This window comes from Canis lupus, chromosome X (genome assembly GCF_003254725.2).
Source record: "Canis lupus dingo isolate Sandy chromosome X, ASM325472v2, whole genome shotgun sequence".
Classification (NCBI taxonomy): Eukaryota; Metazoa; Chordata; class Mammalia; order Carnivora; family Canidae; genus Canis; species Canis lupus.
In genome coordinates this window covers 16,231,593-16,303,681 of record NC_064281.1, presented here as the reverse complement: position 1 = coordinate 16,303,681, position 72,089 = coordinate 16,231,593, and the positions used below count along the sequence as shown (strand labels likewise).

The 72,089-nt window shown below is 43.0% G+C and overlaps 2 long non-coding RNA genes across 2 annotated transcripts; one reads left to right on the top strand and one right to left on the bottom strand.

The window, feature by feature from the left end:
* The first annotated feature begins 28,111 nt into the window (after positions 1 to 28,111).
* On the top strand, positions 28,112 to 42,444 carry LOC118353720 (uncharacterized). The gene is made up of 2 exons (XR_004813064.2): positions 28,112 to 28,461; positions 42,089 to 42,444. It is a non-coding gene; the product is annotated as an uncharacterized LOC118353720 (long non-coding RNA).
* An 8,753-nt stretch (positions 42,445 to 51,197) lies between these two features.
* On the bottom strand, positions 51,198 to 62,454 carry LOC112654059 (uncharacterized). Its single transcript, XR_004813170.2, has 3 exons — positions 62,262 to 62,454; positions 59,459 to 59,581; positions 51,198 to 52,318 (listed from the first exon to the last, which is right to left on the bottom strand). It is a non-coding gene; the product is annotated as an uncharacterized LOC112654059 (long non-coding RNA).
* Between the last annotated feature and the right edge of the window lie 9,635 nt (positions 62,455 to 72,089).

The window sequence follows — 72,089 nt, the reverse complement described above, 5'->3', positions numbered from 1 at the left end:
CATAGGGTAGTTCTATTTTTAACTTTTCAAGGAATATCCGTACTGTTCTTCAGAGTGGCTACACCAGTTTGCATTCCCAACAACAGTTTAAGAGGGTTCCCCTTTGTCCGCATCCTCGCCAGCACCTGTTGTTTCCAGTATTGTTGATTTTGGCTATTCTGACGTGTGTGAGGTGGTATCTCATCATGGTTTTGATTTCTCTTTCCCTGATCTGCGTGATGTTGAGCATCTTTTCACATGTCTGTTAGGCATCTGGATGTCTTTGGAAAAATGTTTATTCATGTCTTTGGCTGACTTCTTAACTGGATTATTTGATTTTTGGGTGTTGAGTTTGATAAGTTCTTTATAGATTTTGGATATTAGCCCCTTATCAGATATGTATTTTACAAAACTATCTTCTCCCATTCTGTAGGTTGCCTTTTAGTTTTGTTAATTGTTTGCTTTTCTGTGCAGAAGCTTTTTATTTTGATGAAGTCCCAATAGTTTATTTTTGCTTTTGTTTCCTTGCAAGTATTATTATATTTCTTAAATTAAAGCTATCAAGATTATATTTGTTATAATACGCGTAGAACTGTTATTTTTCTTTTCTGAAATACATTGAGCCACCTGTAGAGTACCAATTTACCCATCATATTTGCTTGCAGTGTGCCAGCATTGCTGTACTTCACATTATCACATCTGAAGCTAAATCAATCAACAAAAAGACACAACAAAAGAGTGTCTAACAGCACTCATTTTTCTTTAAAGAATAAAATATGTATAAAAACAAAAGAAAAACCAGAGATAGAAGCAATGTATGTTTATATGGTTTCACATGCACTAGGATACACTTTAATATCCTCTTAATTCATATGTCACCTAGATCATTGCTTGTCATGCTATTATTGTCATAGACCAATACCTTGACCAATACCTACAATGAAAATAAATTATTTGAAAAAATTTAAAATCATTCAACATACAAGCCAAATGATCACACATTTTTTTAAGATTTTTATTTATTTATTCGTGAGTGACACAGAGGCAGAGACATAGGCAGAGGGAGAAGCAGGCTCCCTGCAGGGAGCCCGATGCAGGACTTGATCCCAGGATCATGCCCTGAGCCAAGGGCAGATGCTCAACCATTGAGCCACCCAGATGTCCCTGATCACACAGTGTTAAAATAGTGTCAGATTTTTTTTTTTTTTTTTTTTTTTTTTTTTTTTTAGTGTCAGATTTTTATAGAAGTTTCTATATGCTTATTCTCAATCCCTGTACTTAACACAGACTGGTATCAGTTTGTGGACTGGGGCTGGTCCACAGACCACACAATGAATAACCTTGGTTGGTATAATCCCATTCACTGCACATGCCGTCGGTAAAAATTATTCTTTATTTAAATTTTGTGTCAAATACTCCTTGAAATAAGAGTCATTGGCAGTGACTTAGAAGTCACCACCCTCTTTCCATTAACCTGTACAGTATCATCTAACGTGTGTTCAAAAGAGGGCAGGTCATTCTGTACTAAATAACTTCTGTGAAGTGAAAGCTGTCTTCTCTCATTTGCCTGGGCATTTTTCTTAAACCATCACCAGCCCTCATCTTGTTGCTTAAAGAATTTAAGAAAGGAAATATTGAATGTGGCATATACCTGTGTGGGTTTTCTTCTGACCTTATTTGCAGACATGCTAATTCTTGGTGCCAGTTCAGTTCTGCAGATGTGTTCAGTTTCACCTCAGTCATGTTCTTAAAGCATAAAACTCTAGATGCCTTCAGGTCAGGGATTGTCAAACACCCAGCCCCAGATACCCGTTACCCAGCTCTCTGCCTTTGGCTTCTTACCCAGAGCAGCCTGCTGTGACGGAAGAGGATAGTACTGGAGACCAGATCCACTTCAGTTAGAATTTTGAATCTGCAGCAGATTCTTAGGATGCTTCCTGTGTGAACTAGACAAGTTGTTTAAGTGCTCTGACACTGATTTTCCTCATCTGTAAAATGTAGATAATACTTAGATGCCAGAATCTTGGGAAGGTTAAACCAGGCAAAGCAAATGCAGTGCCTGGAATATGTGGTTGAGCACACAGTAATGTTACTTCCCCTCCATGTCTACCTTCCCATGCCTCAGTTCCCCTCACCCCACCTCTGCCCTTGCTCTTTGGACCTTTGGCATTTTGCTTTGGTGAGTTTATTGCTTCACTCTGCTGAAGAGAAGGATAAACAAACCACTCAAAAATACATGTTCGCTAAGCATAGAGAAAAGGCTATGCTGATACTTGAGCTTTGCCACCTGAAAAAAAAAAAAGATGACTCAAAGTGGATACTAAGTAAAAAGGAAAGCTCTGAGGGGCAGAGCTGTTTGAAAGCAACTCTCTCAGAATATAAATGCAGCAAAACCAAGCACTGGGTGATTGTCCATCTTTGGGACCACCTTCCCATATTCCCTCCCCATCTCCCTGACAGGCATCATTACCTGAACCACGCGGCACATGCAGGGGACCATTTGATCTCTGTGTTGTTTCTCATTCTTTGGAAAATTATTTGCTTGTCTATGAAATGTGAAGATTTCTGTGATCTTAGGAAATTCTTTTAGCGGAAGTTTATGCTTTCTTGGGTTTTTGTTGCCTGTGAAAACTGATCTGTAAGCTAATAGCTCAGTACTAGAATGATTCACTCATAATCATCTAATTTAAACGTGCGTTTGAGAGAATACATTGAACAAATCAAGTCCATGTACTCAGAGTGCTTTATTGTCTATTGTAAGGCACAATCTGTGCTTTCTGGTCAATTGCCTAAGCCAACACTGCCATGCCAAACCCAGTGCAATGATTCCATCCCACACTCTGGGTTTGATGGGTTCACAAGTTCATGTACATTTTCAGTCAATTTAATTAAATAGGGCTACCAAGTGTTTAATTAACTTTAGTTATAAAATTAATGTAGATCATTACTATAAGTCTCAAACAATTTAGAAGTGAAATTAAAAATTAAAGTTGTCTACTCCTTGGCATCTACCCAAAATGTTTGAAAACTGAGCTCTAGGGCACCTGGGTGGCTCAGTGGTTGAGTATCTTCCTTGAGCTCAGGTCATGATCCTGGGGTCCTGGGATCTAGTCCCACATCGGGCTCCCCACAGGGAGCCTGCTTCTCCCTCTGCCCCTCTCTCTGTGTCTCTCATGAATAAATAAATAAAATCTTAAAAAAAGAAAACACTCCACAATGAACCTAGCACACATATCTTTATAGTTGTTTTATTTATAATTGCCAGGACTTGGAAGCAACCAACATGTAGGTGAATGGATAAATAAACAGTGGTTCATCTAGACAATGGAATATCATTCAGCACTAAAAGAAAATAAGCTAGCAAGCCATGAAAAGACCTGGAGGAACTTTAAGGGCACACTACTAAGTGAAAGAAGCCAATCTGAAAAGGGTGCACACTTTATGGTTATGACAGTATGGAGAAGGCAAAACTGAAGCCAATAAAAAGGTCAGTGGTTGTCAGGGGCTGCAGCTGGAGTGGGAGGTGTTGGGGAGGAGTGACGAGGCCGAGCACAGAGGATTTTTAAAACAGTGAAAATTCTCTGTATGATACCATAATGATGGATACATGTCTCTGTTTATTTGTCTGAATCCATAGTGTGTACAACACCAAGAGTGAACCCTATTGTCAACTCTCAAGTCTGGATGATCATGTGTCAATATAGGTTCATCAGTTGTGACAGACATACCACGCTGATCGCGGGTGTTGGTAATGGAGGAGGCTGTGCATGTGTGGGGATAGGGTAAATGGGAAATCTCGATACTTGTCCCTCAATTTTGCTATGAACCCAAAACTGCTCTTAATAAATAAAAAATAAGCTGTCTTAATAAAAAAAACTAAAGTTGCCCCTACCCCAAACCACTTGCCCAGTCAACACCCACCAACACAACACTCTCCTGCATTCCCACCATGGTCTTCCCAGTCCTTAAGTTGCTTCCATGTCTTGGCTCTTGTAGATAATGCTGCAGTGAACATGGGGGTGCAATAAGCTTTTCCAATTAGTGTTTTCTCTCTTCAGATACCAAAAAGTGTAATTGCTGGATCATAGGGTGGTTCTATTCTTAATTTTTTAAGAAACTTCCACAGTGGCTGTGCCAATTAACATTCCCACCAGCAGTGTATGATGGTTCCCTTTCCTCCACATCTTCACCAATACTTGTGATTTCTTGCTTTTTGATAATAGCCATTCTAACGAGTATGAGGGGACATAGCATTGTGGTTTTGATTTGCATTTCCCTGATTTGTGATGTTGAGCATCTTGTAATAGACTTGTTGGCCATCTATATGACCTCTGTGGAAAAATGTCTACTCTGATTTACTCATTTTTATTTGATTTTTTTGGCTATTATGAGTTTTTAAATATATTTTGGATATGAACAACTTACCAGATACGTGGTTTACAAGTATTTTCTCCCATTCAGTAAGTTGCATTTTCATTTTGTTCATGGTTTCGTTTGCTGCACAAAAGCCTTTTAGTTTGATATAGTCCCATTTGTGTTTACTTTTGTTGCTTTTGCTTTTGGTGTCCTACCCAAAAAATTACACCAAGACTGATGTCAAGGAGCTCTCTATGATTTCTTTTAGGAGTTTTATGATTTCACGTCTTACATTCAAATCTTTAATCCTTTCTGAGTTAACTTTTGTGTTTGATTAGAGGGTGGTCCATTTTCATTCTTATGCATGTGGCTGTCCAGTTTTCCCAATACCACTTATTAAAGAGACCACCCTTCTCCTACATGGTATATTCATGGCTCCTTTATCATAAATTCATGACCATATATCTGTGGGTTTATTTCTGGGCTCTGTATTCCATTTCATTGGTCTACCTGTTTGTCTTTGTTAATAAAATACTTTTTTGACCACTATAGCTTTGTAATATTGTTTGAAATCAGGGAACATGATACTTCCAACTTTGTTCTTCTTTCTTAAGAATGCTTTAGCTATTCAGTCTTCTGTGGTTCTATACAAATTTTAGGATTGCTTGTTCTGTTTCTGTGAAAATTTTGGAATTTTCCAAAATCTTGGAATTTTGATAGGGATTGTATTGAAACTGCATATTGCTTTGGGTAGTATGGATATTTTATCAGTATCCACTCTCCCAATCTGTGAGCACAGAATATCTTTTCATTCATCTGTGTCCTCTTCAATTTCTTAATGTGTTGAATTCTTTAAAAACGTGTAGAATTGTATCACAAGTGCTTTATATTGTATCCAAGCATGAATACAGCTAAGGGCACAATTTGCCTCTGAAGTGAAGGTAGAATAGAAGTTCCCTTACAAGTTTTCTGCTTAACTGATGAACTGACCTTTGTCATTTCCTCTGTAAAACGAGGTGACCAAAGCTCATGATGCTCGGGATACCCACAGTTACCAGGTTCCCTTCCAGTCCACTCATACAACTCAGCCCCCATCTTTTAAGTTGGATGCTTTAAAAAGATCATTTGGATTTTCTCAAATATGTTTATTCCAGTTGTAATCATAGGCATGTTCGTTAATTTTACACATTATGCAAACTAATGAAACATGATAACTAGGGAGAGAAGGAAGCAGAATTAGGCAGAGGGAGAAGCTGAGTGGTACTGTGATTATCCCAAGGACATTGCTTAATAAATGTCTTGCCCACCAAACTCCATCTCAGGATCTGCTTCCTGGGAATCCCAACCTGCCACAGTGATGCTATGCATTACAGCACTTAGCAGAAGGAAATAGAACTCTTTGCACCCATTTGGCTTAAGTATGATATCATCAGAGTGTGGTCAAACCTCCGGCACAGGGAGATTTAACCCCAAATACCCACTAGCCAAGAAGAGTACAATAGCCTTCATAAACATAACCATCTGTTCTTATGAGATACCCTGGCTAATAACCAGAAAAGATGGCAAAACTGGAAGTCTTTTTTTTTTTTTTTTGGAAGTCTTTTAAAAAAAAAAAAAAAACCTAAAATCCTAACAGTCGAATCTTATAGGAAAGTATGTTCCATGTAGTAAACATATTTAGGTTTAGAAAATCTAGACCTTCCCCTTTAATATTAAGATTTGATGTTCTGCCTAAATTAGAAACTGGGAGACTTCAAAAAGAAGAAAATAAGACACCAGGAATTCATCATTGCAACACAAATCTCTAAATCTTTTTCCAAGATGATAAATTTAGGCAAAGTAAGGATCACTCCTCATTACTGATGAAAAAAGAAATATGCTTGACAATAGCTGTGGGTGGACTTGCGACTTGGTCCTCAAAGCATTCAAGACTGAAAAAGAAAAAATTGTCATTATTTGAAATTTTCCATAGTGGTGACAGCTATCACACCATGCTGTCTTTTGACCTCACAATCCAGTCTAGCTGATCTGCTGCTAGAGGAGTTTTACTGATGACTACAATGTTTATTTAGCTGCTAAAATTATTCAACTCCCTAGATATAATGATAGAGATGTATTTTAACGTGAAGAGTGACATGAAAAGTGCCATCAATGGTTTCATTTGCAAGGAGAGGCGAACAAAGAAATAGAAAGGAAATAAAAACATTGTAATGCATCACATGTCAAGAATTTTTGAGTCCCTTTATTTTTTCTCATTATGTGTAGGGACTTCAGATATATTCGTTTCCCATATTCTATCAAGGTGAAAAATGACATCTCTCCTATCTATAAATAGAAAATTATGGCCTGCTAAAAATTACACTATATATCCAAATTCTACATGAAAGGAATTATAAATAGAAGGAAAGTTATGAATTGAAATGCTGTTGCGCTGAGAAATCTTCCTCACCAAGAATAAAGAGGTTAACTCATTTCCCTTCCATCTCCTCTGTATCATCCACACTTCTTTTATCAGACTTCTCTGACGGTAAGTTCTCATTGCTTTCCTCCTCTAGGCCTAGGACCTAGTACTAGGTTTGATGATTTCTCATCAGAACCACTTACATCGAGCATCCCGAAATCTTTTCTAACGTGTGTTTTTTAACAGATTCTAACGAAAAGGTGGGAAGGCATTGATTCTGAAAAGGAATGCAAATGTCTGATGAGATGGGGCAGTCATGGCATAACCAATAATCTATATGTTCCATATTCCTAGTGCTTCTTGGGGAAAAAAAAAAAAGGATGTACCATTTAATTATGGCTGCAATAATGTGTAACATCCAATCATAAAATCTCAGTAGCAAACAACAGTAAGTATTTATTTAGCCCATGAGCCTATGAGTCAACAAGAGTCCAGCTGATCTTGGCTGGGCTCTGTCTAAGTGGTTCTGCTGAGCTTACTCATGGATCTGTAAGGTTGACTGAAGATCAGTAGATCTAGTCTGGGCTTGGCTTGAGTGACTTGGCTCTGCTCCACATGTTTCTCATCTTCTTTTTGGGACCAGTGAGCTAGCCTGGGCACATGCTTCTCAAGGTGTTGCCAGAGGTAGAAGAGGGCAAGCCCAGTCATGCAAGTGCTTCTACTTTTGGGTCATCTCACATTTTTTAACATTCCACTGGCCAAAGCTCTTTACATAGCCAAATTCAAAGTCAAGCATCAGAGAAATAAGGTCCACCTCTTTAGTGGGAAGAACTGCAAAGTCATATGGCAAAGGGTGTGGCTACAGGAAGAAGGAAAAAACAAAAATAAGAAAAACAAAACCAGGGTCATAAGTTGACTCTACCACAGGGAAGGAGCATATATAGTTGCTCTGATATCAGGACTGCCACATATCAATGCGCAGATGTATCATGCACAATGGTGCCTGGCGAGAGGGTGGGAGGAGCTAGAATCCAGCCCACACCGTACTGCCCAAAGCCATGCACCCTGGTGTGGGGCTGAGGCCTTTTTCTAACAAAGGTGCTTTATGGGTTAGTGGAGCCCTGTTTGCATTTCACCATTAAAGGCTTCAAAAACTGTATCACTGTCCTCCCACTGAATACAATTTTAAACTTTCTCATCAGGTTTTTCAATACCATGCTCTTCTAGTTCAGTTATCCCCTTCTACTCCAAAACCACCTCCAGATATCATTTCAAACACATGCAGTACATATGAATCTCAGTACACAAACCCAAATTGAAAAGCATTTAATGTATTTTCTATAGCTAAACTTAATCTCCTTTTTTAGGCCCTCATTCAGTCAGTGGTAGAAAATTAATCCCTGCCAATTGAGCGCCGCCCCTTCCCCACAGTTGTGTCAAAAGCATGGGGGACTTAGATATCATCACATGGTCAGTGGGAGATCAGGTGTACAGTCGTCATATAGCCAATGAAATGTGATAATGATATGCACCCATAAAATCCTCCCACATGTGATCCTCCATGCTCCTTCCCCAAGCTGCAGCCTTGACAACCAAGAGTCAAAGATGGCAAGGCGACAAGAGGGTAAGAACCTGGGATCCCTGAATCATCGCCTAGAGTTAGAGCCACCTGCCAATCAGGAATACTTTTTTGGGATTTACATAAGAAGAAAGAAACTGTTAGTGGATCAAGCCACTGATGTTGGGAGTTTATCTTTTCAAGAATTAAAATAACAGAAATGAAGATAGTCGGTTCAGAGAGCAAGTTCACTGGGCCATATGGTGAGATGACCAGGCTGTGTGTAGAACAGACATGACTTTTGCGATCACTCAAAGTGAAGATCACTGGGTATTGATGGGTTTCTTTCTGACCATGTTAAGCTTCTCAGAGCAGATGTGGAATAAACAGAGTCCTGTTTTGAACCCCCAGGACTCAGCCTCAGTGATTTTAATACCCAGGTAACCATCTTCCCCTCAAGTGTTATCCTGTCATAATTCTTGGAAATTTCAGTATCCACATGGGTGATGGTTCCAGGGTGCCAGCTCATTTAGTCAGAAGCGTGGGGCTTAGGTTGGTTTCTCTAGAAACAGAACATGAAATGGAGATTTTTGTACAAGTGACTTATTGAAGGAGGACTCTCATGAGTAAGGAAGAGAGGAAAACAGGAAAGGACAGACAAAGCCAAACGGAGATGTAGTTTCAGCTGAAGTCCAGCCTCTGCCTTTTTTTTTTTTTAAGATTTTATTTAGTTGAGAGAGAATGAGAGCCAGAGAGATCACATAGGGAGAGGGAGAAGCAGACTCGCTGCTGGGCAGAAAGCCCGATGCCGGGCTCGATCCCAGGACCCTGAGATCATGACCTGAGCTGAAGGCAGATGCTTAACGGACTGAGCCACCCAGGAGTCCCTGACCTCTGCTTTAAAATGTCCCCATATAGCTGTCCCCAGGTTGAGGCAAGTGGGGGGATAGGACTTTGTACCCTCCCCCTAAAGCAGGCTCTGTAAGCTCTCAGGGAAAGGGCATAATCTCCCAGGCAGAAAGCAGCTCCAACTGACCAAGGATAATTCTTCAAAGAAGAATACAATTACGGCCAGAAGCAGCCAGTTCTCGCAGCATACTCCCCCGGCCCAGGAAAGAGCATCTGAGTAGAGTACCAACAACCAGTCACAGCGTGCTACCTGGACGACTCCTCCAGTAAGAAAATCTGCTTTTCTGTGCGTGGTCTTCTCCGTCAGAAGGAATCCAACCAGACCACTTTTCTCCAAGACAGTCTGGCCAACTGCCTCGGTGTAGCTACCCATGAAGCCTCACCACCCATCTAAGGTCATTATCACACCGACAGCTGCATCATAGCAAGGCACAGCAGAATGACTGCTAAAAGCTACATCTCCACCTAGAATAGAAAGCAGTAACATGCAGTGTCAGCCTAAAAGGTTACTACTCCCACCTCATTTCAGCTGAAATAATTTGATGTAGCCCTTAGCACTTTTATCTCATTAGGAATTTTGTGAACTTGTTCTGCAAAATAAAAGTAAAGGCAATGTGATTTGCTCTGCTAACCTCACTGGGGTCCATGGTTTTCATGCAATGTTTCCAATGTAGCAAGCTTTTCTGTCACTTGACAGAGTGATTTTGTGTTATGGCAACAGGATTATTTTTGCAATTTGAAAAGCCATTTCATGAAGACATTTTGGCTCAAGGCATGGTCAGAGAGCTCTTAAAATCACACTAACAGTGAATTGGGGCCCTTATCTTTATAAACTGATCAAAGACCTGCTTCCCTTCTATAATAAAATATTCTAAAACTTTTTCCCTTGCTGATGATTATTAGCCCCATTAAAAAAAAAATTCATCCACCCAGTCTATACAACTCCAGGGAAGACCTCTGCTTTCACCAGTAAGGAGTTTCATATATATATGAATATTTATTTTCATAATATATGTAGTTTCATATATATATAGATTACACACATATACATACATACATACATATATACATACAAAAAAACTGAAATGGTGGCCAAGGTTAGCATTATACCTCAGGTATTTTATTCAAAGTGACAAATATTTATTTAGCACAAATGTGCCAGACACTGCTAAATGCTAAGATTGTAAAGGAGAGTGAGACATGTGTCCTGCTCTCAAGTTCCTCACAGCCCATTGGCAGAGAAGGATCTGTATTCAAATAAACTACAATAGAACTGTGGCATGTGGCTAACAGAACAATTTTGCATGGGGTGGTTTAGGATAATGTCATTGAAAAGGTGGCATTTTATCTGGAGTTTAAAGGATGAGTACACATTGTCTAGTAACTGGAGTAGTTAATATCTGCACTTACAGAATCATCAGTGAATCCATCTTTCAAAGTTAAGAGTGGTCACTATTTCCTAAGACACGAGAGTTCTGAAGTTTCGAATATAAAAACCTAGTTAATAAACATTTTTGGTCTCTAAAGCCAATTCTTGCTCAGAAAAAAAAAAGGCTTGATATAGTATAGTGATAAAAGAAAGAAGAAAATTATCATTATATAGACCTTATTGTTGGCCATCAGATTATTTTCTCATTCAATTCAACAAACAGTACCCAACACTTAACATAAACCACACATGGCAATGATATTTAAGATGAAGAATAGTTGTGTGTGCAAAATCTGAATTTTAGGACTTTACAACAAAACTGCTGGCAGTGAAAGCTATTTTTTTAAAATATATCAATAGAATTATTTGATGCATTGCTCATGCTTTCTTTCAACAAAGATTTCTTGCAACAAAAATTAAAATGAAAGAATTCTTGAGGACACACAAACTGTACGCACCCCAAGGATGGCAGGTACATTAGTGAACACAAGGAGTATTCCCACCTCAAGGGAGTCTGCCGCCTGAGTAGCTCCAGACTATGGAAGATGGATTAGGCATTGCTGACAACCATGAAATTGATGTAGCTAGAGAATGATTCAAGCATAAGAGTTGCAGTCATAGTCATGGGATTTAGAGATGGAAGGAAATCCACTCATCAGGAACAGACGGTTGTTTGTCAAACAGTCATCCAATTTAAATAGCTCTTCCTGTATGATACCATAGGTCAGGATTAAAGCATTTGGGAGAAAAATTGGCATGTCGACCCACAAGCACAATGTGGGCAAGAATAGGCTACCCACTTGAGCTAACATGGTTCCAAGGCCCCCAACCATTTACATGCCCAGCATGTGCACTCTCACACTCATACACGCTCACACGTACAATCTTACTCCAAATCTCCAAATCACAGCCTGAAATCTCACACTTAAAGAATTATTACAGTTTAAATGCTGAATTCATTCCTGGACCCAATTTAAGTAAAAATTCCACTAGAAAATGATCTATTTACTGTATGATCCGGCAATGCCATTCCTAGAGAAATGAAAACTTACATTCCCACAAAGACCTATACAGGAATGTTTATAGCAGCTTGATTTATAACTGCCAAGAGCTCAAACCACCCAAATTTCCTCCAACAGGTGAATGGATAAACATGCTGTAGTATATAGTATGTAGAATGTTTACCCCACGGAATACTACCCAGTGAGAAAAAGAAATGATTAACAATACAAACAACAGCATGGATGAATCTCAAAGGCATTATGCTGAGTGAAAGAAGCCGCTCTCAAAGGTCACATTGTGTATAATTCCATTTACAAGACCTTCTGGAAAAGGCGAAAGTGTAGTGATGGATAACAGATCTGTGATTGCCAAGGTTCAGGAGCAAGGGCAGAGTTTTGCAAAGGAGCAGCTCAGAGGTGGTGTTTGCTGTTGTGGTGGGGATTGTTATTAGGGGTTTTTGTTTTTGAAATGACGAGATTGTTCAATATCCTGATTGTGGTGGTGGTGGTTACACAAACCTATATACATGTTAAAACTCAGAGAACTATGCATCAAAAAAAAATGTACAGTTTGATTAAAAGAAAATTGAAGACCATACACCCCAGTCTCAAAATGAAAAACGGAGATGTATATTTAGGGACAATGTGGAAGGGTAATCTGCTTCCCCTCCTCCTCCCAAATCTGATTTATATGGAGTGAGAAAGAAGGATATTAAGAAGGCTTTTGGGACACCAGGGCGTGAATTTGCAGAGGGTGCAACGCGTGGTGAAGGAAAGGCATGGGTGAAGAAGGGAGGGTAAAGGACAAAGTAAATGGAGTCTAGGAAACCAAGGAACGTCTCTAGGACTCAGACCCATAACAGCATCAATTCCACAAAAGTTAGCAGGGGAGGTAACAGCTTTTAAAGCTGATTGCACAGCCCCCAATTTTTGTTCTTCAAGAGATAGCGGCTGGAAAGAAGACAGAGATTAATAAAAAGAGGTGGGGGAGATAAACAAACAGAGAGGAGACTTTGTTCCCCTAAGTACTTCTACCGGGAACTTGGCTTCCTGCCTTGAGTGGAATGGAGGGGAGTTTGCACTCTTTCAAATGGAGTGTCTCAGTCGATCACCTGCCTAACCAGATGATGTCCTGCCCTTGCCGAATGAACGTGAACCGTACGATGTCTTGTCAGTTTTCAACTCTTGAAATGATCCATCTACTTATGCTTTGGCAAGAAGCTGGTTTTGGCAAGGACAAGTAATCATCATCAGTTAAGCCTTCCAAACTTTAAGTCTGTCAGGTGACTCATTGCCTTTGGGAGCACACATTTATTCTAGATCTAATTCTAAATCAGTGGTTCTCAACCAGGGACGGTTATGCCCTCCATGGGACCCTGGAGACAGTTTTGCTTGTCACAGCTCAGGAGAAGATGCTCCTAGCAACCAGGGGGTGGAGACCAGGGCTCCTGCTAAACACCCCGCATCACACAGGACAGCCCCCACAATAAAGAATTACCCGGCCCCAAATGTCAGTAGTGCCAGGATTGAAAAACCCTGTTCTAAACGTTCTAATAATACTTGAAATTTTTCCATTGCCTAATTTACATACCACCTTTTCCTAAAATAACCTACTCATTAGAGGTTTTTTCCCTAACATGTGTGATGTGGCTGGGGTCTGGTGGGGTTTCTTGACTTCACAAATGAAGCTGTCGATCACCACGGGAAGCTGCGAACCAAATACGATTGCTCTGACTTGAAAACCAAGGCGCTGCAAGACTGCATGCTCATCCGCATATGCTAAGTACATTTTCCACATTTGGTACTTTTGATGGGGCAAATAAAACCCACACTGCTTTCTCAAGATCACACAAAGATCAATCAGTGTTCTCTATGGAAACATCGCCCAGCTCGAGGCAAAGCAAAGCAAATGTGCCACCTCTGTGAAGGGACAGTACTTCTTGTTTCAAAGGCTAATGACAGGTTAAGATGAGGAGTATTTTCAGGACTCCTCACTGTTTTAAAAGCATGAATTTTTCTCCTTCTCAAAGTAATAACCGAAAAATCTATTAATTTTCACTTTTTCACTATATAATAAAACTTGAACAGATCCATTTAAATCACCAAGCTCCATCTGTACCCCCTGCCCCCAGCCAGCAAATTCCCTATATACTCCAAGACACAAGGACTAGAAGGCAAGGGAAGCCCAGGTCACATCTCTTCAGTAAAGGTTTAATAGAAATGTTAGGTTGGCATCTCTGCTCAAGTGAATTCTTTCTATGCATGCAGAACCTTCCTTCTTGCATCAGAGACACTTGGATTTTTCAGACTTCTGACTCCTGTCTCTCATCTCCTGCCCCATCCAGGCTCAAAGCATCAGCACAAAGGTATATTATGCTGCTGTCTTGGTTCATTGTTCAGCTTCTTGTGAAGAAAGCAAGCAGTGAACAGTGTCGTGCATGAAAGGAGGCAGGTGTACCGCACCTTGCCTTCCAGCTTGTGTCTGACATTTTCAAACACCTAATAGAAAAATTGTGCACTAGCAGGACCCAATTTGTTTCCATTTCTAAAATGCCTACAGCATTAAATGGATGACTAAGAGCATTCACCCATTTCTCCCATCTATGCATTATTATGAGAGCAATACATTCACTGGGGATGACAAGGACATTTATTCAAAGACCACCTGCCCCAAAGGCCCAATTTTCTGCACAGAGATTCTTTTCTGTTAAAGGAATAATGTTTCAGCCTGCACTTAATAGCCACCTTACTCTGATGAGCTCGGGACACGGTTTGCATTTATGTCCTAGTGAAGTTCCATCAGGAGGCAGTGATTGCTTAAAAAACACAGACCTGGCTGGAAATTTCACTCACTGAGGATTTGGGAATGGAGGGTAGATACACAAAAATACGTGTATTAAATCAGTAAACAGTAAGTCTACTGTTCTAGGTTCCATAGCAGGTCCAAAATGACCTGCCTTCAAGAAGCTTAAGATATAACTGAAAACATAAGACAAATTAAAAAAAAAACACCAGAACTAAATAATTTCAGAACACTACTGATGTACATATGCCACTTACTGGAAATTCTGTATGATGGTGGTTAACGCTCAAATCATAAAAATCCCAACTTCCTTTTGGACAATTCAAAGAATATGATATCATATGATATCCAGATGACATCAAACACAAATCAAGTGAGGATTTTTCTGAAGACATCAAGGTATGGCAGCCATATGTGGCTGATTTCTAGAGTAGTCCCAATTTCAAATATTTTATCATCTTGCCAGATCCGGTGCTGATTTTTCATTGAGGAAATATGGTCTCAATACGTAGTGAAGTGCTGGATGGAGTCTCATCAGTAGGTTATGTCCAAATCTCACTGCAGGAGCAGTTTCCTAAAGAAAGTCTTAGAGATCAGGAACTCCCTCTTAAGTGAACAATTGTCTCAAGGAAGGAAGGTAGTAAGATAGCACTTGGTCCTTCTACCCTTACATTTTGACAGATGCCTCTCACTTTTGAGCCTTTGGGCCTGTGAAAGTGGACTGCATCACCTGTCATCATGCTAAGGAGCCAGAAAGCATGAGGACAGAGCAAGTTCCTGCCTTTGACAAGCAATGTACTTAATCAAAGAACAACAACCCTGGGACACAATAAAGACGTTGTTAAAAAAAAAAAAAAAAACCAATGAGTATTTTTATCCTTGTCAGGCTCTGACATTTATACCAGGATACATAACATGAATTCTTATTCTCCAATTAGCCACACGGCTCCTGACCCAAGGTTATGCTTATAAAGGAAGCGAAGAGAGTAGAAATGTGCAGAGAGGGATGGATGCCTCAAGCCAGCAAATCCACAAAAAAAATCCCAATGTGAAAGAGCCTTTGTATGGACTCCACGAACAATTTCTTTTTCGCATCTCCCTATTTTCTCTGGCTATGTGGAGGGTTTTCAAAAGAACCATCGGGTCAATAATAAATTGACAAAAAATGCTTCAAGCTACTTGTTCTGTCAGCATGTATAGACTCCTTTAATTCCCAAATGACTGTCTTCAGTAACCTTCCTGTTGTTATGAGTTAGGAGTACTGATGTGTGATGAATAAATTGCACCCACTGGTTATTGTCAGGAGCAGAGTTAAATTACATGTTTAGATTGGCATTCCTTTCTCAAACTTCATTGCCAAATGAAGCATGTGTGATAGGACTATGAAAGTCTTCCCTGACTCATAACAGAATAAAATAAAAAACAATTTCTAGATTATTGACCCCTTATAGGTAGGAAGAAAAATCCTAAGAGCCCAGCAGTATCAAAAGAGCTCCCGGAGATTCTTTCCTCGTAGGGCCATTTCTCTCTGCTTCTCTTCTACCACATGAAAGCTAATATTTCAATGTACTGATGAAATGCTTGAGATCCACTTGAGAGGACGGTTCAGATGAGAATGAACTTATTTCTGAAGTTATAGATGGATAATCAAAGCATATGCAGGCTGGGCATCATTCGCAACACTAATACTTTGACAGGGCAAAGCCTGCCCTAGTCTTTCACAGCATCCCATGATTCCCAGCTCTTTCCCTCCTGCCTTTTAGTGGGAACAGAAAAGAGGAAGAAAAAGAATCCCATTAATGAGAATTCGGTCCAAATTCAGGACTCTCTATAAGGCATCTTCTTACATTCCATCCATGTATTTGAAATGGGAAATAAAAATTTTATGCAAAGAGGCTCATGGATTTCAAGTAGCTACTGATGACTTACCAAATGAACTTGACTTTAAAAAGTCCACTTGAGGCAACCCTGTCGGGACACCCCTCACTTCTGAGAGCTTTCTCTGTATCTTTACTTAATAAACTTCTGTCCCTTTACACACTGCCCTGTGTCCATGAGATTCATTCTTCAACTCCATGAGACAAGAACCAAGCTCTCCTGTATCAGAGGGGAAAAATAACCCTGGTTTGACAATAGTAAGGACTCAAGTATCCTGTGAGTCTTCTTCAACATATGAAAATCCTTTTGGAACATCCCTTCCTTTTACTACCCCCAACCCCAAAGTATATAATCAGTTGCTCCTCACAATTCTGGGGCAACAGCTCTTTCTACGCATGGCTCCTATCCTCCTGCTTTAATAAAACCACCTTTTTGCACCGAAAATGTCTCAAGGATTCTTTCTTGGCTATTGGCTCCATACCGCAACAATGCTACTCCAAAAATATCACTTGGTGTACGCCTGGGTGGCTCAGCAGTTGAGCGCCTGCCTTCAGCCCAGGGCGTATTCCTGGAGTCCTGGGATCGAATCCCACATCGGGCTCCCTGTGTGGAGCCTGCTTCTCTCTCTGCCTATGTCTCTGCCTCTCTCTCTCATGTCTCTCATGAATAAATAAAATCTTTAAAAAAAAAGTTCACTTGATAATTCACCTATGTTCCCCCACATTTTTGTTCTGTTGTATGGAATATTTAGAAATTGAAACTTTTTTATTTAACAAGCTATTCTTTCAAGTATCAGTAACATTTACAGAGTTTTTAATATCTAACCAAGACATGGCTTTTAGTCTTGAGCTCAACCTAAAGGGGAAATTTTATCTAAAGTCATAAAGAAATTTTAAATAATTCAGTAATGTTATATACAATAGAAGTATCCTTATTCACAAACTATTTTTTAATATTGTAAGATAAAACAAGTAATGATAGTAAGCATCATGACTTTGAGAATAGAAGAGAATGATAAAATCAAAGAAATTAAGTAAAAATAGCGATGTTAAAGTTAATTGGCAATGTCAATATGAAGTCATTTGTTAAAAAACATTATGTATATATATAAAATTATTTTTTTCTAGCTCTGATTTAAAATGCCCTAGAAGCAATGTCACTCCAACCATAATACATAACCTTGAGTTTTTTTCCTCTGATAGTTCTCATTCCAAGGAACCTGGGCTCCTTAGAGAAATGGCAGATTCCAGGCCTGGGGCAAAGAAGGTACAATTACAGTCTGAGATACCTTGTGGGCAAGAAAAAAAGGGAGCTTTTCAAGATTAATTGGGTCGTGTCAAAAGGACACAGGAACCAAATTGAAAGTGCCCCTCCTACTGGCCAAAGTTGTGACCAACACACATCAAAAAGAACAATGTAGTTGTTTGAAATGTATTAAATCTATGAAAATCCATAAATAAAAAAAAAGAGAAAGCCAGGAGGAAAACTCACTTGGCACTATTCAGGGCAGCTCTTTTTTAATATTTTATTTATTTATTACACACACAGAGAGGCGGAGACACAGGCAGAGGGAGAAGCAGGCTCCATGCAGGGAGCCCGACGTGGGACTCGATCCCAGGTCTCCAGGATCAGGCCCTGGGCTGAAGGTGGCGCTAAACCGCTGAGCCACCCGGGCTGTATTCAGGGCAACTCTTAAACTGACTCCTTCCTTTACAAATTGGTGATTAAAGGAAAAGACTTCAGCATTTATCCTGGAAAGGTAGCTATATAGCTCTTCATTCCAGGACAATGCCAGTTAATAAATGTAAAATAGTAGAATTATATGACCATCATTTTGCAGCCCCCAGAGAAATTGTTGATTCAAGCCAGGATTATCAATTGGTGTTAGAAAGAAAGACAGACAGACAACTGTTAAAGGAACCGTAAATGGGAAAAGAGGCAGTCATGATGGGTCCAAAGAAAAACCAATCATTTGGGACGCCTGGGTGGCTCAGTGGTTGAACGTCTGCCTTTGGCTCAGGGTGTGATCCCAGGGTCCTGGGATCAAGTCCCCGCATCGGGATCCCAATCCCCACAGGGAGCCTGCTTCTCCCTCTGCCTGTGTGTCTGCCTCTCTGTATCTCTCATGAATAAATAAATAAAATCTAAAAAAAAAAAAAAGAAAGAAAGAAAAAAAAAACAATCAGTCTTAGAACTCTGGTCTCAAAGCCTCAAACTCAAGTATATGGCAGAAGAGTCAAGCCGTTATCACCCTAATCCAGGGCTCAATCTTTGTGTCACTAATGGTAGAACAAGCAGATATCACATGTCACCTGTTGTAACGCATTATAATGTACCCAACATCTGTGACCAATTCTAGTGGCAAATACTTAATGAGTACCCATCAAGCTTTTAGAGCCAACTTCCAGTTTACAGGAAATAGAACTAAATATAGCAAAGTGACACCACAAGGAATCAACCACACAAATCTAGAGAGTGAAATCATTTTTTATGGACAATTTGCCCATCAGTAAGTCAGGGTCATGAAAAAGACACTCTTTTGCAATAAAAGAGACTTAAGGGAAATAACCACCTGCAGTGGGTGGTCCTGGAGGACATTATGGTTCATTAAGGGGAATTTTGGAAACAACTGGGGAAATCTGAATATCAACTGGATATTCGATCATATTTGAAATGAGCATAATTGTAACTTCCAGTGTGATAGTGTTATTTCGCCAAAGATATTTTTTAAAGATGCCTATTTAGTAGCTTCCTTAGAGTAGTGTGCAGCACAAGCTACGCCTAGAACCAAGTGTGGTCCGAGGAACAGCAACACTGTCACCATCATCTGGGCATCTGGGAGCGTGTTAGAAATGCAGACTCGGGCATCATTACCCCAGACCTACTGAATCAGAGTGTGTGTGGCCACAAGATCCCCTTGGGATTCCTCTGCACACGGCACACTTCACGAGAAGCATGATTGTAGGGCCAGATCTTGCTACATAAGGAGACACTAAAGAATATTGAAATGAGGCTGTCCATTGCTTCTGCCTCCAGCTCCCTGTGTACCCGAGGATGTGCCTGATTGCACCCCAGAATGGATTGAGGCTTAGCCCCTGAGCCCACGAGATGTAGCCTCTCGTTTATCCATCTGCTATCATCACTCTCCTCTTCTGACTACTCTTGGCAGCCCCCAGTTTTCAACTCCAGAGTTGAGCAGAGGAGTCTGGTCAGAAGAGGTGCTGCTGTACACAGTGGGGTCAAGCAGTCACCCACTAAATATGCACAATTCTCCTGGAGGGGAGGAAGAGAGAAAGTGCCCCCTGTGACTCATCCCAGTTGCATCCCTTCCTGCCCAGACTCTGCTTAGTTCAGAGTTAGCTCTGCAAGCCTGCTCTTAATCTTTTGCAGGACTTTGTACCTGGGTGTTCTGGCATAAGTAGTGTCCCTCCAAAGTTCACGTCCACCCAGAATCTCAAAATCCAACCTAATTAAGAATTAGTGTCTTTGCAGATGCAGTCGGGTTAAGATGAAGTCATGCTGGAATAGGGTGAGCCAAAAACCCATTGTGACTGGTGTCCTTGTAAGACAAGAGAACTGTGGACACAGACGTGCGCACAGGGAGAAGGCCCTGTGAAGATGAAGGCAAAGATTGGAGTGATGCGTCTACAAGCCAAGGAATGTGAAGGACTGCCAGTGACCACCAGAAGCTAGGGAGAGGCACGGAGGGACCCACCCCTAGAGCCTTCAGAGCCTTGCCAACACCTCAGTTTCAGAGTTCCAGCTGCCAGAAACATGCAAGGATAAATTGTTATTGTTTCAACCCACCAAGTTCCTGGAGCTTTGTCGCAACAGCTAGGAAACTACTATGCTGGGCAGCCCTCCCATCCTGAATTCAAAAGGAATAACTTATTAGGATTACTAGTTCACATTGATCCAGTGTTTATTATGTACAAGGCACTGGACTAAGTACCTCACATGCAGCTGCCTCATCCAATCCTACAACAATCCTCTAAATGAGATAACTTCATTCCCCATTCTACAGATCAAAAACTGAAGTTTAGGGAAATCAAGTACCTTGTATACATTTATAAGTGAGTAAGTAGCAGAGCAGGATGGAATGCATCTGTCTGAACCCACAGCCCGTGCACTTCGTCCCCATGCTATGAAGCTCGGGATGAAAGTAGCAGCATGCTTTGACCAGGCTTTTTCGATGGCACGTGTCCCACTGTCACTCCGAATATGGATTTGTATCATTTCCCAGCCAGAAGGCAGCAAAATCCAAGGCCCTGAGAGTCTGGGGACCTAGGGACACTTGGAAAGCTATAGCTCACTCACTGGTATCTCTTCATTGTTTGTGAACACAGCTCACATCCCAAGTGAACCTAAAATAGCATTGGGTCAGCTCTATCCCATTAGATACTCAAAATACTCAGTCTTTTATCCCTATTAGGACAGAGATAAAGCCAAAAAACGTGATCCAAAACATACAGTACTGTTGCGTAGGTGAAACACGCCTGAGTTAAATGGTCATGAGCCACCTGCACTTGCCGCAGGCCAGGAAGCTTGGCTGAAAGTACTCCAGTAGTTTTACTCAATTGTCTCTCTGGATCTCCAGAACCCAGAGGCAAACTCTCATCGTATCATGAGGTCCATCAGGGGAAAGAGTCAACTAAGGAGCAGGTCAAAGTTACCCCTGAGTGATTAACAACTTAGATGTGAATTTAGATGTTTCAGGAGTCTCAGTATCTTAGGAGGATCTGAGGCTTTTAAATTACTGCTCTTTAGGTGTCTAACCAGTTAACATTTTTTGAGATCCTAAAATGACTCAAGTGGTTTCTTTTAGGGAAGGCAGGGTGTTTCTGCTTTCAGTGCTAGGGCCGGATAAGGCAGGGGGATGGGTCAGAACTTGAAGATAGAAATACTTGGGTTTTAGGAACTTTGGCTTTTTTTTTTTAACCATTTTAACAAATATCTTGTTAAAATACCTCAAGTTCCTGCCGCTTTTTCTCTGTTTTGTTTTCGATCCCTGCTCTGTGTCCCAGGTGGCCTGTGAAAGCGGTCCCGGTGAAGGTGGCACGGAGGGTCCTGTGTGATTAGAGAGTCAGTCCTCACCTACACTGCTTTTTCTTCCCACTTACACTGCCCTTTACAGTTTCAGGTCTATTATTGTATTTGATGTGCACCACACTTACAAGAGGTGGGCAGAAAAGGCATTCCTGTGGTGGCCCCTTGTGAAAGAGAGCTGGCTTTGAGGTTCCAGCAAGCGTGTGTCGGGTCTCAGCTACTCTTGACCAAAGAAAAGGAAGACGCCATTCCACCCACAGGCTTTGGGAGGGGCTGGCGTAAGGAGTTGAAAGGGACTCCCACTTAGCCAGTTAGCTCAGTGGAAGCAATCCTGGCAACCAGTTCAGTAACAGATGCTCCGGCCAGATGGCCCTCTCATTCATTTTACACATGAGGAAACTGAGTCCCTTCACTCAAATATTTATTGAACACTGTGCTGGTGCTACAGTAACGAGGGTTGCATTCTAATGAGGGAAGTGGACAATGACCACACAACTGCTCCGAAGAAAAAAAAGCAGGGGAAGGGGATCGGTACCGGGGTGCTGTTTTAGAGACAGCAGTCAAGGAAGACTTCTGGAGGATGCCTTCAGCAGAGCCCGGGGGGCAGGGAGGGAGTTAGCTTATAGGTATGCAAGGTGAGTGTGTTCAAGTTAGAGGCAGCCACAAGTGCAAAGGCTCTGAGGCAGGAGCGCGCTGCACCAGCGGCGGTGGGCAGCAGAGAGGCCGGGTGGCTGAGCAGAGAGGGGGAAGGGAAGAGTGGAAGGAGATGGGTCACATAATGGGGACAGGCTGGGGGCCGGGCAAATCGTGTAGGGCCTCGGAGGCAATGCTGTGAATTCTCCGTCTCGTTCTGAGTGCAGTGGGAAACCATCGTAGGGCTTGGACACAACAGTGACATAATCTGGCATTTTTAAAGGCTCGCTCCACCTGCTATGTTGAGAACAGACTGGAAACAGAAGACTAAAAGCCTGATCCAGGCGAGGGACAGAGGTAGAAACAAGAGCTGACAGTGACTTGGACCAGTGGTGACGATGAGAAGACATCAGAATCTTTCTCTAAGAGAGAGCCACAAGGATGGTGGGGGGTGTGTGTGTGAGTATGACAGAGAGAGAGATGGGGGGCTGAGGGAAGTCAGGGGTGACTCCAGTTTATGGTGTGGACCCTATAATCCTGCTAACCGAGACCAGGGGCCAGCAGCGTCTTATGTAAAGGGCCAAATGATAAATATCTTCAGCTTTACAGGCCAGACAATCTCTTAAGACCACTCAGCTCTGCTGTTGGAAGGTCAAAGCAGCTATTGATAATAAGTACATGAAGGGGGCATGCCAGTGTTCCAGTAGAACTTTATTTGGAAAACTGAATTTGCTCGTGGTCACCCAACTCGCAGGGAGGTGAGATGAGGAATGGGACCTACTGATCCTCGCTCTAGTGTTCTTTGTGCCATTGGGCCACTCCTTTTTTTTTAAGATTTTATTTATTCATGAGAGACACAGAGAGAGAGAGAGGCAGAGACACAGGCAGAGGGAGAAGCAGGCTCCATGCAGGGAGCCCGACATGGGACTCGATCCCGGGTCTCCAGGATCACGCCCTGGGCCAAAGGCAGGTGCTAAACCGCTGAGCCACCGGGGTGCCCCCATTGGGCCACTCCTAATAAAACTTCTCCTACCATTGCCAGTATGTGAGGATCACAGCGCGGCGGGCACTAGCTGACGTGCCACCAGGCGCTCGGTGAGTCCCCCGCACAGGGCACCTGCAACACACGTCGCAGACAGAGCGCGGAGGCTCGCAGTACATCCTTGGCCTAAGTGGTATGTTTGTTTGTGCACCTCTGAGAGGTGCTCCGCGTTGTCCTGCTTCCATCAGGCTTCAGTAAGGTCGCTGCGGCGAACTTGGGGCATGTTGCTCTTTGTCAGAGTAAATTTGCAAAACTACTGCCAGTTATGTCTTCCAGAAGCAAGAAAGGAGAAAAATATCCCACTGCATCATCTCAATAGCTCTAACAAGATGAATCTAAAATTGGGTTTTGTTTTCCTCTTTGCCTTGTGCCAAGAGATAAAAAAGGGAGAGAGAGATCCTGGCCGTGTTCCCCGTAATAACCTTTACTCACCGTGTGATGAGCAGCTGCCACCTTTTTGGTTAGCCCGAGTCTTCCTGTTAGTTCTCTATGGCTCATAGGGGTCAGTAGCATCGTAGCTGCAAGAGGAGGTAACCGGTCGTCAATTGTTACTGGCTTTTGTCCTGGTTGGCACCCTCCACGTTTGCATCTGTAGCCTCTTTCCCTGCACCCATCGATAACCAGTCATTCAAAACTCTCCGTGGCTTCCTCATCCTAACCTCAAGGCCCCTGGAGCTCTTCCAGCATATGTCCGGCCACTTCCAAAATGCTCTCAAAGGTATAGGAAAATCTGGTGGTCTTCTACCGCCAGGAGGTGACAGGAGACATGGGAAGTGGTCTACTGCCCTTGCCACCTAGACCCTGCTGGGTATGCTCCCATTTCCACTCTTGACAACACATGATGAGGAAACCTTTGGCTCTTTCTTCTCTTTTCTGGTTCAAGCCTAGAACTAAAGCACATGACTCTCTGCCCTCAGATCCCCAAACTTGTGTGAAGGATTTCTCATGCTCATATCCTCGTGGCCAGTGTGCTGGAGCCAGCTCATGGGGACTCGCTAGAGCCAGTTGTATATATGTCTTTGCAGCACCACCAGCAGTGATGCTGTGTGTGTTGGTAACTTGAACACGGCCATGTACAGCGGCAGTCTTGACACCACAGAAGGTGGAAGACACCACAAACCAGGGCTTTTTTTTTTCTTGGATAGCCATCTGTTAAACATTTACTGGCACGTCACTGCCCATTACACTTCATGACTCGATGGGGATGGGGGATGTAAGGTACACATGTCACAGAGCCCCTTCTCAAGGACACACCAACGTCTAAGCAACTCCTCTCTGCTTTTCACCTCCCCTCTCACTTGCCAATCTGTGTAAACTCCCAAGTATAATGCACTAGAACTCTCGACAGGAATTCTTCCAAAATCTGCTGTGTAAGGCACTTGGCTCCCACCTCCACACATCCTAATTTCATTGGCATGAGTGTACCCTCAGCCTTGGGGATTTTAAAAGCTCCCTAGATGGGGCACCTGGGTGGCTTAGTGGTTGAGCACCTGCCTTTGGTTCAGGGAGTGATCCCAGGGTCCTGGGATCAAGTCCCACATCAGGCTCCCCGCAGGGAGCCAGCTTCTCCCTCTGCTTGTCTTTCTGCGCCTCTCTCTGTGTCTTTCATGGATAAATAAATAAAATCTTTTTAAAAAAAATAAAGCTCCCTAGGTAATCTTAATATGCAGAAAAGTTTGGGAACAACTATTCTAAGGCTTTGGTTCTCCACCTGGTTGCATGTTAGCATTATTGGAAGTTTGTGTGTAAATATACGTGTATGTGTATGAATATGTGTGTGTATATATGAATGAATACCCACCAAAAATCAACTAAAACTAAGTCTTTACAGGTAAAGTCCAGGCACTGGTAGGTTTTTAAACACCCTAAGGTGATGGTGATACAAGGAGGAGTTTGAGAAGGACTAGTTGGCAGCATGTTTTGGCTCCACTAGTGTTAAAAACTATGCTGGTGAATCTCAAAGCCTTTTCTCCGAATCTGTTTAGAAACTCAAAAGCTGTGAGGTGTCATGCCTTTCTATTTTCCTGCTATAAGCATCCTCCCTTGTGGCAATCTGTATAGAAAGGTTTCACCACTGCCTGAATGATGTGAGACATAGAGAGGGGAACATGCGTTCCTGTGGATGAATAACAGAGGTTACTATCAAAATATGACTCCACTACAAAGGTATAAAATAAAGCCTTAACAACTAGGTTCCTTGGTTTTCTTCAAGAGAAAAGGGAAAATGGGATAATGCCTAGGCGTCTTAGTTCAGGCTTCTAGAACAAAACACCATAGACTGGGGGGCTTATAGACAACAGACTTATTTCTCACAGTTTTGGAGGCTGAGAAGTCCAAGGTCAAGGCACCAGTAGATTCTGTGTCCGGCGAGGGCCCATTTGCGGGGTCATACAGGGGTGTCCTCTTACTGTATCACCACATGGCTGAAAGGGTGAGGGAGCTCTCTGGGTTTCTTTCATAAGGGCATAAATACCATTCATAAGGAGTCCACCATCATGACCCAAGCACTTCCCAAAGGCCTCACCCCCTAATACCATGACGTTAGGCGTTCAGATTCCAATATAGGAATTGGTGGGGGGAGGGACATAAGCATCCAGTCTATAGCACTTGGATTCTGTTGGGGGTGGTGATGGTGGCAATGGTGGCAGTTTGTTTGCTTTTTAGAGTTTAGGTCGTTTTTCTTTTTTTTTTTTTCCTCTCTTTTTTTTTTTTTTTTTTTTAGGTCGTTTTTCATTCTTTCCTCCCTCCCCCCAGAAGCTCAGATCTCTTTAGCAACGGTGTGGCAATGGAAGTTAGTACAGTTACTCTGTAGCCACATCGTTGCACATTCTGGAAGCTCATTCCTCTAGAATGCACAATTAAATCCTGTCTTGTGGTTTTTTTTTTTTTAATTAAAAATCCAGTTAGATAGTTTATAGTTCTCATTATTTTTATAATCTCACGGCCCAGTGAACCCTCAAATTACTTCTCCCTACAAGATATCTCCCCCTTCCATTGAGATTTATTTAAGAGTTCATCCACCAGATCCATACACCCAGTGGTGGCGGTGGTGGGAGTGAGGCCGGTAAAAATACTCAAGTCGTTGCCAGCTCCACTGTGTCAGTGTGATACTGAGATGAATCCCATAAATACATCAACATTCCCACCCGACTAAGTCACTTGGCAGATATAACAAGCTCAAATGCAACATGGAAAGCAGCATTTTGCAGTCAGACGGACATGGATTCGGATCCCACCTCTGCCGCCAAAAAGACACGCGGCTTTGGCAAGTTACTCATGCTCTCAGAGCCGGTTTCCTCATCCCCTAACCAGCGATAATCATACTTTCCTAGAGGGCATTACAAGGATCACAGTTAATGTGTTTAGAGCTAGAAATTTAATACATTAAATGGTTCTTTTATATTGTTATTTTCAGGTCCAGGCTTAGCCACAAGACCACACCACATACTGTAATAAGGGTTTTGTTTTGTTTTTCCCACAAGCAGAGAGAAACAGCGAGCTTTCATTTTCCTTTTGTATTTTAATATGTGAGCAACCACTAACCTGTACGCGGCCTTCAGCATGCTCTGTACGCGTATGATGAAAGGACAGGGAGGCCAGAAGAATGAGTGGGAAGTGTACCGCGCAAATGATCAACTCTCATTTTCAAACCCCCGAAGTCACCAGTAAAGATTGATCTGCAGAGGGGCATGTGTTCTATCAGAAAATGATTCAGGGACGCCTGGGTGGCTCAGTGGTTGAGCATCTGCTTTTGGCTCGGGTCATGATCCCAGGGTCCTGGGATCGGGTCCACATCAGGCTCCCCATGGGGAGCCTGCTTCTCCCTCTGCCTATGTCTCTGCCTCTCTCTGTGTGTCTCTTATGAATAAATAAATAAACTCTTTTAAAAAAAAAAGAAAAGAAAAGGATTCAGATACCGCCCTTGTTCTTATTTCCAGAGCTCACCATTCATTAGTGCTCTTCTAGCTCTGACAACATGAAGAGTGGCTCTTGGGCATGAGAAGTAGCTGCTGCTTCTGTGTTCTTCCAGCTGTATTTGATTTTTACCTCTACAGAACACTTGGCATGTTTTCATCAAAAATTGTCTTTACTTATTTGCCTCTCTCCCCCTTCCCTCGTATTTCTCAGCCTCACGGGCACTTTAGGATCACCGGGTAGGAGGGCCTTTAAAAGATCCTGAAGTCTGGGTTCTACCCCCAAACATTCTAATTTTGCTGAACGTGGTGCAACTTGGGCATTCTTTTTTAAGCTCCTTGGGTGACTATAATCTGCAACCAAGGTTCAGACCCTCTGGCCAGCACCCTCCCTAGAATGTGGACACCGTGAAGGCATGACCGTGTCCTCCTCAGTTTCATGTCCCAGGTGCATAGCATAGTGGCTGGCACAAGAGTTACTCAATAAACATAAATAGGTATTTAAGATCTTGGCATTTCTGATTCCCTCCCAACTATGGAAGGAAGTGATCATCATATCCCTGACGTTCTGATCCTAGAATCTTGGTCCAGTAATCCCAGGGGCTCTTGTAATTAGATTCCCATGATCACCATTTGGGTCAAGCACTGGATAACAGGGACACTGGCGGTGGTCCCCCAAACCCTTCCTTTATGAATTGAATAGATAAAGAATAACTCCATGTCACATGGAAGCCTGGGGGAGAGCTCTCATCAATCCTGTTCACAAAGGAAAAGAATTCCCTCCCAGGAAGTGCTTAATGGAAATGAAAAGAAGACTGCAGCAAGATTTCCTTCTCAGGCCGACTTGACTTGAGGTACGCCAGCATGAGACCTTATTCTGTAAGCCCCACTGCTACTCTGTCTGATCACGTGTTTCACTGGGGACACATTTATCGAATGGATATTTTGTGTAAGTTTCTGAAATAAGTGCTATGAAAAATACTAGGAAGTTTCGGCATAATAATAATACGTCAAAAATGCATAGAACTTTCAAGTTGACGAGGCACATGGTGCGTTCTAAACTTGATATTTCAAAAGAGTCTGTTCAGCCCAATCATACACCAGTGAACTCACAAAGGTATCCAGTCCCCCCTTCACTCCCTTTGCCATGGTTACGGCAAATTCTAACACTTTGGTTTCCACATCTAAAGCCAGCCTCACAGGAAAATAAGTTATTACTTGCCCAGGAATAATTTAAGAAGTTCTAGAAATACCTCACAGCCAAAAGCACCTACCTACCTCCCCCACATCTGAAATCCCAGCATTTGAGATTCTTTCCTTCCTGATATCCTGCTAGGAGGAGCAAGAGAAAGCTCTCACAACTTAATGAATTTATCAGCTGCTTCCTTATCCCAAGAAGCACAGAAGAAGAAGGGGCAGGATGAGTGAAAGTCTGGAGGAGAATAAAGACAAAAGTGCTGGGGAGCCTGGAAAACAAATCTCTCCACCTCCATACTCCACTTACGGTCAGTGGTGAGTACTGCCCCATTTCTGCTATGGGTGAAGTGATCATACACTCAGGATGTCCAAAACCAGACAGCTCCACTCCTTCTGTCTCAATAAGCTTCTTCAGTCTGCTAACTTTCACTTACTTGACATATTTTGTTTGTGTTGTTAAACCTTCTGAATATAAATTGCATATAAACGGCTCCAGATCGCCTGAGGGGGGAAAGAAAAAGTATTTCTCAACAGGGGCCCTTACTGGCATTTTGGATGGGACAGCTCTTCCTCGCGCTAGACATTTTCGCTCTCTCCCCCACTTCAGCAAATGGAAGTAGCACGCCCCCCAGTCATTGTGACAATCAAAAATGCTCCCACACACTTCCAAATGCTCGCTGGAAGCGTGGTACTGGCGTGGGTTCAGAATCGCTCATTTTACACCCTGAGCCAGCAAGACACAAAAGGCTCACAGCCATCTTGTAGAGGCATTTTGCCTACAGAATTTTGAAGATGAGGTTGTCATCTTACCCTACCACCTTCATTAACAAACAAAGCAAAAATTAGAACTTATCCAATCACGTGATGCCCTTCTACCAGAAACAAGAAAGAAAGAAAAACCAAAAAGGGTTTGTCCTCCCCTTTATGAGAGTTTAAACATTGTATATGTTCCTCTCAAGCCTTCTCTGAATTGGGTTGTTCTCAGTAAAACTCCAATATACGTGACATTTATTTTGAAACCTTCAAAGAGGATTATAGAAGTAGTGATCTCTGAGATACTCAACGCAACTTGAACTTGACCCCAGATGGGGAAGTTATGTCCTGTAAGGAGGAACATTTCAGTGTCCCTCAGGGGGCGCCATAACCCCTTCGCAGGCCTCTTCTGTGGCTAGGCTGGTCTGCAACCCAGTTCCATTATCAGAGGATTGGTAGCAAAGAATAACTCTCAAATGTGGTCCTCTGGGGAAACAACCAGGCCAATTCTGGTAGCCCCATGGCCCTTTGTCTGTACCAAGGTCTCATAATCCATCCTGCTTGGATTCCTTCCCCCAACACAGTTTGATTATCTTTAGCCATGGGTGATACCAAGGTGAACCAAACTGTCCTAATTCCAGGCGATGGGTCCCAACTTAATTTCCAAGGTACTAAGCATTCCTGTGCAAGGGATCCTGAACACTTCCATCTGTTCAGACACACAGGACCTTGTATTCTTCTCACCAAGAAAGAATCTGAGTTCTTTTTCTCCAATTCCCTATGGCTAAGCAATCACTTGAAATATTCCAAGTCTAATTGCTGAAATAATGTCATCAGGCAGTAAGTACAAGGCTGTGTCCTCACTTTGCCAAGAACAGATATCAGGGAAACAGTCACTTTCTCTGTACTCTTCTGATTGGCATGTGTATGAGTGTGATATATATATACATTACATATATATATGTAATTTTTTTGGTAAATTTTGAAGGCAGACCCAACAGTGCTACTCTTGAGTATATATGCAAAAGAAAGAAGTGTCCAAATAGCCCTTTTCTGTACGTTGTCCACAAAAACACCTATAGAAGAATGTTTACATCAGCTTTTCTCATAGTATGCAAAAAACTGCAGAACAACTCAGCAACAAGAGATGGGCTAATAACTGTGGTACGGCCATGCAATAGAATACTACCTAGCAGTACAAAGGAATGAAGTGCTGATGTATACTACAACCATCTCGAATGTATCATGCCTAGCAGAAGGAGCCAGAGCAGGAACAGGTGAAACTAATGTGTGGCATTGGAAATCAGAGTAGTGGTTTCCTCTTGGAGAGGGTGTCATTTGTGTGGGAGCATGAGAGGATTTTATAGGGTGGCTGAATTGTTCTCTATCTTTATTTGGGTGGTAGTTTATGAGTATACAGATAGAAATTCACAAAGGCACCTGGGGTGAGCATCTGATTCTTGGTTTCTGCTCAGGTTGTGATCTCTAGGTCATGGGATCGAGCCCTGTGTCGAGCCCTGCACTCAGTGGGGAGTCCGCTTGAAATTCTCTCTCCCTCGCCCTCTGCCCCTCTCCCCACCCCCCCACCCACCCCCACCCCCGCTCATGCATGCACATACATTCTCTCTCTCTCTCTCTCTCTCTGAAATAAATAAATCTTTTTAAGAACTTTGTCAAATGGGGGCACCTGGGTGGCTCAGTGATTGAGTGTCTGCCTTTGGCTCAGGTTGTGATCCTGGAGTCCCAGGATCGAGTCCCGCATTGGGCTCCCTGCAGGGAGCCTGCTTCTCTCTCTGCCTGTGTCTCTGCCTCTCTCTCCTTGTCTCATCATGAATAAATAAATCAAATCTTAAAAAAAAAAACTTTGTCAAATGATACACTTAAGATTTGTGTATTTTACCATAGGTAAATTATTCCTCAATACAAAAAATTCTAGGGCAAATGCAAACTGATGTATTTAGAAGTTTCAGCGAAGAATTTCTCTTATATGCAGTAATACATATGATGCCCAATGTTTATACTAATATTTCTCTCACCTATGTCATACTTTGCGAAATCACATTATTATGCTTTCCTCAAAATTATGTAATTCAACACAAGTTGATGGGAACCCTTTCTTCCAGAGGGCTGTTTGAACTGGAGCGGCATCCAAGAGAGTAAGCAAAACCCCTCCGGTGAGTGAGTGGTCTCAGTTTAAAAGCAGATTTGCTAGGAAGGCACTTCATCCTTATCCCCAGAATCTTGCCAGGAATCCTCAAGACAGACCTCCTTTCATGAGGCCTACTGAACTCTCCAATGACTGTCGGAACAATAACTGCCCTATGCCCCAAGTTTCTTCCTTTTCAAATCCAGTCTTTGCCCGTGTGAATAATTTATGACAAGTCTGGTTTAGAAGACAAACACACAGCCTCTACCTGATTGAATGGCCCTTTCAGCTTTTCAAAATGCAATAAAGCAATTCAGTGATCTAAGATTGTTTTCCCAAGCAAGCATTTAATTACTGCACAATTACTGGACCCTGCATCTAAACTGACACTCGCTAACTCCAGAGCAAGAATAATCTGAAAATAAAGAAACTATTTAGAAAATCATATTCCAGTTGTTTACAACAGCACAGTGGGCTTCTTGACTACTTATCACATTGTTTTATCATGGTAAAACAAATTAGAATTTCAAAGGAAGTTGTTGCAGCATTGCTTATAGGGTTTTTGTTTCCCAACACGCTAAGAAGAACTTGATGAAAGCTTGATTTATTATTGCATGTCAGAGTTCAGGGCCACTAGCGGAGCGCAGCAGAAGCAAACCCACCCACAAGCTAGACCGAGTAAAGGACATTCCACTAATGCCGTATATTTTATCCAAATGTGAATGCATTAGGCACCTAAGTTGCAACTATAAAACCTAAAAAACTTTTAATTCACGCCTGCTTACGGGTTATGAGACCATAGCAATGGAAGGATAAAACCGAAAAGCATTGCCTTCTCAAGGAGGAGTTAGAGCCAGAAAATCAAGACCTGCCAGTAGATCCTCAGGACCAGCCTGAGATACCTGCACACTCATTGCCAGCTCCATGACTTTCTTCTCAGGTTTTCTGGAGTACTGTCTCTAACGGCATGCATTAAGAGCAGGCCCTGAGACTCACGCTAATGTACAATGTGATTTATCAAGGAAGAGCTCCCAGGAGAAACCAGTAAGGGTGAGAGGAAAGGGGCAGGAAGCCTAACAAGAGTATGACCTCAGAGATCTGGGGATCTCAGCTCATGTGGACCCCTTGGGGGGCTCTGAAATCTAAATGCCACCTCGAGGCAAAAGAGCACCAGCCAGTCATCGGCTAATGGACCCAGAGTGGCGCTTGGGGGAGATGAACTCCTAATAACGTGGTTCTCCCCTGGTGTCTGAAAGTTGGCTCCAGTAGCACAAAGATAGGCCCCTAAAGAAAGCTGAAGGCAGGTGTGTTCTGGTAAATGTTTAACAACTGGTTGGGGGCTGAGGTGGAGGAGCCTTGATTTGTAGCATTTGCTGATTTCTGCCATGTAAATACTCCCACCGTGGCCAGTGTCTAACTACCAACTTGTCATCACTGACCATGGGGGCTTGGAAAGAGATGCACAGATCCTCCACTGTATCGTAGTTCTATTATACAGCCATAATAATACACGTAAATAACCTCAAGAGCATAGATGAAAGTAATATGTAGTAAAATAATTAGGAAGTAAGGAGTTGTCTTTACTACCTTTTGTGTAATATAATTCGTTTTATTGTAAGCGTATATAGTCAATTCTCGTTATTCACGATAGTTCTGTAAAGTTGCTGCAAATACTCAATTAGCAAATACCGAATTGTCACTTCTAGAAGAACTACAGGGCTAGTTTCCTGCAGACCTTTGGTCAAAATATTTTGCCAACCAATCAATGCATGACTTTGTTTCATGTATGTTTCTGTTTAAAGACAATTTATTTACTATATGTTGCTGCTTCATTAGCATTGAACTCATGACCAACAGCTCTATAACTCATGCCTGAACAAGGCTTATTTAACACATGTATTTTCTCCATAAAGCATATCACAACCTTTTTGTGCTTAGGAACACGAGTCAGCACTTCAGCACTACACTTAGGAGCCATTTTCAACAGTGAAATCATCCACAAAAAGCACAAAAATGTGAAAAACCTGGCACTAAATATACCACAAAAAGGAAACTCATTTACAGTATGTGAGGGCTGGAACAAGAAGGTCTTGTTTGACCTCAGCTAGGAGCGTGCAAATCAGGCAACTTGAATTTTTCCAGCTCTGCACATGCACATGTTTACAAATGACCACAAAGGTGCCCCAACTATTGATTTGGGGCTTACAAATAAATTTTAGCGAGTAAGCGAATTCACAAATATGGAATCCGTGAATAATGGGAGTCAACTATATACATAATTTTTAACAATGACTGTGTTTAACAGCCTACTCAGAGAATTCCTGAAAAGTCAGCAGTCAGCTCTTGTGAGCCTAAATGAGCCAGCTTCAACACAGCCTTGACTGGACTGGACTGGACATTATCTTGACCACCATCTCCACTGGTCTATAAACCACAATGCAGAACCAGGTCCAGTTTATTTCATTATTCTCGCTCTTAGCTCAATGCCTTGCTCATGGCAGGTAATCAGAAACTGTTAATGGATGGATGAATGCAGTGCCCCTCTTTTTATTATAATGGCAAAATAATAAAACTCACATTGGAAGAACACTTTTATGTTTAAAAAGTGCCTTCCCATCCAAAGGTTGTCTGGTGCTCGCAAAAAATTCTATGGCCAGCATTAACAATTGTACAGATAAGAAAATGAGGCTCTAAGATTTAGGTGACTTCCCAAAGATGCCAATCAATTAGGAAGAAGTCAGGACTCAAATCAAGCCTTCCTACTTCAAATACCATGTGCCTGCATCATACTAGGATTAACTGTGTCCCTCCGATTAATGACTATCAACAGGAAACACACCCGTGCTATGTACGGACAGGGTACCCGCTTTTGCTTCAAAGGTTTCAACTGAACAAGTCACCACACCAGTCTACCCAACAAACCAACAACAACAAAAATGACCTTTGATCATAACTATTCAGTCATTCATGGTACAGAATTTAGTGTTCCAGATTTTGAAGGGCTTCAGGTAACTGAAACACAAATCATCTAAGCACAACTATTTCTCTAGGAACAGTTTTTAATAAAATGTGTCAAACACATATGCTAAGGCAATTTCTAAATTCTCAAACGACCGAAGTGTTTGTATGAGGTCCTGGATATCTCCTAAATCATATTTCCTTTAAGAGTAGTTTATTTCCTGTGCATGTCCACACACAAGTTATCTGCTTTCTCAACTTTGCTAATGTTTTCTCTTTCGCTTACGGCTATGTCTAACAACGCAACATTTTTAACCGCCTGTGTACCTGTTGTAAGAGGAGAACACAAGAACCACACTGAGGTTCAGAGGCTAGTCAGCTAAACTTAGCACTTCAGCAACAAGTTCTGTAACCAAGTCCTCACAAAGCTCACAGTTCAAGTCACGTGTGCACACACACGCACACACACATGAGATATGGAACTGAAAATGGCCTCCCCAACTGTACGGCCATATTCAGAAATTTAACTTATCCTCAGAGATTCCAGGTCATAATAATAAGCAGCAGGACCTTAAACAATACCTTCTTCATAATAGGTACTCAGCAAATGTTATGAGCCAGAGTCTATGTTTTCCACATAAATCTACAGTAAAAAAAAGAGAGAGAGAGAGAAAAAAAATATATAAAGTCATTGAATGAAATGAAAGATCTTTCTCAGCTCTTGTCCTGGCCGGTGAGCCACCTATCAGTTCAGCTACATTAAGGAAAAAGTTTGCTACTTATATGTAAAGTAGCTTGGTACAGATGGGCACCAGTAGCCTTAGAATGTATTAGTGTATAGTTCTCAGCTTTATTTCCTCTCTACAGGGAGCTCGTGTAGTGATGAAAAATGAGACTCAGCTTATCAATGTGGTGAGATGAGTCCCTTCCAAGAGTACAATCTGCAGGAAGACTTGAAAAATCCTTTGACCTGGCAATTCCACATCTGGGAATTTAGCTGTAGGAAATAGCAAAAGATTGATAGGTGAAGAGCTCCCAGAAATATTTAGCAAAAACATACAGAACATACTTTTTTACTTGGCAAATGACTTTAACAGAAGATATTTCAGAGGAAGAAATAAAAAGAACCAATAGTTGTAGGAAAGAAGTGCAATGGTAAGATACCATTTTTTTTCCCAGCCATCAGCCTGGGAGAATGAAAAACATTAGTAACAGCCAGCGTCATCAAGATTGTGGAAAAATATTGGAGGAGTGTGATTTGGTACTCTACATTTTGAGGGTCAGCTATCTATATCTGTTGAACTTGCAAGCACCCATACTCTGGACCCAGGCATCTACCTTATCAAAACACGTACCTATGTTTAAAAAGGTATATATGCAAGAATAGTTATTTCAATTATCATTTATTGTGATTGGAAAACAATTACAAAACACTAAAGGTGCATTACCAGGGGAGTCGTTGTATTAATTATGCCTTGTCAGTCCGATGGACTAATATACAGCAGGCTAAAAGAAAAAAATGGGTCGATATATTAATACGGAACCATCACCATGACATACTGTTAGATGGAAAAAGCAACTTGCAGAATAACACATAGTATTGGATCTCATGTAAGGAAAAAAATGCTATGAGTCTATGTACGCATATGCTTGAAAGTAGATGTATAGATGGGGCTATATAGAGGCACAATGAACTGCACTTGCTACTTGTCCAAAGTTGAGTAGTTGGAGAGTCAAAGTAAGGGGGCATTTTTTGTTTGTTTGTTTGTTTTCCTGTGTGTGCTACAGTATTGGCATAATTTTGCAAGGGAGAATGTAATTATGTACCGCTTCAATGATTTTCATAAAAATACATGACAAAAGATTTTTTTTAAACCCTTCATTTAGAAAGGACTGGGTGCTGGAAGGCAGAAAAGCAAAATGGAAGTTTTGAAAAATAAAAAGACTGAGTGGCTGTGTGTGACGGAGTGTTCAAAGACCACTTGTGGACTCTCTACCCCAAAGTTACAAATTGGCCAGTGGGAGGAAGAGGCCAGGAATCACAGGGAATTCTGTTGGCTGCTTGGGCTTGACTTAATCTGATCAGAACCTAAATAGAACATGAATTTTAAAAAAAACTGTTCTTTCCACTTCTCTCTCTGTGGTAGATTAAAGATAGCCACAAATTCTTTGCTATTCCTCCCATCAAGAAATGGAGTCTCTTTCCCATCTCAAATCTAGGCATGTCCTGTGACTTGCTTTGGCCAGTAGAACATGGCAGAAATGACGGAGGGCTTGTTCTGGGCCAAGCCTTTGAGAAGCCTGGCAGCTTCCACTACATAGGGGGAAGCCAGCTAGCAGTGAAAAAGTCTCGCAATTCTGAGACTCCTGGGCGAGGGCCTAGCTAGCCATGTGGAGAAGCCACCCAGCAAACAACTGAGGGCCCAGACATATGACCCCAGCTGAGCCATCCCCGCCAATATTCCCAGTCATTTCAAGCCACCCAGCCAAGCATCCAGACACCGTGGAGCAGACAAGCCCTCCCCGCTGTGCCTCTCCAAATGCCTGAATCACAAAATCATAAGTAGAATAGCTACTGCTTCAAACCACTAAGTTCTGGGGGTAGTTCTTACTCAGCAATAGGTAACCAAAAGCCTCTACGCTGTTCTTTTTCTCCCCCTTCCCTGAAAAATAAGAAGACGTTACTGGGATGTGTAGTCTGACGAGTTGGCTTTTATTACAAATCCTGTAGCCGCAGTGCTGACCATGCAAACTAACATTCTGACCCAAAAGATACACTGTGCCAAACACTCAGAAAGCTATCTTCCTAGAAACTTCCAGCTAAGTATTGTCAGGGAGCCAATAGCGCATGGGTGTTTTCGAGCTGGAAATAATCAGGTCATTATTGAATTTGGAAAACCAGATTGCCAGCCCCTGACATCACAAAAGGATTGCTCTTCTCTGGAACCTACTCTGCATGAGTTCATCCAGAGGCTGGACCCTCAAAGGGATACACCCTGGGTCATCCACCTGGTCCTATATGCCCATCTCAGTCCCAACTACCATGACTGGGGAGTGTCTGGGAGTCATCGAGGGGCTGAAAGAGCTGGCCAAGTGAGAGAGGTCACAGGTGTGGGTGGGAGAAAAGCCACAGATGTGGCCTTCAGATCATCTGGGTGGGCCCTTGGGACTCAGCTTCCAACAGGAGTGAGACCCAATGAAATCTGGCTACTTGACTTCTCACAGCAGGAAATGGGCAGTCCCTGTCACCCTTGGCCAGAAGCTTCTCCAAAGGAAGTTTTTCTGGCACACCAAGACAGGAAGTTGCTTGGTTTCCCTAAACCTTCCTAAACAGTTCCTCTGTTCCTCAGAATCATGGCTTCTGACATGCACATCTCCACTAGTCATTACAGCCCAGAAATTGGAAAACACTTTATTCATCCAGATGAATGTGCAGAGATGTTTCTGACTTCACTGTCACGGGTAAAACGTCACTGGATGGCTTTTTCTTGTTTTGGGATACTCTTAGTTTACTGTGACTTTCTTTCTGGTTAATACGGAGTTGAAATTTTGAAACATCCCAAGAATGATCATTTTTCGTCATTCTGGGTAAATAGATGTGGCCATCATATAGCCTAGACCTAGAGCCTGGCTCCCTGTGACCACCAGGCCCTGGGATTTTTTTTAAGATTTTATATATTTATTATTTATTTATTCATGAGAGAGAGAGAGAGAGAGAGAGAGAGAGAGGCAGAGACACAGGCAGAGGGAGAAGCAGGCTCCATGCACGGAGCCCGATGTGGGACTTGATCCCGGGTCTCCAGGATCACACCCTGGGCCAAAGGTGGCGCTAAACCGCTGAGCCACCCAGGGATCCCAGGCCCTGGGATTTTGCTAGAAATGCAGACTCTCAGGCCCCATGCCATACTGCGCCAGCACCTGGTGCTTATTGAGATCCTCAAGGGATCTGTGTGCACAGTAACATTGGAAAAGTGCTGGTGTGGGGGACCACATCCTTATGCAGCTGCTCCAGAAACATCCAGCTCCTCCTCCTCCCCACCCCCCAAAATTTCTTGCAGGCAGAATCATTTTTCAAGAAACATGGAAAGTGGCCCAAGTAGACCAACCCACTGCCTCAAATAGCAAGAACTCAGGTAGTAGTTAGACTTTGCCTAGACAGGGGCTCTTGGCATTGAATTGTGTCCCCCAAAAAGATACGTTGAAGTCCTAACTCCCAGGACCTCAGAATGTGATCGTATGTGGAAATGGGGTCCTGGCAGATGTAATTAGCTAAGATGCGATCCTCCCGGAGCGGGCAGGCCCTTAGTGCAGTGTGATTGGTGTCCCCATCGGAAGAAAAGACACACTCACAGAGCAGATGGCCATGTGACCACAGCGGAAGAGATTGGAGTGAGGCAGGTACAAGCCAAGGAACGCTAAGGACTGCTGACAACCACCAGAAGCTGGAAGAGGTGAGGGAGGAGTCTCCCCTACAGGGGGCAGAGGGAGCATGGCCCTGCCAACACCTTGAGGTAGCCTCCAGAACTGTGGGACAAAAAAGCCACCCAGTCTGTGGCGCCTCCTTACGGCAGCCCTAAGAAACAAATGAGACAGGGAAGGGAGTAGATGGGCCTTGCAAACCGTCAGGGCCCCCCTCCCCCCACACACCTCCTTTCTTAGCCCCAGGTCAGGGCGAGCCTCCTCCTCCTCCTCCTCCTCCTCCTCCTCCTCCTCCTCCTCCTCCTCCTCCTAGGGATTCCCTCCCTGCTGATTCACTTCACAGCTGAAGATTATCTAAGCACTATGGCTATCTTGGGCGATAACATCACAGAAACCACTCTCCTAGCAATAAGGGAACAGAAGTTAAGTATCTTAAAGTGCCTGGTACAGCAAGTCCTGCTCTGTTTTAAACACCTTCAGAACACAGAGGAAGTGAAAGCACAAATGCCCTTCAGAACCTGACTCTTCATCAGAAACAGCCATCCAGCTGGCTGGCTTGTTGAGGAGGACACCACAGAAAATAGCCCTCATCTGGCCTCTTCTTAGCTCTGTTCCTTTCACCGTAGTGAGAACTGTCTGGTTTTGGCTTATCCTGCTTAGTGCCACATGGAACCTTCTGTTGTTCTTCAGCAACTTCACTGCCACCCTGAACCTCAGGCTGAGAGGGGAAATCCTGCCCAGCGCCCTTTCTCAAGATACCGAATGTATGTTATTTATTTTCTCTTATCCCTCCCTGTGGTTTACCAAGCATTTCGAAAGATCTTAGAACCAAAAAGAACCTCAGTAAACATCTGGTCCAACTGTCTTACACATGATGAAATGGAGGTTCAGAAAGGTCAGATGTTGGGCAGCAAAGCCAACATAAAAAAAAAAAAAAAAAACAAAGCAAAGCAAAAAAACTCGGGCTGTCCGACTCCCAGGCTCAGCGAGCCTCATGGCCACAGGGAGTACGTTGCCTTTTCACTATTTTTTATCTGAGGCGAGGTTTAGGAGACCAAGCAACAACCAGAGCACAGCCTTTGAAGTCAGACGGAGCTCAGTGCGAGCTCGAAATCCTCCACCTACACGGTGGGTGACCCTGAGTGATTTCACCTCTTGGTTTCCTCATCCCATGTAACGGGGACAACACCACCACCTCACAGATGGCTATGATGATTTCTGTGATAACATATGGGAAGTTCTATGTCAGTTGGGGTGGTTTCAGCTCACAATGTCTTCGGCTCCACTCCCCAACTCCCCACCCACCTCCACCCCTTAGCATTTCTGTTCTTCTCCGTTGGCTTCAGCGTCAAGAAAGCAGCAAGATGGCGGCAGCTGTTCCAGGCCTCTCCCCCAAGCTCAGCACTCCAAGGAAGAAGAGAGATCGTCTCTTTTGGGGGCTCTCTCTTGGGAGTGAGAAAACTTTTCCCAGAAGCCTCCCAGTAGATTGTCCTAGTCTCACTGGCCAGATTAGGTCACATGGCCATGTGAGGAGAATGGGAATAATCTTAAACCAACCAGGCTATCCCTGAAGATGGGATCAGCTTCCTCTAGGACACATGGCTGAAAAAATATAGGATTCTGTTAGAAAAGAAAGTAGACTAGATGCTAGGTACGCGAGAAGCGGTGGCGATTGCCATAGGTGTTTTCCATTAACTTATTTTCTTGTGAGTGGAGAAGACACTTTTCTTTTAAAATTTTTATTTATTTATGATAGTCACACAGAGAGAGAGAGGGGCAGAGACACAGGCAGAGGGAGAAGCAGGCTCCATGCACCGGGAGCCCGACGTGGGATTCGATCCCCGGTCTCCAGGATCGCGCCCTGGGCCAAAGGCAGGCGCCAAACCGCTGCGCCACCCAGGGATCCCTGGAGAAGACACTTCTGAATGTTTTGGATAACCCTTCTGACAAGATTTGAATGGCAAATTCCCTTCCCTCCCTCCATACCGTTTCTTCCAAAGGGAGTTTCCTGACATTCCTGCTACAGCATCCCCCCCACCCCTCTGGGAAGTATGTCAACTCTTAGCTATTCATCCCCAGTGACTCACCAAGTATGTGGACTGCCCCTCACGGTTGTACTGGAATTAATATCTAAGGAGAAAACCATCCATATGAATAGCACTCTCAAGTTTACAAAGCATTTCGATATATATTATCTCACGTAGGTCTCTACATCTGAGAAAAATGAGGAACGGGGCAAGGTACAACAACTTGCCCAAGGTCCTCAGCTGGTAAGTAGCAGTACTATCTAGGATGAGACCACAAATGCAATGTGCTTTCTGCTCTTCTGCTTGGCCACAAGCAATTCTGGCTAGAAATGTGGCCTACATGGCAGGCAGTCATGAGAGGGTATTGGTGCCGATTGAACTGTGGGGTTCTACAGTCTACATCCAGTATACCCATTCTTTCGAGATCCACCCATTTTTGAATCCAAAATCTTCCTAGAAGCACAAATGAAACCTTCTTTAATTCAAAGTAGAGCTTCTCATTTATTTATCAAACACTGCTATAGCACGTGCTGTGTGCCAGGCTTTATGCAACATGCTTTACACATATTAATTCATTTAATCCCACTCAGTTCTGTCTGGCTAGTGAAGTCCAATGTCCTTAGGTCATATGTGTTTCACAAACACCTCGTATAATTTATCCTATTGGAAACCCACTAAAGGATGAGACCCCAAAATGGTCCACAATTCAGGAACAGATGAAACTTCTGAGCAAAAATTTCTCCAAAACTAGCCATCTTTTCTCTTCTTCTTGTGTTAGGAGCAACCTATGCTCAAATTACCCAGTCAGGGCAAATATGTAAACAAATCAGGCTACAGTCTGCAATTGCTTGAGGAAAAATCTGGATTGTCCTAAACTTATTATAGAACATAATCCTTTCATAACCCCTTTTCTATCTTGGCAGATTATAATCTTCCTTAAAAGGCGAGGGAACTTTCTGGTTCAAGTTTAGGGATGCCGAAGGGTATTCGTTGGTGTTACTTTTGTGTCGACACATTCTTAATCTTCCTGTTGGTGTTTTAAAATAACAGATCACCCATGGAAATTATAAACTGTACCTTATAAAAGTCCCTGTGAAGTGTTGCCATTTGCAAGAAGGGCTTTCTGACAGCCCCAGAAGTCACAATATGTCTCCTGCTTTTCATGTGACAGTAATTACTATCTCAGATCTGAAGTGTTTACTCCTGCCGCCGAGAAGACAACATTTATAAGAGGTTCCAGCCGTGAACCATTACTGTTTGCAATATGGGAGGATAAAGCCTTCAAAGTATAAAAAGAGAAAAACCTAAGATATTTTGTCTCCTTTAACAGTTTGGGATAAGCCTTTTGTGGAGGATATGGTCAACAGCCTCATATGCTTGCAAAAAACAAGTCACAGTTGCATAGGTTTGATTAACAAGATACCAGCAGGTGCCAGGGTTTTTTTTTTTTTCCTCTCTCTCTCTCTTACAGTATTTTTCTTTTTTAAATTAAAATTTACCACGGAAAAAGTAAACCAGTAAAAATTACTGCTCCTCACACCTTGGGGGAACTAGAGAAAACTCTGTCAGATTCTAAGAAATACACTTATTTGAAAACATGGTTCACTTTGCTAGAAATAAATTCCCTTTGGTTGAACAGGTTGGATCGGCACTCCTCTGTAAAATGTCAAATGAAGACTACACCAGGGCTTCTTCAACCTTAGCATGTGTAAGAAGACTTTGGCAGCTTGTCAAAATGCAGATTCCTACACACCCCCAGAGCATCTGGCTCAGTAAGTCTGGGGTAGAGACCAAGATGCTTGAACTCAAACAAGCCACCAGTTAGTGCTGATGCAGCTGGTCTGGGAACCACCCTTTGACCAGCACTGGTCTACACCAGTAGTCTCTTCAGTGAAGGCTGGCATCTCACCTTTAGAGATTCCTTTCCTGGGGTAAAGAAATGTGCAAATTAAATATACCAGCCCATGTGACCAACTAAAGAAAACTGTATTCTTATTTTGGGTTTCAGTTCAATTCGCCAAACTTACTCTGCTGTCTTGCACTATGTCCACTGAAGACATCAGATTTATCCTCAAGAAGATTCCTACCTCTACATGTATGTAAATACCAAGGCAAATTATAATGAGACTGTGATATAACAAACACCAAAAATGAAGCCCAAACTCCTAGTGGATGCTAGCATTCAGGGAATGTCAAAGCAAAGATGAACGGGCAGGGAATGGTCAAAGAAAGCTTACAGAGAAGGTTTGCAAGATACTTTATACTTTGCCATAGAGCTCTCATATAATCTCATGTCTTCTATAGAACCGGAACAATCCTGTGAAGTATATATGACTTTCTCCATTTTGTGGATGAAGAAGGCTGATGATGAAAGGCTGAGAGAGCTAATGTAATTTGCCAAAGTTATATTAAAAACAAATGAGTTAGATTTTAAACGGTGGAACTAAGATGAAGAGCATCCCCAGATAGAGAAGCAGCAGGAAAAGAGAAAGGAAATTAGAAGATTCTAATCATCACAGAAATATTAATAGTAAATAGCTGACATTTCTTGACTACTTAATACTGCCAGACACAGTCCCAAGAGCTCAGTATACATTATCTCATGTAATCCTAATGAGCAATCCCATAAAGTAAGTATTATCATTGTCCCCTTTTACAGAGGAGAGAAACTGAGGCACAGAAGGTAAAGTAACATGTCCAAGGTCACATAACTAAAAAGCAGCTCTGTCAGAATTTGAACCTAGGTTTCTTAGAGCTCTAGTAAAGAGCAAGGAATGGGCTATATGACTAGAACTCTGGTGGTAGAGGTGAAGGACAGATGAGGTTAGGAAAAGCTCTTGAATGTCTACCTAAGAATAGTTGGACTTGATGTGGTACCAAAGGGGAATTAATGAAAGTTTTATTTTAAGTATGGGAATGAAAAAAATCAAAGCTCTGTTTTAGAATGATATCTGTAGCAGCAGCATCCAGGATGGTCTGGAAGGAATGGAGAAGAGAGGCAGGTGAATCAGTTACGGCTGTCAGGATTCACCTAAGAGCCAGAGCCAGACAAGTGTGATAAGCCCAGGTAAGTGTTGAATCACAGGAAGGTGAGGAAAGGGTTCCATGACTGGGACTCTGCCCAAGAGGGCCTGCTATGGAGAAGCATCCAGAACAGCCTTATGAGTTGGGGACCTCAAACAGACCTTTGAGAAGCCCAAGATCCTTACATCTGTATGGTACTTTACACTTTGCCAAAGAGTTTTCATGCAATCTCATTTGGTCTTTAGAATAAGTCTGTGTCTCTCATGTTCTGTCTCCCTTTCTGATATTTCCCACTCATTTTTTCTCCTTTCCCCTTTATTTCCTTTCACTATTTTTTATATTCCCAAATGAATGAGACCATGTAATGTTTGTCCTTCTCCGATTGACTTATTTAACACCAATAAAAAATAAATTTATAAAAAAATAAATTCTACTTAGGTAACACACACACACACACACACACACACACACAAAATAGAGTAAGTCTGTGAAGTAGCTATTGCCCCATTTTGTAGACGAAGAAATGAAGCCTCAGTGGGTGAAAAAGAACTTGCCAAAGTTAGAAAGCGAGGAAAGTTGGAGCCAAGGAATCAAGTTCAGAGCTAACATTATGCTTCCCTGAAAGAAAATTTGGAAAACTTGACTGGACTGGCTCTCATGATGACTTCCCATGGCACCACGGGACTCATAGCTGTTAGTGAAGAGAGGCTCCCAGGATCAGAGAAGATTGGGTTAACCTGGGTTGTCTCCTGCAGAACTTTTCAAAAACGCTAACGTATGTGTGCACTGCAAACCTATCAAACAGTGACTGTATAGCATGGTGGCTACAATTAATGATCCTGTATCATAAACTTGAAAGTTGCTAAGACAGAAAATCTTAAAATTTCTCACCATAAAAAAATGGTAAGCAGTTTGCAATATGCATGTGTACCACATCATTATATTGTATAGATACCTTACACTCATACAATGTTCGGTATCAATTACATCTCAGTAAACTGTAGAAAACAGAACCAATGCAAACGCCAGGAATAAGGAAGCTGTGGTATACATCATTTACCAAAAAGAAAGTATTGACCATGGAAAGTTTGTTTGTTTTTGTAGGATACACATTAACTGTAGAGTAAGTATGTGAAGCTTTCCTAAGGAAATTATTCTCAATAGGGTCCTCATTGGATGCCTTGCTGGATCTAGAAGTGGATCCAATGGATGTCTTTGGCACTTCCATGCTTCTAGGGGTGAGGCTTGATACTGGAACATTTAATAAAGGCTGGTCACTAAAAAAATAATAAGTATCCCCCTCACTATCTGGGCTTGTTATCCAAACTTTCACTATCTGAACTCAGTACCCAAATAGATAATGAGGAAGTAAGGAATACTTATATTTATTTTTTCTCAGATGAGACACATAGGCCCTAACTTCCTTGGGGAAGAAATACAAGATAAACCTTCATGGAAATACCTTATGTTAATAATAACATAACAGGGGTACCTGGGTGGCTCAGTGGTTGGCCGTCTGTCTTTTGGCTCAGGTCATGATCCTGGGGTCTGGGGATCGAGTCCTGTATCAGGCTCCCTGCAGGGAGCCTGCTTCTCCCTCTGCCTCTCTGTGTGTCTCTCATGAATAAATAAATAAAATCTTAAATAATAACATAACAGGCCCCCCAATTGCCCGAGTGTACCATTCCCACCCTTCTTTACCCATCTCTTTGTTGTAGGACTGGATACCTGCAAACAACCTTTCTCAGACTCCCTTGCCTGTTGGCTTCTGGTTGGGTTCTGCCAATGGGAAAGAATGCTAGGAGATCGGAAGGTGGAAGAAAGGGAGAAGACATTTTTCTCCAGCTGCTGGTGGTGTCTGTGGCACAGCAGATGGCCCTCTGCCTTTCCAGCACTTGTGGTGATGGACAGTTGCCATAGCTGCCAGCACGTGAGGGCTACAGGGACAGTAGCAGATCTGACATCAGGTGCGGCTACGGGCTCCGATGGCCTTGGAGGTTTTCAGGAGTGACAGGATTCTCAGAGCATCCGCAGTGTGGGAACACTTTCAGGGAAGAGCAAACTCCTGAGCTGTGGTAACAGCGCCTCTTCCCTTTGGCTCATCCAGTCCTAGCAGTGGTTTCTCCCATCTCTGGGGTAGCTTCCTGCCAGTTACTACTCTTGGAGTCTCCTCCCTTCCCCTCAAGCTCCCTGGGCATGGCCCACACTCTTATAAACCATTTCCTGCATTAAACTCCCTCTGAAAGACCTAGAGTGGCTCTGCCTTCCCGACTGATACACCCACACAACTAGGTTTTCCCACACTCCTGCAGTATTTCTTAAGCCTTCTTACAGAAGCCCTTCTAAAGGTAGAGAAGGATGAATGTGATTTCTTTTCTCTGCGTACCTGACATCTGATGGTTTAGCCCCAGGCAGGAGATATATTTTCAGTATCTTGTTTCGTGTTAAAATTTTTATTTTTATAAAAATCTGCATCGTGAATGACTTGACATTAAAGATGCATCATGCTTATCATGTGGTTCGGCTTACCCTGGCGCATCACCGCATACGCCTTGTGTAAATATCTCAGTTTGAAAAGCAAGAAACCCAGGGGCCATCTGAAACTCTCTTAGCAGTAGGTCACCAAAGCACTAGCGCCTGTCCTTAGAGAGCAAACCTTGGGAGGCAGCTTGGCAAAGTGGAGAACATGGCCTTGGAAGCAGGCAGGCTGGATTCCAGACCTAAGGGTCATCTGCTAGCTGTGTGACTTAGAGCCAGTGTCTTAACTTCTCTGAGCCTCTCCCTGTTTATAAATCAAACCTAGGAATCTCTAACATACCAGGTTGTTATGAGGATTTGCTATAATACAGGTTAAGTGCTTGGGGTCACCTAGATGCTTACTAAATACTAAATTTCTGGTGTCATGATCTGCTAATGGGCATTACAGCCTTTCATGGTTGGTTTTCAAGGGCCTCCTCTCTGTAGCTCTTGGGAATGAAGAGAAGTTATTAGCCCACTCCCATAACCATCAGCTAGAAGAAAAACTGAGAGAAATCAATTGTTGCTTCTCATCAGGAAGAGGATAGGACTCCTTGATCCAGTGACTGACTTGTAGTCAGCCTTCACCTCACCCGCCAGGGACCTGCTTCACAAGAGGGGGTCACCAGTGACACCTCTACCATGCGTGCTGCCTCTCTCATTCTCTTAAATCCCACAGCACTAAATAACGTCTGGAAATCTAGACACAGCTTCTGCCCAGTAACTTATAGTATAAATACATTTTTCTATAATTGTAGGATGTACAAATCCAATGCTGAAATCACCCTGGCTGTGCCACATTTAACTCAAGACAAAAAATTCATAAAATGGGTGGCCTGAGCTTCAGATTTTCAGGAGGGAGGTGTCCTCTGGGGTCACTGATGTTGATTTCCCTCTGTCCCTAAGTGAAACTTCCATGTATTATTAGAAGCTCTAATAGTCGTAATAAGCAGTATCACCGTCAAGAAATGGAGAAGTCTAAAATACTCTATTTAAAGGACATTTGCTGTAGGGTATTTGCATTTGTGAGACAGTGTGGTTCCTAGCTGTTAGCATCGCCTCCTGTCACTCCTTTTCTCCTCTTGCTGTCCCCAGGCTTCTCTCTTCACTGAATGCTAACTGGGCTAGTGTAAACAGACCCTGTTTTAAATTTGAAATGAGTGATAAGAAACCAGAAGGAATTGGATCTTAGATCTTAAAGCTTTATTTTAAAGAATTATGGGGACATCTTGCTGGCTCAGTCAGAGGACCGTGTGACTCTTCATCTCACGGTGGTGAGTTCGAGCCCCAGGTTGGGTGTAGAGATTACTTAAATAATTGTTTTTTAAAGAAACAATTATGAAATAGATGGCCAGGTGATCTAAAAAGAGGGCTTGGTACATTTACAAAATAGCAGGTACTTACTTTGCAGAGCGAAAGAGGTTTTTCTAGAGATGAATTCTGCTTACTTAAAATGTCATCAGCATATCTACATCAGCCTGTCAGTAATCCAACACCACCATTAGAGACCACACAGAAGATCTATTTATTCTTTCAGAGCATAAATATTTATTGGGGACCCACTAGAAGTCCGGCATTGCAATAGGCAAAGACTGATACAATTTCTGCCATTGTGAAACTTCGAGTCTAGTGTAGCAGGTAGATCCAGTGGGTTGAATAGAGGTGCCCAAAAGCTATGCCCACCTGAAACTTGTGAATATGACCTTATTTGGAAAAAGTGTCATTGCAGATATAATTAAGGTTCTTGAGATAAGATTGTCCTGGATTAGGGTGGGTCCTAAATCCAATCAGTGTCCTCCCGAGAGACTAGAGGAAGACTCTGAGAGGCAGATGCAGCCACAGGCCAGTGGAGGCGAGGAACCACCAGAAGCTGGAAGAGGCAAGGAAGGGCTCTCCCTTACAGCCTCCTGAGAGAGTGCAGTCCTGCCAACACCTTGCTTTGAGACTTCTGGCCTCCAGAACTGTGAGAGAACACAATTCCGCTGTTTTAAGGGACCAAAATTGTGGTAATTTGTTCAGCAGTCCTAGGAAACTAATACAGCAGACTCTCTAGTCAAGTAACCACAAAATAAATATAAAATTGCAATGGTGCTAAAAGCTCTGATGAAAAATTAAGTGATGTACCAAAAGCACTCACCACAGGGATTTGACCTCCCTGGGGAGGGAATATTCTGAGGGATAAAGAACAGAGGGAACAGCACATGGGAAGTCTCTGGGAGAAAAGGCGGTGCTGGCTGGTACCGGGTCCAGGGAGGGGCAGGGAAGCGACTTTCAAGATGACCTCAAGGGTTCAAGATGAGGTCAGGCCAATTCACCCCATCAGACCTTACTGGCCATTTCAAGGACTTTGGTGTATTATGTAGGATCAACAGAGAAGAATCCACATATATTAAGTTCAAAGTATGGTATGTAATCCATATAGAAAATTAGGCAGTTGGTTGAAAAAAGCTCCAGAAAATGAGAATCACTAAAAATGACACATGGATACCTTTAACATTTTATTTGAAATGTGCCTTCATGCTCCATTCTCTCCGCGCAGATTCAAGACTTTGACTTTAAGTATGGGTTAGATTAGTGTCTTTCTGTGGCCTCTTTCTTATCTTTAAGGTGTTGTCTAGGCTTTCCATTTCAGTTTCTTCTAAGAAAGAACTCAAAGATAATTGCAAAGCATTCTGAGTGTGGAATCCTTCTAGGGCTTTATTTCATGAGGCCTTCTGCAGATTTCTGACGCATACTTAATTGAACAATACTCTTTATAATGATCTGCCTTTAGTGAGCCTTTCCAAAGCATTCAACCTGGTTTTCAGAGAAAAACATTCTCTGAAATATGACTGTGTTCATGTTTCATCAACTTGCATAATACTTCATTAAATTGGGTAATTATTTCAAAAACTGACAAAAACAGGTTTGAGGCTCTTAGTAAACATACGGCTCAACTGGTAGGAGCAGAAATATGTGAGCATCCTGGAGAGTAGTCTACTAGCAACGAGCAATCAGTGTGCCTTGGTCATGGATTGTGTATTTTTACAGAGAGCATAAATGGGGAGCACTGGTGATTCCAGAAGGTTGATTAAATGGATGTGAGTTACAAGAATAAAATGAATCTGGGGGTGCCTGGATGACTCAGTGGTTGATCTGACCTGACCTTTGGCTCAGGTCATAATCCTGAGGTCCTGGGATTGAGTCCCACATCCGGCTCCCCACAGGGAGCCTGCTTCTCTCTCTGCCTCTCTCTCTGCCTCTCATGAATAAATAAATAAAATCCTTAAAAAAAAAAGATGAATCTGGATTTTATGAAGAATGGATTTAATGGAGCGAAGAATAGATGATTGTAGGCCAATTAGGCTAGCAATAGTCTATGTGAGGTATTTGTAGCTTCGATTTGTAGTTTGGTTCTCTATAATGGTAATGGAGAGATATGCCCACATTTGAGAGATTTAAATAAAATTGGCAAGATGGTCGGTTGGATATGGTGAGAGATAGCAAAGGGTCAAGGATGACTCCAAGTTTCTGGTTTGCAAAACTGGACAGGTGATGATGCATCCACTGAATTGGGCTGTGCTGGAATCGGACCAAGTTTGAGATGAGTTTGGGATATGTTGAGTTTGAGGTACCTTTAATATCCAAAAGGGGTCTGGATCTGGGAGGAGATATCTGGGCTAAAGTTCAGCATTTAAATATAATCAGTCTCACCAATACGTTACTGTCATGGCAACTTTCAATCAGCAGTAATTGTGCTTTGATTAAAATCTCATTAACTGCAATATTGCCTCAGCACAAAAATTGTCAGGACAATTTTGCATTACATTTGTACATTATAAAGCTATTCATTGCCATTATTTAACAGCCTGGTTGAAAAAAAGAAAAAGAAAACCATACACACCATTCCACAGATGACAAATTTTCAAAAGAAAATCCGACTCATTACTGTTTTTTCTCTATCCCTCATTAATAGTAACATATATTGTGTGCTTTCTGTAGGCATCTTCCTAAGGTTCACATATAATTTTAATTCATTCAATCTTTGAAAAGATTCTTTAAGGTAGATATTGATATCATCATGTTCATTTTACAGATGAGAAAGGTGAACCACAAACTCTTTTAATATTGCTCACCCCGTAAGTTGGCAGAGCTGTGAGTCACACCCCGGTGGCCTGTCTCCATCCAAAGCCACTGTCTGTAACCCCCGAGCCTCACTACCCCCAGTGAAAGGAGGCATCAACGGCCACAGGACTTCTGGGCACGTGGTGTGCTCCAGAATTCTAATGCCGAGGAGTGAAAACAGTGCAACCATCATAAAGTCCTATTCGACTCGCCTCACTGTCCATAGTCATGCAGCTTCCCAGCCCCCAGGTTCCTGTGTTTTTAGAAAAACACACTCTCTAAAGTAACAACACGAATTGCTGCTTCAAATGTTTTTGAGTCTTTGTGCTGCTGGCTCAGATAGCTTTCTTGCTGGCACAGGAAAGCAATAAAGCCAATAAGGAAACTATGAAGAAGAAAGCTTCTCTAAAGAGATCTGAAATCAGCTTTCAAAGTATGTAGAAGGAGGCTATGTTTGCAAAACAATAAGAACTGTCTCCAAGACTTTCTGATAGCTTCGGCAATACTGGGCACTTGACATCTGCAAAAAAAAACCCTCTTTTATCTCTGAAATAGTAAAGACGTCACAACATCAGCGTATTAATAACAAAGGACTTGTTTTGCTCTGGGGCAGCTAAAACATATTTCTTTCCTAGGAAATATTTTCTAGATCTCATCATGCCTGGTCATAAATTATGGATTTCTAAATTGTTGTTCGCCAGCTAACAGTCAGTTGGACAATCCTTTTTACAGAGGCGTAAGTTGACAGTGATTTAATATTGCAAACTTCATTCTGCCTGCTTTGCTTAAGGTTGTCAATTGAAAATAAAATGGTTTGAGGGAAGTAAATTCATCTTACATACCATGATACAACCATGATAAAATTTCATTGGCTTTCCCACAGCTCCAGGTGAGGCTCAAAACTCACTTTTTTCTTTTATCGTATTGGTCTCCAAAAACGGAAGTTGTTTTAATGGCTATCCCTTCTTTTTTCTTTCCTTTCTTTCTCTTTCTCTTTCTTTTCTGTTGTGTCCTTCCATCGACTTTATCCATCTGTCTCCCATTTCTCCTTCGCACCAGCTCTCCTATTCCCACCAGCCTATGTCTCCCCAGCAACCCCCCCCCCTTCCTTTCTGTTTCATACTCTCTACCTTCTTTATTCCTGTAAGAGTTAAATCGGGTACATGTATCATGTTTTCCACTTTTGCCATTGGCACAAAGCAGGAGTCGGCAACGTCTAACCCTCTGCCTGCTTTTGTAAATAAAGGTCTGTTGGAACACGGCCAAATGTACGTGTTTGCACACTGTCCACGGCTGCCCTCGTGCCACAGTGGCAGAGTTGAGGGGTTGTAGCTGAGACCATGTGGCCCACGAAGGCAAAAATATTTACTAATATTCCCTTTAGAGAACAAGTTTACTGACCGTGAGTATAAAGTATAGGCTCCAGCATTGAGCGGTCCTATATCTCTGGTCTTTGGAGTGGAGTACTTATCTCTCCAGGCCAGGGGAACTGTACTGCAATTTTTTTTTTTGCTACCTTGGGACCCTGGAAAGTCATTTGACATCTCCCTGCCAGTCCTCTCTGCAAAATCAGTCCCACGAAAAGTCCCTCTGCTCCTATTTCAGAAGGCTGCGGTGCTCATCCATGAAATCACGCTGCTGAGATATGCATGGGGAAAGGTAGGGAAGCCCCATAACTTCAGATGCCGGGATGCAGGTTTTCCTGGGGACACCGTGGTCAAGAGCATAAATGACCTGCGTGAGAAATAGCTTCTCTTTTGCAGCTTGAGGTGTCTGAATCGCAGTTTTTAGCTTCAACTGCCCACTCACCTTTGTATCCACTCTCCTGTGAAAGCTCATTTGTGATAAGGAAGCAAAAGGGCAGCTTCAAATACCCACCACAGAGGCAGTTTGGGAGCCGGGTCGTCCTGTGGAGCCACTAACTCAACACCAAGCCGAGATCCCGGGGCAGGCTGCCAAGAGCTGGTATTGGCCTGGCTGCGTGGAGTTCATCCTTTGGCTCCTGTTTTCTCAGGATGTTCCCAGAGTCCCATTTGTTTTGCCTGAGGCGGCCACCCTGTTCGTCATACCTTCGATTTATGAAGCGTGGCCTTGTAATTCAAGCTGTTCAAGGGCAATCTGCTTTCTCCTCAAACCAATTTGGCAAGATGATCTCTCTAGAAAACCGTGGGTATGGAACTGAGGGGCTGTGTAGAGACCGTGTGTGTTGGGGCTTCTTCCTTCCCTGTCAAACAGAAAATTGGAGAATAAATAGTGGTCACCAACTGGCAGTCATCGATAGAGCACCACCTTTGGGTGAATAGGCAGAAAGAAGCATGTGAGCTGGGCCCAGAGGGGCCCCTTCCTGGTTTCCTGTCTGATGCAGAGGAGAGAAAGGAGCTGGCCCCAGGCCAGGACGGCCGAAGGAGGGCGCCACCTGCCCCCGCGAGGGGCGGCACGAGGACCCGCAGACCCCGCGCATAGGGCCCCGGCTTGGGCCGCTCTCCGCGCCTGCACCTGCGCCTGCACCTGCACCTGCACCTGCACCTGACAGGAGGCCACGAGGCCTCCCGGGAGCTGGCTGCTCCAACACCAGCAGCCCAACATCCGCGGGAGCTTGTGAGAGGTGCGGACTCTCAGGCCCTGCCCCGGACCCGCCGCCCTTTAAAGCTCCCCAGGTGGGGCATCTGGGGGGCTCAGCGGTTGAGCGCCGCCTTCGGCCCAGGGCGTGATCCTGGAGTCCTGGGATCAAGTCCCGCATCGGGCTCCCTGCGTGGAGCCTGCTCCTCCCTCTGCCTGTGTCTCTGTCCCCCACCCTCCCCCCATGAATAAATAAAACCTTAAAAAAAAATAAAAACCAAAGCTCCCCAGGTGGCTCATGTGCACATTGAAGGTGAGACCGTGGGTCTGGGGACGCCGCCCAGTTCCTCACTTCTCTCGCCCCCCGAGCCCGCCCCTCCGCGCGCAGCTCCGCCAGCCCGGGCCGCGGCGCCACGAACGCCTTTGCGCTTTGCGAGGGTCCGGCCCTTCAGCTGTGCAGGCAGCCCCGCCGCCACGGCCCCTGCGGGGTGTGGGTCGAGCCCCACCAGCCCGTCCTTAGCTCCGAGAGGGCCCCGCCGAGCAGTGCCCCTCCTCTGGCTTGCAGCATATGGGGCCCTCCTCTGGCTGTCCTGTTCCCTTCAGCCTCAGGGGTGGGAGCCGCTTCCTGCAGCTGCTACCCTTGTGACACCTGAGAGCTCCCTTTTCCCCTTTTGGTTACCTAGATTACAACCTTACACCCAGCTAACAGTGTCCTCATAAGAAACCCTCACCGTTCAAGTAACTGGTATGGCTTCTGCCCCCTGGCCAGGCCCTGCCTGATAGCAGAGCCTGAGGTGATGCACAGCGCTGGTCCAAGGACAGGCTGCTCCCATGGGGCAACCGGACAACTTGCTAGTCCACCCTCCTCACCACAAGGACAACCTAAAAAATACCACCAGGCCCCACGGCCCCAAAGGAAAGGCCCTCTCTTCTCCAGAGGATGTGCCAGCTCTGCTTGAATGCCAAAGCTAACACCAAGCAAGCAACCAGGGCAGAGAAGAGGACCAAAGACCGAGGCTTCTGGGTTGTCACCCCACTGGGGCCCAGTGCCCTCAGTTTTCACTGTTGAGCGTCTTCCTCAGCATTTCTGTGCCACCATCAAGTCTCACTCTGAGAAAAGAGGCCTTGCCTTCAGCAAAAAGAAAAGTTCCCTTCTTGGGATGGAGTTGAGGGGCTTCCTGCGACACATGCGCGCACGCACACACACACACACACACACACACACAGGGAGAGGAAGACCTGGGGGTGTCTTCAGCGGTGTGTCACCTCAGCATGAGGCCACAGTTCCTTCCTATGGTAGAGGCACACCTGAAATGATAGATTTGTCTCACTCCCCTCAGTTCTTCAAAAGCAAGACATTGTTGGGAATATTTCATTAAAAGGAGAGCCAAAAAACCAAAACAAAACAAAGCAAAGAAGAACCAGAGTGTTTAAATGGCAAAATCCATTGCAAAAACAGAGTGTACCAACAATAAATAAAAAATAACAATTGACAATAAACACCAAATGGAGGAAGAATCCTACAACTTGCCGTAAACTGGCATAATGAGGAGAAATGGAATAAAACAAAAGAAAATGCACACTTATAAGGGAATCAGAACCAAAGTTTAGAATATTTCCTCATAAGTTCTGAAACTACTTAAAAGTATTATGAGTATGAATCATCTCGCTGTACATTATTTAAAGGGAAGGAAGAGACCATGTCATATTGTCACACCTCTATTACATGCCAGGAATTGAGTTCAGTGCTTTGTTTGGAGCACGTCAGAGAATTTTCTCTCATCTGTCAAATAAACCTGTAGCTCTGACTGCCCATTTTAGGAGAGAAATGGAGCTCAGGGGTCCCAAATCTTACTGAAATCTGGGTGCTGAGACAAGTGGAATTGGGAAACAGGCTCCATGTTCTATCTTCCCTACCATGGGGGTCCCTCCCAACAATCCACTTGCAGACTATTGAAGTCTCTCCTTGTCTCAGTACATTTGGGCTGCAATAACAAAACACTAGAGACCGGATAGCTTGTAAATGACACAAATTTATTTTCTGCAGTTCCACTGGGAAATCCAAGATCAAGGCACCAGCAGATTTGGTGTCTGGTAAAAACCCGCTTCCTGGTTCATAGATGGCACCTTCGAGCTATAACCTCACTTGGTGTAAAGAGCAAGGGAACTCCCTCAGGCTTGTTCTAGAAGGGCATTAATCCCATTCATGAGAGCTCTGCCTTCATGACCTCATCACCCCCCAAAGGCCCCACCACCTTGGGGGTTATGTTTCAATATATGAATTTGGTGGAGGGGGGCACAAACATTCAGATCATAGCACCCATTTTTTTTATTGCCTGCCTTCATTGCTCCTTGAGTTTTGATGAAAACATTCAACTTTGCTGCATTCAGTTACTTAAGTGGTCTGTTACATATCTCTACTATGGTTCTAGCATTTAGATGTGGAATTTCTAGCCACCGAGAATCTATAGCTCTGTTCTTATCATAGAGGAAACTTCATCCATAATCTCCTTTGCTTTATCTGTACAATGGAGCTTATCACCTGATAAAGTTCTATGTGATCTCAAGATGAAAACAACAAAGTGAACTGTAATTAGTTAGACGGTCCCCACCTCACTTTTAAAAGCCTCCTATGTCATGATTGACCCTCAAGACAAGTTGTTGCTTCTTGTAAGCAAACTAGGTTTTATTAAAGCATCCATATGAATGGCAGGTAACTTGTCCTCCATAGCAGTGGTTCTCATACTGGAACTTGCATCAGAATCCCCTGGAAAGCGTGCTCAAACACATCACCAAGCTCTACTCCCAGAGTTTCTGAGCCAGCGAGTCTGGAGTGGGACCCGAACATTTGCCTTTATAACCAGTTCCCAGGCGTTGCTGATGCTGATGGTCAGGAGGCCAGACTTTGAGACTCGGCCCTCTGTAGAAAGGCTATAGAAAATGAACTAATCATTCCCCATTTCTTCTTTAGGAATGAAACTGATTTTAATTGCGGAGGCGGGGGGGATGCATGGAGCTGATTGTATTTCTTAGTCTCTCTTGCAACTTGATGTGGCTACATGACCAAGTCTTAGCTGATGAGCTCTAAGAAAAAGTGGAATGTGGGAGCTCCAGGAAGGTAGCCTGAAGGAAGCTGGGTCCCCAGGGAAGAGGCCTGTAGTGGGCAGCTTCTCAGATGGCCCAGCGATGAGCTACCTCCTGGTCTTTAGAGTGTGGGCCGGACTTCTAATGGGAGAAGCCAGCCTCCGAGTCATGAGGCAGCTTGGACGGGGACCTTCCAAACCCTACCAACAACCCCGTGAGTGGGCTCAGAAGGAAGTCCTCCTGAGTTGAGCCTAGAGCCGACTGCCACCCCAGCTGAGGCCTTAGTTGCAGCCTCTGAGCTCCTGAGCCACAACCACACAGCTAAGCTTCTCCCCAGTGTGGCCCACAGAGATTCTGAGATAATAAATGTTTGTTATCTCCAGCTCCCAAGTTTTAGGGCAACTTCTCATGCAGCAATACGGAACTAATACGGAGATAGGGGTATGTGAGCTAGAGCCACAGGAGCCCTCCTGGCCCACGAGCAGAACCTACACGATGAGGATGGCAATGCAAAAAGATAGGCGTCTGCGTCCTAATGATACCAGAAAGCCAACACAGGGCGCATAGTTCCTGACTTCCCTTCTGTGAGAGAGAAATACACTCCTCACTGTTGATGCTTTAAAAATTTATGTATGCCTGGATTTCCTCCTTTCACCAAGCCTATAAAATAACAACGGGATAACTTTTTAACAGACTGTGGCCGTTCCGGTACGCCAGCCGCTGTCTAAATGCTTTACAAATAGGAACCCGTGAAATTGTCCTCACAACCCTCTTGTTATTCCCACTCTGCAGATGAGGAATCTGGCAGGGAGGTTAAGTGACTTGCTGAAGGTCACACAGCTAGGAAGAATTATAAACCCAGGCAGTCTGGGTGCAGAATCTGGGCCTTTAATCCCTGAGCTCTGCTGTGCTAACATTTACTAAGCACTTCCGAGTGCTGGACAGCATGCTGAGTGCTTGACACATTTTACAGAAGAGGAAGCTGAAGCTCAGAGAGGCTTAAGTGACTTCCTGAAAGCCACAAGGCTGGAAGCAGCATGTTGATACTCAAATCGGGGTTTCTTCGCCTCTGGGGCCAGCACTCTCAGCGCCTGTGAAATGACGCTTCTGTTGCGGCCTCGTTTGTCTTCAAGGCTTCCCAGGGGCCGTGGCCGGGAGCCCGACCTTCCCAAACCTGGCTGTGCATACAGATCACCTGAGGGGCTTGGTAAATGCAGATTCTGCCTCTAAAGTTCTGGGCTGGAGCCCAAAAACCTGCATTTATCACACATGCCCAGTTGACATTGATGCTGCCGGTCCAGGGACCACGCTTTAGGCAGCGAGGGTCCAGACAGCAGATGGACGTTCTTCCAAGCAAAGGCTTGACTCTAAATGGCTGTGCAACCTGTTTCCTTTTCGGTAAAGTAAGAGGGAGCTAGAGGAGATGTTCGATGAAGTTCCTTCTAGCTCTAAAAGTTCTTGATTCTGTGCAGAATAGAATATCCTGCCCCTCTCCACACCTTTGCCCTTATCTGACAAAGAAACAAAGCAATCTGAATTACTCTACACCTAATTAAATGTGTCTGATGGAACATCAGAGAGATCAGTTTGTCTAAAGCCCTCGCTTTACAGGTGAGAAAGCAAAGAAATGAAGTGACTTGCCCCAGCCACAGAGCTGGGGGTTGGGGAACTGTGAGCAGAGGCTGGCTCTTCTCCATCTTGCTGCTCAGACTTGGCTCTGCCTCCAGGGGTCTGGTTAAAATGCAGAGTCTGGCTCAGGAGAATCTGCATTTTTAACCACCACTTAGGGAACCAGGGCCCCCAGGTCAGGCTGTTGCCGGGTAGCCCGCAGCTACCATTGGCACTTTGAGGTGCACGGATCCAGATTACTTTGCTCACACCAGCACTCTCCTCTCCAGCCATGCAACTGTGGAATCAAAAATACAGTATGGCCGGGGAGGGAGCCCAACGCCAGGCTTTCGGGCCCCTACAGTCAGAAGAGACAGGAAGACCACAGTGAGACAGGAAGGAATGAGCTGAGTGGCCCGAAGTTAGGAGGATCACTACCACAAGACAGATGAGGTTCATGTATGGCCCAAAGTTCAGGGGAAGTGGTTAGAGTCCTTGCAAGGGTTGAGAACACAAGAGCAAAGAAGTGCGCACACAGGAGCTTTTCTGGCATTTCTCTGACGCAAGAGCCAACCCTCCTGGAGCTGGTCTGGGCCCCATAGTTGGGCACAAACCTAGGCGGTAGCACTTGGGTGGCCCCCAGGGTACAGCCTGACCTGAGGCCCTGGTTCCCATGCATCTAATGAGATTTCTGACCTCAATTAGTCTTTAGTAAATGTCCTCCGTGTGCCTGGCACTGTGCCAGGTGGTCTGGGACATACAAATGAAGTCTCAAATACCAAGTGTCTACTCTTGAGGGACGTGTCATTTGATTGGGGGAGCCAGTATGAAGCAAGCTGAGAGTTCATGAGAGTTCCAGAGAACACTCAGCTTTGAAATAGGGACTGGATGTGCAGTAGAAAATCTCAGAAGGTATGAGTCTGAAGAAGTCAGAAAAGGATTCATGAAAGAAGTAAAAGCTGACCTGGGGCCCTAGGAAGATGTGGTCTACTACTCAGGTGGCCCCAACTCTTCCCCCTCCTTGTAGCCTCACCCTTTGGCATGTAACTTCGCACCCCCTTTCCCCTCACACCCGCATCCCACCACCCCGCCTGCCCTGGCCATTTTGATTCTGACCTCAGCCATGAGGCTTGCTTTGGACACTGGGATATTAAAAGACTTGACAAAGAAGGGATCTGAAAATGTACCTACATAGTTCCACTTGCCTTTTACTCTTCAGTCAATACCGGGGACCTATGCCCAGGCTGGTCTGCTAGAGATTGAGGGACAAGCAGAGCAAAGCCAGTTTGCCCCAGCTGTCCCAGCCAAGAACCAGCCAGACCCTAGACATCTGAGCCAGGTCAGCCAGGATCACCAGAGCCACCTAGCTAACCACCTCAGATATGCAAGCATGACACGCTTATTACTATATGCCACTGTGGTTTTGTGACTGTTTTTATGCAGCATTATTATGAAAATAGGTAACTGATATAATAGGTAAAGAGGTTGGAAGAATGGAACACTTGAGTATTTCCTGCAGAGACTCGTTTAGAAAACTAGCTTTGTGTGATATTAATAACTACTACTTAAAACAGGACTCCCCTGGTTAAACACATTTGGGAAATGCTAAGTAAATGAAGATAACAGGTTTCTTGATGTAGGGCTTCCCAGGGCCTTGACTGTGAAATTGTACATTGTGAATCTCCAGCAGGGAGTATTCAGAATGCAACATTTCCTGAACATTGTGTGAGGTTTCTCATGGGACAAGGGTGCCCCCGGGCATATCCGAGACAGGCTAATCTCAGCAAATCACACGCCATTCCACCACTGGCAAATCAGTTGCCCCAGGGCAGGGAGATTATCTTTCTTGCTTGGTGCTGTATCTCTGGAGCCTAGGGCAGTGCTTGCCCTGTCATGGGCGCTGGGTAAATATATGTGGAAGGAAGGAGGGAAGGAGGAAAGATGCTTCTTACCCCCTGCCTTCCATTTGTGCACCTGCCCCTGACAACAACAAACACCTTGGCTTTGTCTTCCTGGTGAGCCCTTCAAACTCAGGGTACAAATCACCATTTCCCTGAGTATTTCACTGATTTCCTCAAGCAAAGTTGGGTGATTCATCCACCAGTGGAAATACCTTAAGTGTTGCTGTTTCTGTCCATCTGTCCCACGGCGCTAGGAGCTGCACTGATGATTGCATCTTTCCTACCATGCCGAGCACAGAGTCCATCATACTATAGGGGTACCCTATGAGTATTGTCTGGAAAGATGCAAGGGGGACGGGGCGGGGGGAGGGAGGGAAGAAAGGAAAAAAGAGAGGAGGGGAGGAAAGGAAAGGAGGTAAAAATTAATATTCAGGGATTGTTTCATAATAGTAAATGATGATGAGATGGGAGAGGTTTCCTGGGGTCAGGTGAGAAAGAGACAGAATATACCAAAATGAGTTCACTCTTTATTCTGTAAGTCATACGGCATCACAGATTAATATTTTAAGCAAGAAGGTAGCATCAGTTAAGCTTTCTCTGGAAACTTTTTTTGCCAACAGCCAAAACACTATTATACTATGTATTACAAGGTGACCTGAATGATTCAAGTCATCTACTTAATAGAGAAAATAGTACGCAGCAAAAGAGAGAGAAAAAATTGCACAAGTCCCTCAACCTTTGTAAACGAATACAAAGACCTCTGTTGAATGAACATGCTGCACTCAAGTGGGGCCTGGTGACCAGAAGTAGTCACCCATGAGACCGAACCATGTGTTTGCACATTAAATATTGAATCAAATCTACCCTGTGTCGATAAAGGGAGACATGAGTCCCAAGAAGCGTAGTCTACAATCAGAATGGAATTAAATGTTTTCTTCTTCTGAAAGCCAATAATAGTACAAATAAGCCTTTAATCAAGATGCGTTTATCATCAACCTTTATATGTGGAGCAAAAAGAGCTTGTTCAATTTATGGGTTCCATTTTCTACCCTTTAAATTTTCAAGCAGATGCTGACAGTTTTACTCATGGCCATCATGCCTGCCATGGTTGAAGGAATGGTTTATATTTTTCTGAAAGCTGCCCAGCATCATAGGTGTTTTAAATGTTTTCTGCTAAGTAAGAAAAAAATCAGAACATAACAAGTGTGCTTGTTGTATACACTTGTAGTCCTACCTTATTTAAAGCTGTCTGGGGGTGTTAAACAAGCTAAATCCTACTTGTACTGACATTTGATAAAAGGCAAAGATTCATTTCTGCCTAAATCTAAACAAGCCAAAAGAGTTACAGAAGTGGGAGAAGCATCCAGAAGGTTCCAGAAATGTAAGAAATTGTGTGTGTGTGTGTGTGTGTGAGAGAGAGAGAGAGAGAGAGCAAGTGAGAGAGAGAGAGAGAGAGAGAGAGAGCGAGAGCATGCATGCATCCATGGAGGGATGACATTTAGGTGCATCCAGAAAGGAATGAGGTTAAGTAACAGATATGAGTAGCATTCAACAAAATAACCTATATGTGCCCTGTAAATTTGAGACTGAAATATTTGAGGTCACTCACATCCCATCAAAAAGATTTTGAGAATGGTCTCAAGGAATATAATTGGAATATGACTAGAACTTTAAAAAGCTGATTGGATTAGACTTTTTTTTTAAGATTTTAATGACAGAAGAAGGATCCTCATATTGGAGCTAGACAAAGAAAAATCAGAAAAAAAAGAATCTGTGAGGGTCTCTATGACCATCCAGGGGTGAAGGGACCCCTAATAGCCAAAATGGCCATTCCACCTTACTCATCAGATCTACTCCTGTGGGAGGCTGGAAAATGCCCCCCCCCCCCCCCGAGAGATATCCAAGTCCTAATCCTTGGAAGCTACTAATGTTGCCTTGTATAACAAAAATTGACTTTGTAGATGTGTTTAAATTATGGCTCTTGAAATGGGCAGATTATCTTGGACTATTCAAGTGGGCTGCAAATACCATCGCATGTATCTCGATAAGAAGGAAGCAGAGATTTGAAGAAGGTGGTGTGAAGGTGGAGACAGAGATTAGAGTGATGTGACCACCAGTTGAGGAGTGCTGGAGCCCCTAGAGGCTGGGAAAGGCAAGGAATAGATTCTCCCCTGGAGCCTCCAGAGGGAGTGTGGCCCTGCCAACATCTTGACTTTGGCCCAGTGAAACCGACTTTGGACTACTGCCTTCCAGAACTGTGAGAGAGTTTCTCTTGTTTTAAGCCACCGAGTTTGTGGTGATTTGTCACAGTGGCCACAGGGAGCCATACAACCCCCACCTCAGGAGGGATACCTCCCTCAGGCAACCGCAGCTTGGAGACACTTGCTGTTATGCTCCAGCAAAGGACCCTCTCTTCCCTTCCCCCCCTCCACCCCAGGCCTGCCCTGTCTGTAGTCTGGCTCTAATTCCTTGCTCTCCAATTAGCCTTCTGGATAATAATTTGGCTTTCTTTTTATAGATTTGCCAGAAGAGAGAGACCACACCAACCAGAGATAGACTTTTTGGTCTGTGCAGCAGTTAGATTTTCTTTTGTGAATTTACTTTAGATTTTTGCCTTAGTCTCTGTGAGACTAGCTGGTGGAAACCAACTGCCCCAAACTTGGTGAGCCTCCTTCACACTAACAGAATCAATTTTCTAGACCTGCAATGTTGAAGTCTCAATTTGCAAATTTATGATGATGTCATCAGCCTATTGACCCCCCAGCTTGGGCACCTGGCCATCTTTCCCTTCATAACATCTCCATCTCCTCTGTCAAAATATAGCAGTTGTCTGCATCGGTTGAACTCATTCCATGTACCAGTATAGGTGCAGCCTTTTCTCTCAAAGATAGAAGAACATTATGAAAATAGGCCCTTGATGTATTTGTCAAGACTTATTCAGTTGCAAGTGAAATAAACTTTAACTCAAACTGGCTTAGATACACAAATCAAAAAGAAATTTATTTCCTCTCATACCTGGGATGTTCCAAGAGAAGGCTTCAGATTCAGGCATAGCTGGATCCAGGAGTATTATGATACAACCAGGAATCTGTCCCTTTCTATCCATCTCCCAGTTCTGACTTCTTCTTGTTGACTTTTGATGTCTGGTAAGCTTTCTTCTCTGGGTGGAAGATACAGCCGTTAGGAGTTCAAGACTTACTCTTATAACTAGCAGTCACAGCAACAACAACAACAAAGTTGCCTCTTTACTATTTCTCCTAGCAAAAATTCCTGGGAAAGCTCCATTTGGTCCATCTAGGGTTATAGGTCTGTTTTTTAATCAGTTATTGTTGCCAAGAAGTTTTGTGTCAACTGTCTATGTGACAAATTATTTTTCAAATGTTCCAGTATGAACAATATGAAATATGTATAAATCAAGTCTGATCTCTACCTTAGGAGTAGTTAGCATTTGAAATCCTCTAATCAGGAATCAACACTCCAGGAGTAACTAACAAGCATAGAAATACTCTAATCACGAATCAGTGTCTTCTCAAGTTCCCAGCAGGGGAAAGCTCACTCAAATTAGGATAATTCAAGGAGAGTTTAATAAAAGTATGATTTATAGAAGTGTGGATAGGATCTATCCTATCCTATGCAGCAGCTAGTAACAACAGGGCTCTTCCATCCCTAGACCCAAAGGGATACAAGAAAGAATCAGCAGAACCTGAAAGAAAAAAGTCATATAGACTGCTAACCACCAGAGGCTCCCAACATTTCCCAAGTAATCCAATGTTTGCTGAATGGCCAGGTTGGATCACGTGCCCAACTCTATGGCAAGGGGGAAGGGTCATCTAGATCCAGTACATCCAAAGTGGATTTTCTGTAAGCAAAATAAATTCTGCTACAAGAAGAAAGTTGGACAGGGAAGGACAGAATATTAGGTAGACAATAACTATAACTACCCCTTTATTACAGTTTCCATTTGTGGATTTAATACTCATGATTCCAGCTATTCCTGAATCACTCTGAATATCTATGACATTTATAACTTGTAATTTCACCAAGGTACAAAATTGCATCGCCCTTGCTACAAGGCCAGAGAGCAGTGAAAAGGTGCTTAGCTAGTGAATAAGCCTGGCTGACCACCTGTCAACCACATCTCCAGGTGGCTTTGTTCTTCTCTCCTGCATCTATACAGAAAGCCTTAATAAGAGGCAAACTTTGTTCCTCAGTGAAAGCTTCCCTCAGATGACGGCAACTATGGATATTAATGCTCAAGTGAAGAAGTGACAAGATCTTTTATAAATGGATTACAAATACACTAGGTTTGAAAATCATCTTAAGTCTGAAAAGGCTACTCAAATATTTTAGTCTTACCTGACTGCGTATTATGAGTGAGTTTAAATGCCATAATATATTCAAGAAGAACCTAGGGCACACACCTTATGAATGACATGGGCTTACTATATTTTTAAAAATTTGTATAGCATTCATGATCCCTGTCTCAGTTATCTATCCTTACATAACAAACTACCCCAAAGCTTAGTGTCTCAAAGCAACAAATTTTTTCATTACTCACAATTCCACAATTCAAGCTAGACTCAGCTAGGCAATTCTTCTGATGATCTTACCAGCCATCACTCATATGTCTGTATTCAGCAGGCAGGTTGATTGTGGGCTGAGTTTGGCCAGGACACTAGGATGCTTAGATCTCTCTTTCTCTCTCTTTCTCTCCACATAGCCTCTTCACATGCTCTTTCCATTTCAGATAGCCAGATTCTTATATGGTGCCTCAGAACTTCCAAGAACACCAATGCAGAAACTACCAGGTCTTCCTAAGGCTTAGGCACTGGACACACTCAATTAATTAAAGTGAGTCACAAAGCCAGCCCAGATTCAAGGGATGGAAACTACACAAGGGCAGGAGTATAGGGAGACATGGGGGCTATGGTTGTAATGGACAACCACAGCTCCCTATACTATAGTTCTGGGTACTTTAGTATATTCTTTTGCTAAAAAAAATACAGATGCATCCTCATTTTTAGATAATGAAACAGGTTTATAGATATTATGAAACTATTCCAAGAAAAAAAAAACTATTCCAAAGTTACCCAGATAGATTTGAATCCAAAGGCAGTGTTCGATCCACTAACCATACTACCTTTGAAATGCACAGTTACATTCAGTTCCTGGAAACATATTCATTGGGCGGTCTCTGGTAGAGGTGCAAAACAATACATGCTTTCATCGCCCCTTCTCTCCTCTTTAGCCTCTACCCCAATACTATCATCATCTACTCCAGGACTTCCAACAACTCAGATTCCAAAGGTAATTCCCATCTGGTTTTCTCCAGGCACAAAATTAATGATATACTCACTGCTACACCCACAAAAGCACCCATTTAACAGGTAAGGCTGGGCTCAAACACGTCCATACTTGGGCTTACCTTGTCCCTGATTTCCCAACCCACCTTAGCCCAAGGTGAAGGCCGTCCATATTCCTCAAAGGTATACTGCACTGCCATTCCTCACTTTGGGGTATTTGTATCAGCTTTCAGCTCAGGTGGTAGCATCAAGGAGGTCTTGAGGCTGTGGATTCTGAGACACTGAGCTGAAGGTGATAAGCCTGGCAGTCCCAGAAGGAGAGGGAAGGCATGTCAGGGTACCATGAGTAGAAGTCCAAAGAGAGCCATCAGGGAAGCTGTGGGGGTTTTTTATTAGTTGACATCCCCAAAACTTAATCAGAGATTTAAGATACCCACAAGTAACTGTTAAAGCATACTGACATAAAAATTTGACTTCAACAGCTTTTTATAGCAGTCTGATGCCAAACAAGTACACTGAATGTTCAATTTCATTTTGTGTTTTTCCTACACTGGGCGCCAAGATGATTTGGGGAGAGATTGAACAAAGAATGAGAGAGAGAAGCAAGGGCCTACTCGAGTCACTCTTGGGCCCACTATTCCTCACATTTCAAGTTCTCTCTTCTCTTAGTAATCTCCCCTGTACCCCGGGGGTACCTCCCTCTCATGACACCACCACACTCACTGGGTCAGTGCTACAACCCAGGCTGATAGCTGATATAAGGACCCCAAGGTGGGGAGTGGCAGCATAGGAGCCTCTCCCTTGGGGCCCAGAGTGTTGATGAACGAGAGACAATAGAACCCCACGTGTTGATGTGTTTGCACCCAGCTTCAGCTTTACGTGGGTGCCATTTTCTGTGTGTGCATGAGACAATTTAAAAATGAGAGCAAACTGTCAGCCTTAATTCTCCAAGATCTATAATCTGCATCAGAGTAAGAAGAGAAAAGCACAAAAATTAATTCAACTCTGTAAATATAATACTAATTATATCCTTTAAGTGATCTATTTACTATTCAGGCTAAATCACTACTCAGCACACTAGCAATTATGTGCATATCATTAAAATGTGTCCTGTTGATATGGTTTCAAGTTATATTTGATTATGACAGTAATCCATGAGACTTGCTCTGTAAGCAATATATGAAAATCAGTCTTCACACTTTATAATTATATCATGAATTTTCAGTCTTTGTAATTTGCTGCTCATAAAATATGGTCACAGCTTAAACAATTAAAGAGAATGTTAACTATTACTCAAATCATATGTTACTTTTTGTCCACTTAATTTTTTATAAAAACTCTATGGTTTTGCATTTAAATAATTCAATGATCCTTGACCGTGGCACCGTGAAACATTTGTTTTTTTTCTTTCAGACACTTTTAATATGCAGTGTTTCTCTTCAGTTGTGCTTAGTACAGCTAGCATCTTATATTCTCTAGGGCCAGAGCCATGAAAGGAAAATGTAGTAGAAGGTTCTACCTTCGCCTGTCATCTATATGTAATTTTTAAATTTATGTGTGCTTTATTGCTGGACATTGGGGAGACAATATATGGGAACAAGTTATCAAGGTGTTGGAATACCTAGTTCCGTGGAGACAATTTCTACCCAGTTCTTTTGGGCAAGGGCTATATTTACTAGATGCTAAGAGCCAAAGGATGATAGAATCACTGGGTGAGATCTCCTTGACAAGCAGGCAAGTATATTCAGATTGGGACAAAGACTGCCTAGGCAGGTTTACCTTCCCATTTGCTTCCAAAAAATCACCTACCACAAATTAACCTGAGAAGATTGGTGAGTCACAGACTAGGATTTTTCTTTTGGATGGTTAGGAGTGGTCTTCAATAGTTACAAATAAGTGAGGGCAAGAGGTCTCCTCTCCAACAATCTCGCTGTTAGGTAGTGTGTTATAATAAAAGCAAGTGTCAGACCAAATTCTGACACTTATACAAACATTCATAGCAAGAAGACACCCAGATGGCCTACAATCTGTCCTGGAAGTTGAGTGCAATCCCAATTTGGTGACTGCTCCCACTGCCTCTTGCATGAAAGTTTCACATGAGATCCATGCAGCACTGGAGCTGACGAATTTACTAAAACTAGTCAGATTCAGACAACTGAGTCCTCCCCTCCATAAGTGGCTAGAGAAGGGACCAATCTGGAATCCTAAGCCTGAAGTACCATTCTAAAAGGCTCTGGCCTATTGACTTCACCATATTCTTAGACTCCCATCATGCAAGGAACAGGACTTCCTAAACAATATTTCTAGCTAATGCACACTGCTGGAATACCATGCACTTCACCAATGAGAAATCATTTCTTGCATCCATTAGGCTAAAAAATCCTATGATATTGATCTGAGATAAAGATATTTGCAAGCTTATAGTAGTTGCTTTGGGAATGTTGGTGTCTGATTAGAGTCTTTCAAGGGAGAATAATCCCTGGAATGAATATCCTCAATTAGAAAACTTTGAATGTTAACCATTGCCCTAGGGTATAGATTAAAATATGCACAAGTATATATCATACTATCTTTGCTGAAGTATTTTAAAGTAAATTACACCACAGTGACCATATGCTATGAGATACGATGTTGTTATGGAAATGATTGTAATAAAAGATGGATTTCAATATTTTGTTTGTTTTACATGTAAAAGCTTCTGACAAAATGAATGCCTTTGAGCTAGGATTAAAACATGTTTTCCAGACTTGCCATATGATCCAGCAGTTCTCCTTCAGGGTATATACTTGAAAGAATTGAAAGAAAGGTCTCAAAGAGATATTTGCTCATAGCAGTATTATTTACAATGCTAAAACATGGAAGCAACCCAAGTGTCCATAGACAGATGAATGGATTTTAAAATGTGATATATACATACAATGTAATATTATTCAGCCTTAAGGAAAGAAGAAAATTCTGATATGTAACATGGTTGAATCTTGAGGACATTATGCTAAGTTTAATAAGTCAATCACAAAAAGACAAATATTGTATGACTCTACTTATATGAGGTACTTAACAATAGTCAAAATCATAAAGACAGAGTAGAATGGTGGTTGCCAGTGGCTAGGGGATGGGGGAATATGAGGTAGTATTGTTTAATAGCTATGGAGTCTTAGTTTTGCAAGATGAAAACAGTTCTGGAAATGGATGATGATTATACAAGAACATGAATGTATTCAAGGGTACACTTTATTGTAAGTTCTACCTTATGTGTATTTTATCACAATATAATTTTGAAAAATAGGGGCACCTGGGTGGCTCTGTGGTTGAGCGTCTGCCTTTGGCTCAGGTCGTGATCCCGGGGTCCTGGGATCGAGTCCCCACATGCGGCTCCCTGCATGGAGCCTGCTTCTCCCTCTGCCTCTGTCTCTGCCTTTCTCTCTGTGTCTCTCATGAATAAATAACTAAAATTTTTTTTTTAATTTTGAAAAATAATCACATTTTTCTGCCTTTTTGCTGTTTGAGATTCATCATGAGACCAATATCTCCTGGGTTTCTGTCCCTCTATCATTACCTGAGGCCTCAGGAAGAATTCACTGCTCAGACAGGTGTTATGGTAGCCATGGTAAGAATAAGATGAGTTCAAAAAAAAAAAAAAAGAATAAGATGAGTTGGATGCCTGAGTGGCTCAGTCAGTGAAGCATATGCCTTGGGCTCAGATCATGATCTCAGGGTCTTGGGCCCACTACTCATCGGGGAGTCTACTTCTCCCTCTGCTCTTCCCCCCTGCTTATGATCTCTCACACGCATGCGCGCGCACTCTCTCTCCCTTTCTCTCTATCTGAAATAAACAAGCAAACAAATAGATTTTTTAAGAGAATAAGGTGAGTTCAGGGCACTGCAAGCAGTCCACTTTAGAAATGAGGACTTGAGTGGGGTATGTGATGAAAGATGAGACCAGAGAGCAACAAGGCCTGTGCAAAGGCAGAGCAACAAGGCTGGGGCAAGTGAACCACCAAGGAAGTAAAAATTAAGGTGACATTCCCTCTGAAGTGCCACCCGTGTATTTGCCTAATCCTTGAGAATAAGTGTCTCCTTAAATTTTGCACCCAAGCTGTCTTGCTTGCCTTACCTTACTTCTGGCCCTAGGCAAAGGGCCTTGTTTTCAAAGTATGGAGCTTGGATTACATCTTAATGGCTATGGGGAAGCTTTGAAGGATTCAGGATTTTGAAAGAATTCTTGCCATTGCATAGAGAACTGATCAGAAAGAAGTAAGACTGGAGTCAGGGAAAGGAATCCAGGCAAAAGACAGTGAGGGCTTCATCTAAGGCAGTGGTCCTGGGGCTGGAGAACGACGGATGCTGAGACAGAGGGGAGCGCTCAGAGGGTCAGGAGACAAGTGAGGTTGAAAGGGTCTGGAGAAGGATAAGCTGGGTCTGAGGCATAATGAGCTTCTATAGATCATTGAATAAAAACAAAAAGGGTGGGAACTATATTTCTATCCTTAAAAATGAGCACTTCTGCTATGATTTCTTAGAAAACTCGGGCTGGAAGCTATTGCTGGAAATAAAACATCTGGAGCAGACACTACTAGTTGCCTACCCCAAATTCCTCCCGCTAATGACTGGTTTATATAATGAGGGCACAGGCCTGCTTACCTCCCATCCTCCACCCTCCACCTCACAGTGGTCAGTGCAAAGTTGTTTCAGCGATGGCTTTAGGCTACAGCTGGAGAAACTCAGCAAATCTTCGCCATCCTGTAGAAACAGGAAACCAGGAAGAGAGAGGAGCACCACAGAAACTTACATGGACAATTACATGAAAAAGTCTTGCCAGAACAATGCAGCTGGGCAACATCTTGCCTTTCTTTTTCCTATGGAAACTCTGTTCAGAGAGCGTGCACATGCGCGCATACAAATCACAGACACAAATACAACAAAAATGCACACACACTAAATGGAATTTGCCAGTTCTGCTAGCCAGCGTTAGTTTTGCCATCAGTTCCAAACTCCAGCAGGACAAGCTTCTTTTGTGCCATATTGGGGGACTCAGGGCAACTGAAAACAATTGACCAAAATACTCCTCAGACGGCAAACAACTGTTTGTGTTGCCAAGCCAAGATGAGCCCCCAGGAGTGAGGTTCGAGAGAGGGAAATTTTGGAGTTTCTTCAAGAGCAAAAGACGCAACAGTTTCTCTTATTGTTCAACTGCAAATATTTCTTGAGATCCTCTTTTGTTAATGGTTCTGTGTTCAGTACTAGAAGAGGAATGCTGTGGAGAATAGAAATCCAGTCCTCACCTTCCATGTGAGCAACAGCTCTTCTCTCCTTTCCTCCTGGCCCCTTAAATAGAAAATTCTCCTAATGCTTCTATGTCCTTAGAGAAGTGGTGGACAGAAGCTTTCACCCTTCACTCCTCTCTTTGTGAGACACTTAAAAATAATCCATTAATCTTCTATCAGGTGGTATAAATGTCACTGACCCCAGTGGTCCCTCCTCTTGCATTTGACTTTCTGGAGACAATCCTGCCTATGGGAGGAATCCCTGGGGCTTACATCTCTTCCCCATGATAAGCACCAGGGTGGGGCTTCCTTGCCCTGCAGGAGAGACCTGCAGTTTCCACTTGCTCCTTTGCTTGGGCAATTCAAAGGTAGAAACAGTAAAAGAGTGATATGGGCCTTGGTTCTAAAGGGAGGCCCTCTTTCTTGCTTTCTGTCATTGCCGTGTGAACAACAGGCCATGACTAAGCCAGTAATTCAGGGAGGATGGGAAACATAAGGAACAGACATGAACTCTGCCTATGTTGGAGATGCCCATCTGAGCCCAGCCAAAAGCAGCAAAGCCATGCCAGCCAACCTGCAGACATATGGAAACAACATGCTTATTATTTTTTGCCACTGAGATTTCGCAGTTGTTTGTAGCAATAGCTAATCGGTACAGAAACTGGTGTTTATAAGTAATTAAAAAACCAGACTCTGGATTCCAATCGCCTGGATTCCATGGCAAACCCTCCAACCCAAAAGCTGATAACCCCAGATGAGTTATTTGCCTGCTTTGTGTCTGCATATCCATGAAATGGGGATAACGCTATTGTACCTCCCTTAGAGAGTTTTTGTGACAATTTGACTTCTTAATACATTCAAAGTATCTGAAACAATACCTGGAACGTGGTAAATATTCAATCAATGTTTTCCAGTATTTTATCTAGCAATAAAAAGCTGATGAAATATTCTGCACATAAATGCAAGTGTTAGAATCAACTTGCAAACTTCCATCAAAAAATCCTGCAGGGATTTTGATTGGGATTGCATCAAATCTATAGATCAAGGCAGAGAGAAAGGGCATCTTGATACTGAGTATTCCATTCCATAAATATGATAGATCTCTCCATTTAGTAGGTCTTATTTCATTTTTTCTCAGCAATGTTTTATAATTTTCAGCTTTAAAATCTTGCACAAAAAAAATCTTGCACATATTTTGTTAAATTTATATCTAAGTATTTCGCATTTTGTGATACTGTAAATAATATCATTTACTTCAATTTTCAGTCCTGCGTTGCTGGCATGTTGCATTTTTCAAGCATGCAACCTTTCTAAACTCACTTTGTTTTAGTAGCTTTTTGGTAGGTTCTTTGGATTTTCTACGTAGATGAGCATTTCAATCTCATAAAGACAGTTTTGTTTCTTCCTATCCAATCAGTATGCCTTTTATTAATTTTTCTTGCCTTCCTGCTAGAAGCTGGGACCTCCAGTACAATGTTGAATAGAAATAATCAGAGAAAACATACTTGTGCTGTTCTTGGTCTGAGGGGGAAGGCATTCAGTCTTCCGCCATTATGTTTAGCTGTAAAGGAAATTCCCTTCTATTCCTAGTTTTCTGATAGATTTTGTTAAAAACTGGTGTCGAATTTTGTCAAAAAACTGTTTGCAACTATTGAAATGATCTTTTTTTTTTCTTTTTAAATCTGTTAATATGGTAAATTACATGGATTGGTTGTCAAATGTTAAAACAGCCTTGAATAAACCCCACTTCTTCATTGTGTAATGTCATGTTCATATGTTACTGGATTCGATGTGCCACCGTTTGTCAAAGATTTTTGCATCTATGTTAATGAGAGATATTAGTCTATAGTTTTCTTGTTATATCTTTGTGTGGTTTTAGTATCAGGATAATGCTGGCTTCATAAAATGTGTTTTTTTTTTTTTTTTAAAGCTTTTATTTATTTATTTATTTATTCATTCATTCATGAGAGACAGAGGGAGAGGGAGGCAGAGACACAGGCAGAGGGAGAAGCAGGCTCCATGCACCGGGAGCCCGACGTGGGATTCGATCCCGGGTCTCCAGGATCGCGCCCTGGGCCAAAGGCAGGTGCCAAACCACTGCGCCACCCAGGGATCCCCTCATAAAATGTGTTGAGAAAATTTTGCTCCTCTTTTATTTTAAGGAGTCTGTATAGCAATGGTATTATTGCTTCCTTGAGTGCTTAGTAGAATTTATCTGGAGTTTTTTGGGAGAAAGAAGGTTCACTATGAAAGCAGTGTCCTTCATAGCTATGAAG